The 58,826-nt window shown below is 37.8% G+C and overlaps 1 protein-coding gene, 1 long non-coding RNA gene and 1 pseudogene across 2 annotated transcripts; all 3 read left to right on the top strand.

Annotated features, from left to right (window-relative positions):
* Positions 1-21,319: 21,319 nt before the first annotated feature.
* On the top strand, positions 21,320-21,974 carry LOC125145214. Its single transcript, XR_007143544.1, has 3 exons — positions 21,320-21,331; positions 21,489-21,633; positions 21,728-21,974. It is a non-coding gene; the product is annotated as an uncharacterized LOC125145214 (long non-coding RNA).
* A 14,603-nt stretch (positions 21,975-36,577) lies between these two features.
* On the top strand, positions 36,578-39,986 carry LOC113663176 (E3 ubiquitin-protein ligase TRIM39-like). The gene is made up of 7 exons (XM_027178371.2): positions 36,578-36,717; positions 36,843-36,927; positions 37,269-37,825; positions 38,006-38,101; positions 38,227-38,460; positions 38,557-38,719; positions 38,813-39,986. The coding sequence occupies exons 2-7, from the start codon at positions 36,861-36,863 to the stop codon at positions 39,346-39,348; spliced, it is 1,653 nt and encodes a 550-aa protein (XP_027034172.2). The 5' UTR covers positions 36,578-36,717; positions 36,843-36,860; the 3' UTR covers positions 39,349-39,986.
* A 2,064-nt stretch (positions 39,987-42,050) lies between these two features.
* Positions 42,051-47,757, top strand: LOC125141024 (annotated as a pseudogene).
* Positions 47,758-58,826: the final 11,069 nt, after the last annotated feature.

A 58,826-nucleotide genomic window follows, 5' to 3' on the forward strand; every position in this document is an offset into this window, starting at 1 on the left:
AAGGTCAGTTTATTTACACTATATTTACACATGATCAACCTCCACATCTGCATCTTCTACAACTTTACATGTCTCCTATAGGGGGCGCTAGAAACTGACAGTGGTCTGTAAATGTATATCATATTGCAAAAATAACACATCACAGACTTGGCTATTCATGCTTCTAGGTGTTTTCTGAACTTCTGATTATATGTAAAAGTGTGTATAAGTTTTAGATATATATAGTTAGTGAACATTTCTATTCATGAATGATAACTGACTAAGAACTTTGCTGTTGTCACGTATCTTAATGTAACTGGTTATAGTGATATATTGAATATAAGTGATATTAAACGAGTTTACATTTTCTTTGTTTACATTTCATTTAAATGCATTAAAAAAGTGTTACATTTTATTTTTCTAAAATTCATAAATAGTGTTTAATTTCCAATTTGAACTCGACAAAAAAACAAATGCATTCATAATTAATTATCATCATCATTTGACATACCTGCGTTATGACACCATCGCATGCTTCACTAGGTGATGCGCTTCATTCTGAGTAAATACACCGTCAAGGAAGGCATTGTAATATAAAATGTTGTGAATAACAAAAATGAACATTAAACATTCTGTACCAATACATTCACACACCTGAAACTAGGACCAGCAAATATAACAAAGGGGGACTGAACTATTTCCCAAACTGCACACTAAGCATAAAAGATAAGAACATTGCAGATGTATGGAAAATAACAGCAGGACAAGATTAGAAGAAAGACAAGATCAGAAGAAGACGCCATATACACACAATCACGAACCTTTGGTCAAGCACCCTGTATAAATAGAGAGCGGCCTTACACCCAACTAACTCACTCTGTTCAGACTTGGGTCGGGACAGACTGACTTCACACTTGCAAGTGTATTGAATATAGAAGTTTGATATTCTTCAGGATTCTGCTGCATTCTTCTCTGCAACTTAGGAAACGTTCACTTGAACTATTAACTCTGATTAGAAGAATAGAATTCCCTCGACAGCATCACTGCAGCACTCTCTTTGTCATCATCCTTTAATTAACCCTTACGGTACTTTGTTACAGTTAGTTGCAAATTAAGACACTTTTATGTAAAAATGAACACTATTTAATGCAATACAAATGATAAGTGTGTTGAAAACCGTTTGTGTTTCTGTATTGATAGTGTGTGATGAGGTAGCAGGCCTGAGTACATGTTTATTATGTGTACTTCGCTATCTGTTATAGTCAAAATATTGATGTTAAGAGTATAAAAAGTTAATGAAATTGTTTCAGGTGTGGGTTATGCATTATATGTAGTTTAATTAATCTTGGATGTGCCTTCATTGTAGTCTGATAATTTGTATTGTCAATGTTGTGTATTTGTCAATTGACAATACTGTACATGTTTGTATCACTGTTTTTCTTTTTTTACTGTAGTAACCAGAAATATAAACATAAGTAACTTAACACTTTCCATTACAATAGAAAGATTAGGAAAAGATAATCAGACTATTTAACAACTCTTTCTTCACTTCACATGCTCTTTACAAGAAGAACGGAATATTCCAAAATGTACACATAAGCATCAAATATACACAACATTAGTATTTCCCCTTAAATAAAATAAAACAATCAAATGGACAATAAAGAAATACAGCTGATATCTCAACCACATGGTTATTTCTAAAAGCTGTTATATCTCACATATTTGTTTCATACAATGAAGGCACATCAAAGATTAATCAAACTACGTATAATGTATAACCAACACCTGAAACAATATAATGAACTTTTTATACTCTCAACATCATCACTCGCGTTTAAATTATGTCACTCTGGTCTGTCTTCAAAACTTGAGAGCCCTGTATTGATACTGTAATATAATGAGTTTTTCTTATGAATACGTTTTCATATTCACAAGGGAGTCACAAGGGAGACTGACCGCTCAGAAATCGCCTTTATCTGTTGCCCGCTCTGTTACTACCTGGTACCCTCTGTTATTTGTATATTTTGTTTTGTCATTCTTACAAGTATTATTTTTTACTGATTAAATACCAGAACATGTTACTTATTGTTTTTTTTTCAGCAAAATTTTCACGGGGTGCCAAATGTTGCTATGGCTACAGGGCCTTGCGCCATCTGTTTCTTCCTGGATGTGCGTGCACGCTATAAAACATAAAAAGGTTAGCTTCGGATGCTAAAGGTTCTGACAAAAGACAAGAGAAAAAAAGCTGGGCAGGACTTTAAAAGGTTTGTTTTGGTTACCTCTGAGGAAACAGTAGTATAGATTACAGCTCTAGTTTACAAGCTAAACAGTTAAACAAACAAAACAAATTAAAGTTATAGAGAGGGGAGGGGTGAGAGCTGAACCTGGGAAAAAGAGCCTGTGAGGCGGCAGTGATGCTTCACCTTCACCCGCTGATTCTCACTTTATCTCTCTGTCTCCATCAACTTCAACACCTAACTATACAAATGAACCGTCTGCGGTTATATTTATGGCTGTTAATATATTATTTACACATTAAGTTATAATTAACATGCTCGTTTGGGTGCCTAAAATCCGTATTATAATTAAAATTGATACTTTGGTTAATTAGAAGCTTTTTATAACAAGTGCACGTATGGTGTGATCAGTGTAGTGATCCACAAAGAGGGTTTCATTTATAAGATTAATGTTCATAATAAAATCTATTCTATAAAAGCATATGAGAGTAATGTAAACATTTCCATACAGATAATTCCAGGTTATAATACATATAGAGATAAAAACTGTCTCGTCTTATTTGCACTTTAGTGCTTATTCTTTTCTAGTGTTTCTTTGGTCATCTGCTGAAACACAAAATGACAAAATATAGACAAAACTAATGTCATACGATTCCTGCAGGGGTTTTATGGAAGATTACAGACTACACATTGTCATAGTTATGCGACCTCCTAATGATCAACCTGAGATTGCCTGGGGCCCGATGAAAAGATGAGGGCCCATAAATCTTAAAAATAATTTTGAAATTTCTCAATCCTCAAAGACACGATCAGCAAGTAATACGTGCTGCATGCGCAAGGACCCTATTGATTAACACAAGGATCACAAAAACGGTAGATGAAAAACTCCACAGGGATTTAACAACAGAATCAGAATCCGAAAGTTCTTTATTACCAAGTATGTTTTCACATACGAGGATAAACTCTATAAACTCTCCACACAACAATCGACAGTAAAATGCCAATAAATATGAAACATCAGTATAAATAAAAACAGAGTGGGCTAATTTGCATAATGTTAATGACGCGATTGCAGTGGTATCAAAATACATCTCACTGCGCATGCTTGGAAATAAAACGTTTAGGATTATGGGTAATGTAGTATCATATAACAACGTAATGATCACGTTACATCTTTCAGATAAAAAATAAGACTTATTTTACTGAGGTTGCAGTGGTAGGCAAAAGCTGAAAAGAGAAAAAAGAGAAAAGTAGAGGAAGAAAATCAAGCTAAAAGTAAAAGGTATGTTCTACTTTACATTGTTTAATGTGTATGCTAATTTAAAAACGTAAAAAAAATGTCTATCACCCTAAAAATGAACCCACATGAAAAAAAAAGACTATTATACAATATCATTTACTATAGTATACTGTGGTAAAATTCTTAGATACTAAAAAAATTTACTATAGTAAGGTTCAAAAACAGTATACAGAACACTATCACCCTATAGTAATTATTCTGATAATATCCTTGTCCTTAATGTAGCCCTCATTTCAAAATTGTATTTTAAGCATAAAATCATATTATTTTATAACATTTGATTATAGACTTCATTTAACATGTGTCCTTTCTTATTAATAAATAGGGGCAATGCTGAAATTTCTTAGTCCACCCACAGTTACAGAGACAGATCCATCTCCATCTGAAGTTTTTCATAGCACTGCTGTTGAGGAATACAATTTGATTTAGTTTCCAAAGTTCGTATTTGTATGTATGTATTATGTTTTGCACAAGTTAACTTAGCAGAGAATGGACATTATTGATGCTTGAATGATTAGAATTGCACATTAATTTCTGTTAATATATATTTAACTTTTAAGGGCAATTTACTGATTTAGAGGCAGAACCTCAGAACCCCATACATCAGATCAGACTGCTTCACCTGCTGTAGATGTATCATGCAAGCTTCACCACTTGATCCAGCTGACTGGCCCTCTGTCTTATCAGATGCCGTTAGAATGGATTTTGTAAACAGAAGTCCATTGCAACCCAATTCTGACTTCACATTTCCTAAGAGGGAAGATAGTAGATCATGCCACTACTATTTTTACTGAACCTTAGTTAATGGTGAGGAAATAAGGAAAAGCTGGCTAAGCTATTCACCTAAAACCAATGCACTCTTTTGCAATTGCTGTAAACTTTTTTTTTTCTGTTAAAGAGCACAACATAGTCAGAAGAGGAATAAAAGACTGGAAAAATACACCATCTTATTTAAACATCCATGAGATCTCTCCTGAACACAGCAAAGAGAAAACTATAGAAATGCAAGAAATGTCACTACTACACTCTGAAAAAAAGATTCTGGAGAGATGTTCTTACCCGTTTATTAGCCATCATCCAATCTCTTGCATGCAGAAACCTAGCATTAACCCTCTGGGGTCTGACCATTTCGGGACACTGGCAGAGGTTCTGACATGCTCTTACATTTGGTCTTTTTTCAGTTATTTCAAAACATATTAATGGCTAATATCACATAACATTGTATTCAGCACAAACTGGGCTACAATATTATGTAAGTAAAATGTATGTACATGTTTGTATTTTTAAGTAAATTATGTTTATGTGTGGGTAGTAAAAAAAAGAAAAAGAAAAGATGCTGAAATAAGGCCAAGAAACACATGTTAAACATTTGTTCACACACAATAAAGTTCTCTACCCTTGTAGAGTTGATAATTTGCTACAAAAAGATGTGAAAACCATTTTACCCACTCATTCACATGAAACAATACATTGATTTAACTTTTGTAAGACAGTTTTTGTTGTGTAAAGGCAATATGCAAGGGAGGGTCAATGGTCATGAATATTGATGATTCACACCTGAGGAGGCCCAACCCCCTAATGGCTTAGTCTGGATTGTGTTGACAAAAGATTACACAAAAAGACAATATTTGCTTTCGATTTTAATTACCTCACTTAAAAGTAGACATTTCAGGCTTTCATTAGACATATGTATCATGTTCGTGTGATAAGTATTGACGGAGTTAACAGTTCATGTTTCAGGAAGATGGTCAAGGAGACAGAGATGTCTGAATGCACACCCTGGTTATTTTCTTTATTTGCCATAAAAGTAGACACTTCACAGTTTCGAATGATGTATTACAGGTATGTGTATGATTATGAATGACGACGTATTTTAAGTGCATTTCACGTTGAAGAGGAAAAAAGCGCCAAAAATGCGCCTGTGAGTCTGTCGACCCCAGAGGGTTAAGGGACACACTGCATCAAACAAACAATGGCAACTTTTTAAAAGAGGTGAAACTTCTTGAAAAGTTTGATCCTGTAATGCAACAACATATTGCAAGAGTACAATGTGCTACTGGCCACCAGCCACATTACCTGGGGAAGACGATTCAGAACAAGCTTATTGCAGCAATGAGTGGCAAAGTAATAGAAAAAAATAGTGACAGAAATTAATACCAAATACTACTCAGTCATTCTAGATTGCACCCCTGATGTAAGCCACCAGGAGCAGATGTCTGTTGTCATAAGAACAGTCACTTTCAATGACATGCCTGAAATCTAGAAGCATTTCCTCAGATTCCTTGCAGCTGAAGCAACCACTGGTGAGCAATTGTCAAAGCTAATACTTGAAAAGCTGGAAGAACACAATCTTTCACTTGATAATTGCAGAGGTCAGGCTTATGACAATAGAGCAAATATGAGAGGCAAGCCCAAGGGCATCCAGGCAAGGCTGCTGGATAAGAATCCACGTGCATTTTTTGTACCATGTGTTGCACATACAATAAATTTAGTTCTAGCTGATGCAGCCAAAGCCTCTTTGGATGCAAGTAGTTATTTTGGATACCTCCAAAAAATCTATTGCCTTTTTTCAGCAGCTCCACAAAGGTGGGCAATCCTTAAAAAACGTGTGGAAATCAGTGTAAAGGGCTGGACAGAAACAAGGTGGGAGAGCAGGATTAAAAGTGTAGAGGTTCTATGTTATCAGGCTGCAGAAGTAAGAAGCTCTCTTGGAGGTGAGGGAAAAGACCACTGATGGAAACCTCAGAATTGAGAATTCCGTTTCTCCATTTGCTCTTTGGTGCGGTATGACATTCTTTCCTTTGTCCAGCATGTAAGCAAGCTTATACAGTTCTCTGATATGCAGTTAGATGCAGCTGTTGATCTGCTCAATAAGACACACAGGTCCTCTTTTCCAGAAGAAGATGAAAGATTACATGGTTAGAAGGTACAGCACAGATACTCTTTTCCAGAAGAAGATGAAAGATTACATGGTGAGGCGATACGCAGGTGACCTAGAGTTCAGAGCACATCACTTCCTGAGATGTACCCTGCGCAATACACAGAAATGTGTCGATGATGCTACATATCGTGTTCATCGGTTGCAGTGCGCACTCAGGATCAAAAATAAATACAAACCGTACATCCGTTTCAACCAGGAGAAACCCAGCAAAGCGATGGAAACCGCCATTCATGCATTCCGTTGAAAAATTCAAAAAGGCCCTACACATGTCTGCACAGTCTGTCTCAGAGCCCTGTTTCCTGATCAAGTCAAGGTCTGTAATAGGACGAGTTATGACAAAAACTAATGTTTCAGCATCTTGCTTAACCGGGAAATATGTTCACACTTGTGATGGTTCCTGCTCAGATTCTTGTGTAGTTCCAGAGGAGAGAAGACAGGAATGGATTTGCCACATGTGTGACAGCCATCTTAAAAGGGGAAACATGTCTTCGATTGCAGCCACTAATAAACTAGAATTGCCACTCAGCCCTGCTGAACTGGTTGAATTGAATGTGCTGGAACGTCAGCTTATTTCCAAAATCATTTCGTTTGCAAAAATCATTGTGTTGCCTAAAGGACAGCAAAAAGCAGTACATGGTGCTGTTGTGTGTGTGCCCTCTGAGGTGGAGACGACGGTCAACAGCCTGCCAAGACCAAGCAGTGAGTCCCAGCTACTGCAGGTGAAGCTTAAGAGACACGTCAAATTTAAAGGATATCCGCACTTCCATACCGTGAATATGCATGACGTACTTGCAGCCTTATCAAAGTTGAAAGCAGTGCATTCCGAATACAGGGATATCTCCACAAGAGTAACTGAGATATTTAAAAATCCCCAAGATGAGGAAGCGGACGACACAGAGAAGCAGCAAGAAGTCGATGTTGCTGAGAAGAATAAGCAACAGGTTAGTGTTGAGGAAAAGGATGAACTTTAGCGTCTCACCTGCACAAGGAAAAAAGCCTGTTGGATTTTTCAAAATCCCAATGCTGGAAGCCATGGCGTTCCCTGTTCAATTCCCCACTGGACAGAATACAATTGATGAGGCACGACAAATCACTATATCTCCAAGTATGTATTTCAACGCAAGATTGTTCTGCGTGGACACTCATTTTGCAAGAGATCAGAGTTATCTTTTCTTTGCCCAGTTTGAGACAGGGACTCAACTCGCTAGAAATAGCATGAGTGTCCAGTTGCGCAAGGGCAAACCTATTACAAGAGATGGCAGAAGAATTTCCAACAAGCTGCTGCAGGATAACCGCAAGATTGAACGATTGGTACACAACAGGGACGCCACACGTTTCATGCAACCACTGAGAGGCTCTCCAGTTTACTGGGAGAAAATGTAATAAATTTGAGAGATTTGCAGGCTATGATCAGACAGTTAGGAACCCCTACGTTTTTTTTTTGCACATTCAGTGCAGCCGAAATGCGATGGCCTGAAGTAATAATCGCGTTCAAGGCCCAGCAAGGTGAATGCGCATGTTTGAGAAACGAGTGGATGCGCTCATGACTCATCTGCTTTTGTTGCCTACACAACCCATTGGTAAAGTAGAGGATTACTTTTACAGAGTTGAGTTTCAAGCTAGAGGAAGCCCATATATCCATCTACTTGTTTGGATAAAGGATGCACCCGAGTTTGAAAATGACGACGATAAAGTTGTGTGCGACTTCGTTGACCGCTGCATATCATGCTAATTGCCTAATTCCGTGGCCGATCCCGAGCTTCACCAAATTGTCACCGAGGTTCAGCTTCACAGCAGGAACCACTCAAAGTCTTTTAAGAAAGGGAATCCATTGTGTAGATTCGGGTTCCCTAAACTGCCGATGTCTAGCACCACGATCACTCGTCCATGACCACAGCGTCCTAAGAAAGAGGATGACCCGGGCACATCTTCATCTGGAAGCTGCATGTTCGCATCTAAAAACTCGATCGCTCATCCACGACCACAGTGTCCTGAAGAAGAGGATAGACACAAAGATGGAAAGAAGGCGAAACAGGATGCTGCTCAAAAAGCAATGCGCGAAGCCAGGCTAAAACTAAAAGCAGTGTGGGATTTGTTGAATGTTCCCCAAGCCTCCTTTGACAGCTTGTCAGAGCTACTGACAAAGTGCAATATGAACATGGAAGATTACAAGGACAATGTTGAGGCATTGTCACCTGCCAACGTGATTTTGTTGAAGCGTGATCCAAAGGAGTCTTGGGCGAATAGATACAATCCTGATTTGTTGAGAGCATGGAACGCTAACATGGACATTCAGTTCATTCTTGACCCTTTTAGCTGAGCCATGTACATGTTGTCGTATATTTCTAAGCCGGAGCATGAAATGAACGAGGTACAGAAGAATGTAATCAAGGACATGCGCGAAACTAACGTTAACGAGGAAGACAAAATGAAGCACATAATGCAGGCCTACTCCAAACACCGGCAAGTAAGCGCTCAGGAGTCAGTGGCACGAACATGCAGCTTAAGAAATGTTCACAAAGTCTTGTGTTTATACCAACGGTTGACGATGCGCTGAAGATGAGTTTTCCCCTTAGTGCCCTCCAAAACAAAGATCCCGATTCAGAGGATGTCTGGATGCCAGGGATAATAGATAAATATAGAGCAAGGCCGCAAACACCCGAGTTTGAAAAGATATGTCTGGCCGATTTTGCTTCAGAATACCGTATTGTGTATGGTCAGCAAACGAAAGGTAAAAATGTTCACCGGCTGCTCAACGGTATGGGATTTTTTCAGAAACAAACTGTTGGTAAGGCTGCAGTTATTAGATATGCATGGTATTCGGAAGAAAAATAACCTGAAAAGTTTTACTATAGATTACTTAAGCTTTACATGCCACATCACTTCAATGCACAGCTAAAACCTCCTAGATTTCCAACATATGAGCAGTTTTACAAATGTGCATCTGTGGAACTTCCTGCACATCCTGGTCTTCTGATACCTGTTTGTTCAATAGTGCAAGCACACAAGGAGAAGTTCGAAAAACACAGTGAAGTGGATAAGGCATTAGATCAGCTGCAACAGCAAGGACCACAGGAAAACGCTTGGATAGCATTTGCACCTGAAATTGAAGCGGATCGTTTGGAGTGCATTGCCGAACGAGAAGACATCAATCCAGATGATGAGGATTTACAAGACGATGTCCCAGCGTATCAGATTCTTGAAGATGGAGATGGAGTTGTTCCACAAGTAGAGCACCACCTTTTGACAATGAAATGCGGCGCTCATCTTAAATACTGGCACCAAATCACACAGCATCCTCCCCACTCTTCTTTGAGATGGTGGATGACAGTAACTCGTATCTGGATTGTTGGAAGTTCAATTATTCGAAGGCTGTATGCTCACATCCGTGAGCAGGGGCTCGACAGGAACCTTGGTCTTCGCTGCAGCATAACCTGTGTGGGCAGAGGAGGCAGACTCCGGGTGCAGTTGCTTCCAGTGTTGAGGTCTCTCAGGGCCAAAGCTCCAGCTCCCGACATTTGTTATTCACCTCGGTGGAATCAGCTTATGTAGGCTTCCTAGCAGAGAGACAGATGCGCTGCATTCGTCATTCCAACATCGACCGGTCGCATCTGTCCAGGGACAGTGTTCACCTGAGCCCGGAGGGGAATAAGCTTCTGCTGAGTAACCTCAGAGAAGCTCTGCAGGTAGAACTCTGAAGATGAAGCCACCAAATGTTCTTTTAAGGGCAGCAATTTCTCTTTTCAAATTAAGCGCATTTCTCTTCAAGTCTCCTCACATTACATAATTTTTTTTTTAACATATGACATGTATATCACAAACAGTGATGAGAAATCGTATGACTTTAATATAATAAAGTTTATGTACTGTTAGACTCACGATTCTTCACATGAGTAAATTAATACACAAAACCTCCAACTTTTTTTGTGTTCCTGAATTTTGTTTAGCAAGGAAGAGGTTCAGTGTTCGAAACCAGCCTTGTACAGCAATTTTTCTAACACTTTATAATAAAGTTTCATTAGTTGACCACTACATTAGTTAACATGAACTATTAATGAACTGCACTTCTACAGCATTTATTAATCTTTGTTCATGTTAATTTCAACATTTACTAATACATTATTAACACTGTGCTAACAATACATTATTAGCACTGTGAACTAACGAACAAACAATAAACTTTATTTTCATGAACTAACATTAACAAAGATTACTAAATACAGTAATGTATTGCTCATGGTTAATAAATGTTAGTTAATACATTAAATTTGAACTAATGATCCTTATTGTAATGTGATTATATTTTTTCCCAGTAAAATCAGTGATTGATGCTTTAGTTCAAGATCATGATGGCGCTTAAGCTTCAGGAAAGGATAAATGGATTTTCAGATGTGCTCTTTTGTTGCAGGTGAGAAACTAGTCTGCAAATATAACCATAGTAACTGTGTAGCCATAGCCTAGCAACCATTTAGTGCACCTTAGCGACCATATTACAATATAAAGAAGCAACATCTCAGCTCCATAACATCGTATAGACATGTTGGTTGGCTCCCTAGCGACCAATTACAGCACCCTAGCAACCGAGTTCCGATTTTGCCACTTCAAGCACTATTTATCATTTTACTTATCTTTGTTTTAAACAGTTTGCATATTTGTATTGATGAGATATACAGTACGATAGTTCTGTTGGACTACAGTTGTTGCAATAATATCTTGCACTTAATAAAAACTTCTACACTCGAATATATAAATTTTACACCAGTGGGGCCCATTTTCATGGACTCGCCTTGGGCCAGCCCTGGGCCTGTGTGTGTGTCTGTGTGTGTACAGTACACTCTCTGGCTCTATGACTGATCACTTTTACAGTCATTGAGCCACACTGTACAGTTAGTTTTAGCAGATAAGAAAGTGCTGTGTTTAATTGTGTTTAATTGTGTTTGTGTGTGTGTGTGTGTGTGTGTGTGTGTGTGTGTGTGTGTGTGTGTGTGTGTGTGCGCGCGTGCGTGCGTTTTGGCAGGGGAAAAAATGCAGAGGTGATGGCTCATCTGACGAAGAACAGTATTAGACCGTGAGCAACAACAGTCTGGATGACCGTCTCAGAAACATAGTCTCTCTCTCTTTCAGTTTTCCATCATTGTGTGTTTAAACAGTACAGTTATTCTTTGCAGTGCTTTGAATTGCACTGAATTCAGTGAGCTGTAATGAGAACAATACCACTGAAAAAACGCCCACAGTTAAAATAGCATTAGCTTTAAGACGGTTAAAACCGTATCAATTGTTATCTCAGATCCATTGTCTCGCTTTTCTTCTGTACTTCAGTTTGTTCTGGGCATAAGTGCTTTGGAATTACTTGTACTTGTCTTATACTCTCTCTCAGCTTGATTTTCACCCTCACTCTGCTCTAAGAGAGAGAGAGTAATCTGAGGCGTGCAATAGAGATATCCAATATCGACATTTTGATATATTAAATTTATTGAAATGCAGGAAAATTCAGAATTGTCTCCCCATTGACCTATGATTATTTTGGTACCTCACTAGAGTCTATAAAATGTATAGATCACGTTAAAATGCGCTATACTTAAGTATTGGTTTTGAGTGGTGAGAGAAACGTCTATATTAAACAATATAACAATCTCGGCCTGTGTTCCAGGCGAGGGAGGAGGAGGAGGAAGAGAGAATAAGCATGGACTCACTGTATGAAGGTGTCAGCATGGACTCAGCGGTGGGGTCAGGCAGAAGTCACAAGGGAGACCGACGACTCAGAAATCGCCCATATCTGTTGCCGGCTCTGTTACTACCTGTTACCCTCTGTTATTTGTATATTTTGTTTTGTGATTGTTACAAGTATTATTTTTTTTATTGATTAAATAACAAAACATGTTCCTTATTGTTTTTTTTGTTTGTTTGTTTCAAGGCCGTTTTTTGTTTGTTTCAAATTTTGTTTAAGATTTAATTATGTCGTTTTATCTTTGTATTTTATTGTATATGTTTCATATTCAAATTAATTCATTTAGCTGATTGATTTCTAATTATTTTTTAGTTATATCAATTTGTTATCTGTAAATATCTGTTGGTGAACACCATCCCACATATGGTACACCACCGCTAGGGGCTGAAGCTGCATCAACTTCATTGCAACTTTTAAGCATTAAATCCTCTAAATACACGGTTATATTCAGAGCCGGATTAACGCAAAGGCAAACTAGGCACGTGCCTAGGGCCCGATTGGCGGGATGGGGCCTAGACAGAGGGACAAATATACAAATATATAAATTATAATAAAAATAAAATAAAATGTACAAATGTCCTATCTACAATTTATTTCATTATTTATTAATTAAATAAAAATAGTGACGATGTTTATTTAAACCATAGACTGTATTTATATAGAGGCGCCAGCCAGTTAAGTCCGAGGAGACGTCAGCGGCGGTCAGACGTCAGAGCGGGACAACAAATATAGCAGGCAGGTGTGTTTTGAGTAGTAGGCTGACTTTGAAGATGATTTCGGGTGCGGCAAAACGTAAAAAGAAAAAAAATGAAGAAGAACAAAAGAAGAGACAGCGGGGGGCTTTGCAAAAGTTTCTGTCGGGCAGCTGTCATCTGACATTACCGATTGCAAACTGTTCAGGAGAAAGATCATTTTCTTTGTTGAAACAAGTAAAAACATACCGGAGAGCAACAGTAACAGAAAAAAAATGAATGCCTTTGCCCTGTTGGCAATTGAAAATGGATTCACAACTGCCCTGGATTTTGAAGACATCATCAAGGACTTCACCTCATCAAAACTCAGGAGAAAGCATCTGTAAATGTAAGTTTTCCATTTAAACATATAAATCTGAATAAGTAAAGTGAATATTAAAATCATGTATCAATGTAAGATGCATATAAATTAAATGTATAATATAGGGCTGTACTTTCTACTATAATGAAATTCAATATGAGAACCAAACCAAGTATATTCAAATCTCAAACAGCTGTCTTATGTATACATTTTATTAATTCTCCACAAGATTGTGATGATGCCGTCAGGACGTGTTTCTGCTGTGATGGAGGCCTGTGATGATGGAAGGCTGAAGATTATGCCTGAGTGGAGCATGCATGCTAAATGGTTTCTTTAGTATTTTATTTATTTTTATTTTATTTCCAAATAAAAAATGTTTTGAGGGAATCTGGTGTTTATCACATAATTCTTGAAATGTAAGAACTATTCATCTATATCCAAGTCTTTAATAGTCTGAATACCTTTAGTTTAATACCTAAAAGTTTAAATCCTCCATCCTTATATTTATTATTATTTATTGTTAGACAGTTCTAAATGGTCTTGATGAATGTGAAGGGATCATGTTTGCCTTCTTGTTCTTAATTACAACATTTATAAATGTTGTAAGCTATTGTATTTTGCAGAAAATCTTAATTACAACATTTATAAATGTTGTAAGCTATTGCATTTTGCAGAAAATCTTAATTAAATGTGTTGATTAAATGTAAACTGAGCAAATAAACTTATTTGCTCTGTTTACATAGTTTACTGACACCTATTGGTTATTTGCTGGTACTACTGCCTTAACAATGACACTCCCAATGGATGAGGATAATTTAATAGCATTCAATAGAGCCGTGTAATGACGTATAAATAATGAATATCAAAAAAATAGTCTGATAGACTGTTTAATATACAACATAACCAATTTGTAACTAAAGACTGGGCTATGTAAAATGTGAATTAACCTCTATTAGTAACTTTGGTAAATTTCAGATTTCAATTCATAAATAACATCGATGGAGGGGGGGCCCAAAAAATGCAGCCTGCCTAGTGTAGTCCATTTATTTAATCCGGCTCTGGTTATATTATATATTGTTTGAAAGCTTAGACTCTCAGAATCTTATTAATCCCACACACAAAGCATAATATGATTTATAGCAGTCATAAAATCTAATCAAATTCATAGTCACCGGAACTAGGCGGCGCTAGTTCAGTTTGTTTACTTACTTTTAAACTCTTCCCTTTCTTCACTGGGGTAATATTTTCCCAAACAAATATTTTTTTATAAATCCCAGAGTCCAAGGAAATGGAACATACAAACCTTTTAATCCGAAACGCTTTGCTTGCCTCACAATAATTAGGTTTCTGACTGAAAACTGCAAACAATAGTTCACTTCTGTCTCACTTCGTTCGGCTCTCACTTCTCATTGGCAGATTATAAAACTAGTAGTCCAGAGTCTAACAAATCAAACAAGCCCTCTCATGAGCCAATCGGTGCCCGTAGTGCAGAGATAGGCAGCGAAGAATCCAATGACCTCTCTCCATTCTATTTGGAACACCAAATTCTTTTGGTGTTTTGGTATATGATATGCGTTATCAGGTAAGAAGGTGTGCCTGTTAGAGCCGTGCTCAAAAACTCCACGTGCGTAAAGCGTGCGCCCTCACACAAACACAAGCTGTTGGGGGTTGGCGTTGTTGGAGAGAGCCGGTTAACGCAGAGAGCGTGTTTTTGGAGCGTGCTTTTGGAAAGTTTGGTTTTTGCGAGTATTTGGCAAGCAATGTCAAATAAATGGTTCACAGTTGATGAGGCAGCCAATATGTTGGCCGAATATTTCCTCCTCATCGGAAAGCAACCTGTCTGTGGACTCTGAGGCTGAGATGGATTTCCTAAAAGGAAGAGATCCTGATCTAGAACTGTGAGTACATATATTATGTTATGTATTTATTATTTTGTGTGTGTATATATGTGTGTGTGTGTGTATGTGTAAGGGAAAATTGTAAATGTGATTTGAATAAATTTCATTTTGTTCTCCGACTGTGGTCAATACAGAAACTTTTTGGTATTGCATTGAGTTTATTCTGGGTGTTGGGGGTTGTTATTGGGCATTGAGATTGTTCTGGGTGTTGGGGGATGTTACTGTGTGTGTCATGAGGTGTGAGACATGAGGTGTCACCATGAGGTGTGAGAAGCTACTCATTGCATTTCTGTGTTTCAGAGAGCCAGAGTCATCTGACTCAGATTGGCAGCCAGAGTCAAAGAGGCCCAGGAGGACCCCAGTGACTGTGGAGGTGGAGGAAGATGAGGAGGAGCTGGAACCCCAAACCTCTGCCTCCACACAGCCTGCAAGACAGGGGAGGGGAAGAGCCAGGGACGACGATGGTTATGTACAGTGTTTTCATACTTTCAACTCTTTGAATTGAATTTCTTGTCAATGCATCTATATCAGTGTAATGTAATGACTATGTTCCAAAGGAAGAGCCGGAGGGAGTGCCGGAAGAGGTGCCGGAGGGAGAGCAGGAGGGAGAGCCAGGGATGACGACGGGTATGTACAGTGTTTTCATACTTTCAACTCTTTGAATTGAATTTCATGTCAATGCATCAATATCAGTGTAATGTAATGGCTATGTTCCAGAGGAAGAGCCAGAGGGAGAAGCACTCCAGTGCAGAGTTCTGGACCTGAAGATGCGTGGCAGGGCACTGATGTGGAGGACATCACTCCGGGACAGCCATCCTTCCTCCCAGCATGCCCACCTGTTGGCCAGCTCATGGGTGGTGTACAATACACCGTCCTACAATTGTTTACTTTGTTCATGAACGATGATGTACTCCAAGTCATCGTGAACGATTCAAACAAGTTTGGAGAAACCAACCACCCAGACACCTTTCGGAGGATCACCTTGGCGGAGATGATGTCGTACATGCCGATGACCATCTATATGGGACTAGTCAAGACACGGCACATCAATGATTATTGGAGAAGGTCTGAGCTATATGCCTTTTCATCAAGTGTGATGTCAGGACGCAGGTTCAAAGCCATCTCGCGTGCCCTCCACCTCAGTGACCCTGATGATGCTGCTGCCAATAACTCAAAAAGAGGCACAGATGGGTATGATAGGCTTTGCAAAATCAAGCCATTGTACAATGAGTTTAGGCAGATGTGCATGGCGCATTACCAACCCCACCAGTGTGTTGCGATAGATGAGCGGATGGTCGCGTCCAAAGCCCGCAGCGGAATCCGCCAGTTTATGAAGAACAAGCCTGTGAAGTGGGGTTATAAGCTGTTTGTGCTGGCGGATTCCACAAATGGTTACACCTGAGACTTCTTTGTCTATGAAGGCAAGGGATCATCCATTGTCAAGGGGCTCAGCTACGACTCTGTTATGCGGCTCATGAATATGCATTTGCTTGGTACCGGGTACAAGTTATATGTGGATAACTTTTACACAAGCCCAGATCTCTTTCGTGACCTGCTGGCCAAGAAGATCTGGGCCTGCGGTACCATTCGCAGACAACGTATTGGGTTCCCAAAAGACAGGCCAGGCGGGCTTGAGAGGTCGTCTCTTCGGGGCACCATTCGTTGGATCCGTGAGGGGCCCATTGTCTTTGTTCAGTGGAGGGACACCAGAGATGTGCTAATGTGTTCCACCATTCATGCGGCACATGGAGAGGACAGTGTCCGGAGACGGATCAAGGGGGCAGATGGGCAATGGTCTGTGCAGGATGTTTCCATTCCACCAGCCATCAATGATTACAACAGGTTTGAATTGAAGAACAGAATTCTGTTCAGTTTGAACAGAATTGAATTTTGATATCATGTCAATGCATCAATATCAGTGTAATGTAATGGCCATGTTCCTTTTCTACTCAGGAACATGGGTGGTGTGGACCTGTCTGATGCCTTGATTGGCTATTACAACGCCTTGCACAAGACCAAGAAGTGATACCGGTCTTTCCTGTACCACTTCATCGACATCGCCATTGTCAACGCCTTCATCCTGTACAAGGAGATCATCACTGCAAGGCAGGAGAAGGTGATGACACACATGGCCTTCCGTGAGACCCTGGTGATGGAACTCAAAGCAGTTGATTCTACCACCACAGCCCCTCTACAGCCACACCCTCCTGCTCCCCAAGGTGCCTCACACAAGCCTGTGCACTTTTCACTGAATAGCGCCGTAGGTCGGAGGAGGTGTGTCCACTGCCACCAGAAGACCACTGTAAACTGCTCCTCCTGTGACGTGTCCCTGTGCTTCACAAATAGCAGGGACTGTTATAATACATGGCACACAATGAACAATCTCTAAATGTAATTTATTTATTTTATTTTTTTTGCAGTTTTGACAGTTCGTTTTTGTAACTTGCACAGTTTTGACAGTTCGTGTTTGCAATTTGCACAGTTTGGACAGTTTTGTTGATATTCAACCATGTAAATAGTTTATTTTCTAATATTTCTATATAAACTTTTGTTGTGCCTAGCCTAATTGACTGACATCAAATCCAAATATACCAGAGTGTAAGCTTTCATCAGATACCAAGATTATGTTTCTAGGCAAAGGGGTTCAAAAGATAAAAGCCTTGGAACCTCTTGGTAACCATTTTGGAGTCTCCAAATGGCAAAAAGCAAAAACGCCTGGACATACCTGTACAAAAACATTCATATAAAATCCATTTTTGAGTCTTTTGACTTCAAACTTTTTCCGTCCAACAAAAGCTTTGTACAGAAACAAAAGTATATTTGAAGAAATATCGCAGAAAAAGCACGAGCAAGGTTACACTAGGACGTGGCAACAGTGCCAAAGAAAATTTAAGAGTCTCAAGCAGTTTACCGCAAAGTGAAGGAAAACAACAACTGAAGCGGAAGGGCTGCATACACCAAAGCGTGTTCCATTTCAATTATCCCCGGAAATTAGGTCAAATTTATTTGCATTTTGGGCGGGAGTAGAAAGATCAGATTGTTATCCGAGTCGCCAAGACGCATTTATGTGGCCTGTCGCTACTCAATCCGTACAGAAACACGATTGATTCCGCGAATGTCATCGCCAAAGTTTTACGACAATCTGCTCGACTGGGATCAGTTTTGTTCTGAATTCTTTTGCAGCTGCTCTATTCCCATTTACAACCATGTAACTGATAGCCTGTAGTTTGAATTGTGCCTCGTAAGCATCTGATTTTTATTGGCGGATGGCAAACCAACTTAAGGTGAATTTACCACCATCTACTGGACTGGAGTGTGGAGCACATAATGGTTAGGAAGAAACAAATGTTTTGCAACATACCGGTAGTATACCTACCGAAGGCGTGGCGGAGGTAAGTGTACGTACTGTACGGATTGCGTAATGTTCTCTGATTGGTTTATCGCTGCCAGCGTACGTAGTGTATGTATTACGTCCCTCTGTCAGCGGGAAATGGTTGAACAGTCAATCAAGCGGAGCGCTTACCAAAGTTGCACAACAACATTTTTATAGATTTTTGGAACTCCGTGAACACAAGGCGCACTGGATTATTAGGCGCAAGGCCGATTTTTGAGAAAAAAGTGCAGAAAATACAGTATATTGGTTCCCATCTGCCAGATAACATCTCACCCAACGATCCCATCACATACTAGTAAAGACCCACAGAATAGTTTCCATTACAATCAATACAATTTCCATTATAACAAATCAGTTTATAAAATCTGAAGAATTTATGTGATGTTTTTATTGTTTTTCCAGCAGAGTATTAATACATAATTGCCCATAATGCAGTTTATTTATTAATCAAATACTAGTTACTAATATGAACTTTTTAATCTTTTCTTTATTCACTCTATAAACAGACAACAGACTCTTCTACACCGGCCCCAGTAGGCAGTACATGCGTCTAGTTGTCCTGTCAGAGGAAGAGAAGGAGTCTGGTTCTTGAGGAGTGCCACAATAACCCTGGAACTGGCAATCACTGTGGTGTCAGAGGCACTCAAAACAGGGTTATTGCTGGGTACTACTGGTCTACAATAATCCACGATGTGAAAGAATGGGTAAGATACTACAGAGGTTGTACTTTACTCAAATACTTTATCCAGTTTTTTTAATACAAATATCTGTGCTTAAGAACTGTTGCCACCTCCAGTTGTCAGATACCTTCTTTATGTAAAAGTTATGTTTATTGTCCTCACCAACCTTTTTCAACTGGCTACTTTCTAGACATTTTTAAGTATATAGCAGGTGTCTCACCATGCTCCTGGTAAGCTACCCTCCTGCAGACTTCAGTTCCAACCCAGCTCCAACACACCTGTCTGTAATTATAAAACACTGAACATCTTTATTAGCTGCTTCAGCAGTGCTTCATAGGGGTTGGAGCTAAAATCTACTGGACAGTAGCTCACCAGGAGCAGGGTTGGTGTCTCCTGGTAGTGCTGCAACGACGTGTCGACATCATCGATTACGTCGACTATGAAAATACGTCGACATGCGTGAAATGCGTCGACGCGTCACACTGTTTACATTCATATATGCTTCTGCTCCTGGGAATGGAGAAAGTTCCAGTCTATCACAAAAAGCTAGACCACGATTATCAAAAGTATGGGAATACTTTAAACAGAGGCCAAATAAAATGGTAGAACAACTGCGATGCACGAGCACCTAAGAAGAAAACATCCTGGCGCTCTCCGACCTCAAAAGGATGAGCCATCTTTGTAAGTATTTATTATTACAATTAGTTTTGGGAGTAATTGTTGCGTTCTTACCTGCTGTGTTTTGGTCAAGAATTAATTAATATATGCTAGGTAATAATGGTAATGCTAATCGCTAACGGTATAAACTGTAAACATATACTGTATAACTTTGCCGACGATAAAGCAAACTTTAACTTTTAATTTCCATGAACTGGTTGTTGGAAGTTGTTTATGCACACATATTGTAGGCTTAAAATTAACTACTAGATTTACATTAATAGTTCGCTGTAATCTAGGTTAAGGATAAATAGGCTACTAGTGCATTTTTTTTTACTTTTGGCACAAGCCAGTTAACTAAAATATAATCATAAGTACATGATTAATAACAAATTCTCATTAGTTAAGAGTTTAAAATGCTATCTGTATTTCATAATAAAATGACATTCACTACACTTTCTGAATACAAGTAATATTGTAAAGTAACGATATTAAACATTGTAATTAATCACATTCAGTTAGTTTAAAAATATGCAGATTTACTACTCTCTTTGAAATACAGTACAGTTTATATATTGTTAGCATTTATAGATTTCATGTTTAATTTGGTTCCTAATGGTAATTATTGTTTGTTTTTTTTCTCAGGAAGAGGCAAAGCTGTGTACAAGATTTCTGTCATAAAAGGGATGTTATTGTTGGCCCCAAATATCCGTTCATGTATTTTTGTACAGTGTTGAGCAGTGCTTTTGTTGAAATTATATGGCATTTTGAATGCTTTTGAATTTATATGGCATTATTTGTGCCTGATGCTAAAGTGTTGTTTACATTTTATTTTTGGCACTTTATTTTTGTATACTGTAAAAACTTCAACCACATTGGAAAAAATGTAATAAAAGTTGAAATATTATATTAGAAGTTGTATTTATAATTTTTTGTAAAGTTATCCAAAGGATTAACTAGTTAATCAAAAAAGAACACTAGATTAAGCAAAAATAAATCAATAAAAATAATAATGCTTGTAGTCGACTAATCGAAAAAATAATCGCCAGATTAGTCGACAGAAAAAATAATCGTTAGTTGCAGTTCTATCTCCTGGTATATATGTATGTTTAAACAGTTGCGTTTAAAACTAACTGTGGATGCACTTTTCTTTTTCCAGTGTTTTCCTCAACAGTGCAGTGGGAATTCTTGTGTTGTCCACATGCTGATGGTAAGAATGTTTAATTCATCAAAGCTGTTAAGAGAGTAAAATCAAAGTCTTACAGTATTGTTTGTATTACACAGTATGCTCTCAGCATCTGCACATCATGTCCTTTAACATTTACAGAGGTAAGGTGGATTTTCACATAAGTATGCCACCAAACTATGCCATGTGTGCATTTATACTTTGTGTTTTAAGAGGAGGTTCCATTGATTCGCCAGTGGTGGTGCATTCAGCTAATGAAAAAGTTGTCTAAAAGGGTATGATAGGTTTTATAATAATAATAATAATAATAATAATAATAATAATAATAATAATAATTTCAGTGTCTTGGCTGTATTAGGTCACTGTGGGTAAAGTAAAACTACAAAGCTATTACATTAATAGATGGCATATACGTTTGCATATATTCCAAAGGCATGGACAGAGGTTTGCATACTGGACCGAAGAATCATCCCAACTCCTTCAGGGAACACTTGAGTCTGTCTTCAGGGTTTCAAAATTAACCACCACCAAACTGTTGCCCAGCAGAAGAGTTGTGGTTGAAATGGACATTAATAAGGTAAAGACTTTGTCATAATCCAACAGTTGAACGCGTGCCACTATTGTGCCATTATAACTTTGTATATTTGATTTCCAACTTGCGTGTTCACAAGGTGCAGCAGCCAACCATTCTGAGAGACCTGTATACAGCGTGGAACTGGTACGCAGTCACAGAGACTAATTCTGTGGGGAGGTGACAGCCTGCTTTTCTGCAAATGAGCAATGATGACCAACAAAATGCCCTCAAAAGGGTCATGTGTGATGAATTCCCTGAGGCAAAGGATGACTTTATGCTTATTTTTCAATGACAAGAGGACATGTAAACATTTTTGTCCTACTGCATTGATGAAAAAGGCTTGAAGGTCAATGCCATGTTCCGTGAGTGAGTGAGTAAAGGAGGGAGGGAACAAATTAATTTATGAATAAATCAGTTGAATAAATCAGTTTTGTCCTGTGTTTTTCTAATCCATTTTTCTTCAATTCAGACACTTGTAAAAATATTCTGCAATAAGAACAGTTAAGCAGAACATATCTTCAGAAAATATTAAATGTAAACACACACACATCTGTATTTCCCAGATTATGTGTAACATATGTGAACTTTAATTTTACTACATTTTCTCATACGTTTTATATATTATTTTAGTGATTGCTTAGGACAACAATACCATAAAAACAAGTTAGAGTAAGCAAACTTGCACACGAAACATACATTAAACGAGCAATATTATTAATTGTTGAAAGGCAGACAAATAATAGTTGCAAATAATAAGACTTGCAAATAAAGTGCTATGACAACGGTATGGATAGCGTTAATATCCGAAACTGCCGAAAATCGTTTTGATCGTCCGTACATTAGACAGGAAGTGACGTCATTTAGCACATGCGCAGAACCAATCGTGTTGCTTTACGGATAGAGTACCGACACTACCTTTAGAACAGACTAACTGTGTCTCACACGTTATCGACTCGGTAGAACTATTATTCCGAACACTAAAGACAGATTCACAAAACACCTGCCTGATCTGTACTTCTTACTGTACCCTTAAACACAAACCATCTAGATGTAATGACTAACAGCATATGCGCTGTATTCACTAGCACATTAGTCACAGTTGCCCCAATCCGATTTAAGAAGGTTAGAGACAAACACCTGCACCATAGTATAATAATCATATTCACACACTCAAGAGAGAAACCCATAACCTCGCATGAAAGTGGAGAAGAACAAAATTAGAGGTTTTTTAGAGGTTTTTGTGCATAAGGACAATATGTCCAGCTATAGACAGACTCTAAAAGCTGCTAGGGCTGAGAAAATAACCAAAACAATCCCAGGTTTTTATATAGCACAGTGGTTAGATTAACAAAAAAAACAGAGATCCGAACACACAATTCCATCACAGTTCAGTAGTGAGGACTTTATGAGATTCTTCTCTGATAAAACTGAAAGCATCAGGAACAAAATAGATGTTCAACATATGAGAGCACCTTCTAACCCAATCTCACCTAAAGCTCATGTAGCCCTCTCACTCGATCCTCTTTGTCGAGAATGTGATGTTTTATATCAACTCTGTATTATAACTCACACCGTGCATGGGAGGAGAACTGGTGATGGGTCTACTAAATTATTACATAATTTTTAAATTATTACCTGCATGTGGGGGACACAGCAAGCATGTGGAAGAAGGTGCTCTGGAAACCTGTTAGAGTCTGCAAAAGACTTGAGACCGGGGCAGAGGTTCACCTTCCAGCAAGACAATGACCCTAAACATACAGCCAGAGCTACAACAGTGGTTTAGATCAAAGCATATTCATGTGTTAGAATGGCCCAGTCAAATCCCAGACCTAAATCCTATTGAGAATCTGTGGCGAGATTTGAAAATCGCTGTTCACAGACGCTCGCCATCCAATCTGACTGAGCTTGAGCTATTTTGCAAATAAGACTGGGAGACAAACCCCAGAGACATATCTGTATTGTATAAGTGTGTATAAGTCTGTATACGTATTCATCCTCATTACCAGTGAAAACCCTGAATAAAATCTTTTAATTAGAGCATCAGATTTTTATCTTGCAAATGATGAATTACTCAACACTCAGTTTTTAGCTCAGTTTGTGGCACTAACTTTACTGTTCTGTAGCACCATCAAGTGGACAAACAGAGACTTGATCTTTTTCACAATTCAAATTACATCTAAATTATGAAGCAGAAAACCATTTAAAAATTCGAACACACCCCTGGTGTGTGTATGATGGTAGAACTACAGCCCTGGTGTCTCAGATGATGTTCCACAGTAAAGATCATCCTATAAACACACTACATTAAAGATCATTATAAAATGATTTATTTACACAGTGTGTACAGAACACTGCAGTCTACAACCATCTGATAAAATATTTATGGTTTATTCGAGTTAAAACATTGTTTAAACAGCTGAGCCATATCAGGGTTTTTCCTACACTGATTTTTTTTTGGTGGCCGCCAAAACGATTTTTTGTCCCGCCAAAGCCTTATTTGATCTGTAATTGGGTTTTGTGAGTGAAACAGGATACTGACGGAGTGACTGAGAACGGACACAGAGTGATCTGAGGCACCAGAAGCTGGAAGAGCTCAATAAAAGGAGAGAGGAGATGGTGGAGAAACAACGAGCAGGTCAATGGGTGTGTGTAATAAGGAGGAAGATTACATTCTAAAATGACTGCAAGGATGATACTATACTAATCATACGATAGATAGATAGATAGATAGATAGATAGATAGATAGATAGATAGATAGATAGATAGATAGATAGATAGATAGATAGATAGATAGATAGATTTAAAATAAAAATGATATTTAAAATGATATTTATTTTGCTGCAGCAAAAGGCATCTTCCATACAGTGCAGAATGCAGAGTCTACACAGTGAAGAGGCAAAAATGTGTGCTTGTGTAGCCTGGTATGTGTGTGTTGACATGTGTGTGTGCTTGTGTTTATGTGCCCTCTCAGTCACCTCAGTAAGGTCAGATCTTATCAAGCACATGCATCCCTATAACACATGGAACGTTTATGGCAGGAACGTTTGTGGTAGGGACATTTTCTCCTGTTCTCTCTCTCCCTAGTCTGACACACACAATTTACCATGAAAGAACACAAACACTCATTATATTTAAAATTTCCACCACATTTCCCTACTTTTTGTCCTTTACTGTAGCTTTAGATGAAACATCAGACATGATCTTTTCCCTTGGACTTCTCAATGACATTCATTAACTAAAAAAGAAGAATAAAACTAAGCAAAGCTAATCTACATTTGTCAGTGCCAGAGTATCGTCAGTTTGAATTGGATCAGGTGGAAAGTCCATGTCTCGATCTCCAACAGATGTGTGCTCTCATCTCTTCTCTGTGAAATAGGTTTCCACACGCTACACCACTTAGAATGTCCAAACAACGTGCACCGGAATGGTTTTCTTCTCTGTGTCTCAGGATATTCAGGATGTCACTTGGTGATTCATGTAAACAGAACTAAACTTTAAGTGAACCTTCACCCTCCTTGACGTATATCGGTGCTCAGAGTGCAGGCACTGCCCTTTCGCACTCGTCCCACCTCACCGAGGCTTAGGAACACTACCAGTCTAGGCTGCCATGTGTGTGAGTAACCCAGTCCCTCACTTAACTGGACAGAAATGCAGATGGTTTCAGGAGTTAATTTTGCATTGTTAACGGTGGGTTAACTGACTTGTTCTTTTATTCCTGACCTGGCACTGGTACCCGTTTGCAGTGATTGGCGTGGATCCACATTGTTGCATCTGCACAATCGCCGATGTTGGATCTCTGGCTTTACCAGGGGAGCCACTCCTGTGGTTAACAGTCTTCCAAAAAGAATCTTAAATGGACTCAGATTAGCTCTTGTTCGTGCTCACATGTGCATCAACACTATTTAATAACAAGCCTGTTTCCGCACAGCATTTTGCTGAATAAACGGAACGCCTCTCCCAACGTTATTTGTTGCACATACAACACAGTTCACAAACATTTTTTGGGAGTAATTAGTAAAGCCTATAACATGCCAATGTTTCCTTTTTTCTGTAACCATCCTTCCTTTTGACACTTGGTCTTTAACGTGGCAACTTAGCATAAAAAGGAAAAATCTTGATCATCGACACTGCATGTGGTACCAACAGTTTTAATTCGCTGTAGCCTACAATGTATCGTGAGGCACTGATGGCTTTTCTGCTGCAGCTAATGCTCTGAGACCCATGAGCAGACCTGCTGCCACTGGATCCAGTTTAGCTGAAAAATATGCTACTGGTCTGTGTTTGCCCCCGTGATCTAAGAGCTCACGAATCCCCCTTTTTCATCAACAGTTTGTGTAAATTGTCTCATTTGGTCAGGGATGCCAAGTGTGGGTGTCATCTGTAATGTCTGTATTAGTCGTTCAAATGCAGCCTTTGCAGTCTCAGTCCACGTCACTTTGTTGTGTGCTAGTAGGCCCTGTCAGTGAGCAATAGAGTGGTGCCTCTATAAGAGCATAATCTGGTATGAACATCCTACAGTATGAACACATGCCTTAAAAAGACATTAACTGTTTTTATTTTTCTAACCGATTTTGGAATTTTCTGAATTGCCTCTATTCTGCTGGACGCGAGTCGTTTACCTTCTGCAGGAATTAAATGTCCTAGGAACTTCACTTCTTGTTGAACAAATTTCAGATTTGACAGGCTTATTTTCTTTACTGGGAATAGTGGGGTTAGCAAAGGATACGTCTCACATTGAACAATCACTCCAGCTTTTAACAGGGAGCTGAACACCAGTGTTGAACCTGGTACAGCTTCTCATTTTAGGGGATATTGAGCCTTTATTTTTTTATTTTTTTATTTATTAACCGATTAATGGTCACTGAATCATATTTTCCATCCGCCCACAACTCTTTGGGCACCTTTTGTAATCGAACGTCTGAAGATTCTAATTTACACAGGGACCAGTCGGCAGTTCTGGCCCTGCACCAACACATTGCTTCAATTTTACACCATGGTTTGGGATCTGATAAGTCATCAGTACAGATCTCCACATCTCTTTTTGCCCTGACCATCCAATTTAGTGGTGTGTTATATGCATTCAATATTAAGCTGTAAAAGACAGTTGGCTGCTCCATTTGCTCCCAATAATGAGTCTGAGTAACCTGTAACATCCATTTTCCCAAGATTTCACCACTCATCATTGGAAGATTTGGCTAAAGAGAGATGCGGAGATACATGGTTTATTTAGAATGGGTGTGGATAACCAGCTCGAGTTGAAACCCGAGATAAGTCTACCTCTACCGCACATCTGTGCTCACTCCATACTAAACGTTTCAACATCAGTACATCTGGTTTATCTAAACAGAGAGCGATTGCTCATTCTAGGTGAAATAAAAATTCACACAATCGTATCACAGAGTGTCCTGCTCCTGAGACAACTAGAAACTGTATCAGTATTTGTTTTACTAGTAAATCACAGGCATTTCTTTAAACCTGGGCTCATTATATTTAGAATAGCTTTCATTCACAAGTGTAATAGAAAACTTTGATTCTTTGCTAGTCATTGAATTAGTAACAGGTGGAAATGGAACATTTAGCTTAAGCTTTTCTTCCTTGCATTGCATAAGAGAGTCAGACTTACTCATCCCTGGGTGCTCACCTGTCCCAGACCCATCCAAACCTCAGGCCTCTTGATAATGGTTTCCCCTCAATATTTCTTAGGGCAATACTGTGCCCAGTGATCTGAACTTCCGCATATAAGACATCCATTCTGAAATCCAGATCTGTTCCATCCTCTTCCTCTAACTTTCCCACAGCTACAGCCCCTTCCTCTTACGGAATCTCCTCGGACCTCAGACAACTGAACCATGGTGAGACAGTGCTTAATTTCTACTCTTTTGTCTTTCTTTTTTTCTCTCGGCCTTTAACAGCTTTCTGCATGGATGACATGCTGTTCAATCAGATATAATTTTTCAGTGTACCAGGTAATGCAAGTTTGATTCATGTTCCTTGTAATGTCCTCTCTTACTCCATTTATGAAACTGTTTCTCAGATGTCTCTCGTATGGTGTGAGGTCAGCTGCTTCAGCCATGTTAAAAGGGCATTCGAGGCCACTGTGTGCATCATGTACTTCTGTCAATCATGCAAGATATCTGGAGACTGTTTCAACCTCCTATTGTCTACATAAGGAGAATTGTGTCATATCAATTGTTACTGGAAAGTAAAAAGATCACGTCTTATGAGTATGCTGGAAAGAGAATCATCTGGTCTCGCACCACTGAGAGCTGCAGTCCTTTGCACAAGTCTGCATGTATAACATCCCGCTGGAGAGTAAACTGTCTGTTGATGGGTGTAAAAGCAGCAGCAGTGTAACAGCTGGTAATTGGTTATTGTTCGTCTTCTGAAGTGCCTGAGGTGGAGGTCTGAGAGAGCAGCCATCCAGGTCTGGGTCTACAAAAGATGTAAAACACTGAAGAGAAGAAGATTGTGAACAAGATTGTGTGTGTTGATTTGCATGCTCTGGTTTTTGACTCAGTTGCCCGCATATATGCAACCCAATCTACTTCTTGTCTCTTTTTCCCCCTCTTTTCTTTGAAGCCTCATGCTCCTGCAACTTCCCTCTCAACTTTTCTAAATGCCTTTCACTAGAATTATCTTTTTCTGGAAATCCACAGTCCATTACCCACATGCGATACTGTGATACATAATCAGGTCCATAATTAGTTATCATAAATTGAACATTAGGATGTTTACAGGCCCTTTAAAAAACGTCATTTCCTTCTTTGCTTCCTCCACCACTCGGGTCTGTAACCTTTTTTATTTTGTTTTTTTTTTTACTCTCTCAACAATCATCAGACAAAAGCCTTTTTTATTCTCTCTCCTCTTTTTAACAGTTTGCTTTTACCTGCGCAGGTTCCCTTCACTGTGCTCGTCAGCATGCAGGGACAGCTTTCCTCATAGCTTGCTCAAAGTAGTTTAATATTAAAGCATACGTGTTGCAGCACAGAGTAAGTGCCCAGAACTTAAATGTAACTTTAGTGGTTCCCGGAACCGTTGACCAGGATCCAAACTTAAATTCTGCTACTTAGCTCAGAATCCCGTTGCTGGGTCAGTCTCATGATTGTCCAGATTTCTCATCACCAGTACGCAATTGTGTGGTTTGACAAAATAACCGTCTTTGGGTTGGTTCGGACCAGACCGATCATGAGTCAACCTCGAGACTAGCACACAGAGGAGGGAGATCTCGTTGGGACCTCCAAAATTGTGTTGGCATTTTTTATCTGCATTTAAATAACACAGTCAGACTCAGAGTTGGTGGTAAATGCAAAGGAGTAAAAATTATATTTATTTTACTGCAGCAAAAGGCGTCTTCCATACAGTGCAGAATTTCGAGTCTACACAGTGAAGAGGCAAAGATTAGTGATTCAGCTCTCCCTTATATACCCTAGGTGTGTGCTTGTGTAGCTGGGTATGTGTGTGTTGATGTGTGTGTGCTTGTGTTTGTGACCTTGTGTTGTCAGTCACCTCAGTAAGGTCAGATCTTATCAAGCACATGCACCCACACTCCCCTAAAGTTCCCATCCCTATAACACATGGAACGTTTATGGCAGGAACGTTTGTGGTAGGAATGTTTATGTTAGGGACATTTCCTCCTGTTCTCTCTCTCCCTAGTCAGTCACACACAATTTACCATGAAAGCGCATATAAACACTCATGATATTTAAAATAAATAGATAGATAGATAGATAGATAGATAGATAGATAGATAGATAGATAGATAGATAGATAGATAGATACTTCTAGTGTAGAGCATCTAGTGGCATCATACAGAGTGATAAGATTCACACAAACATGCAAAAGGGGTAATTTATAAAGATGATGTCAAACCAATCTCTTCTGAGTTTTGCACATTTCTGAAGAATTCAGAATATTTATGAAATTTGAAGTTTTCTTATAATGTTGTGGTTTTAGTCTGGCAGCTATCAGAATAAAGATCCTATTGCTATAGTTACAATATGATATGAATCACCAACATCCAGTTAATGAGGGATCTTTACATGACTATCAATCTTGTTGCCATATGAGATCTTTTTGCCAACTCTTTTAGTCTAATACCAGCTTTCAGACATTCAAGCACACAACATTTTAGTGACATGCTTTTGAAGAGATTACAATAGGAATGAGTTTGATTTTTTGGATTTTGAATTTTAACTAATTTGCTTCAAAAAGAAAAACAATTATATTGAAATAATGTTTACATGTGTGTGTGTGTTTGTCTGTATTAAGCCCTGAAGAAGAAGATTTTGGAGAAGGAGAATGAGTTGAATCAGCTGAAACTTGAATCAGCTGAGCTTGGGGATATTAAGTAAAGTTTGTGTTTTAGGTTCCATGTACATTGTTGTCATTCATTTCCTTCTCTGTAGAATCAGATAGAGACCAAGTACTTTAAGAGACTTTATTCTGAAGTACAAATACAAGTTTTTTTTTAATATTTCCATGTTGCGTCCTGCCTGCACTCATCTAAGCAGATTCATTATTTGGAATGCATTAATGAGTGAATCAAAATCCAGCTGCAAATTGATTGTTGAGATCTGTGATGTTGAGACCTGTGAGAGCTACGATAAGCAATTGATGTTTTAAGGTAGCTATGAAATCCCTTTTGTGTGACATTTAAAAGTTACATATAAATGTGTTGGCCATTAATAGTTAACTTTGTGTCTGTTTAATTTCATGTGATTTTATGATGTATTTCATAATGTAGGTTGTGTGTTATTGTAAAATGTAATAAATAAATAAATGTAAATAAACTTCACAGTTACTATTGAACATAACTGATTTTATAGAAATTTCTATTGCAAAAAAACTTTTTTGTTTATTCAAAGGCTAGTGTGTGTGAGAGGGGAAAACACTGTTCATAAAACACACACACACACGCACGTGCACGCACGCACACACGCACACAAATTGGGCATTGAATTTCATTAGGCCTCCATAAAAAAAACCTACACATTTGTAAATATTTCACACTTGTGATATGCTTTTGCCTAGCAGAGGGCAAAATATGATCTACCAACATGATGCTACACACACACACACACGCACACACACACACATTGCATTTCATGAGATATGCCTTTGCCAAATTAGGACAAGATCTACCAACTTGGGGCTACACACACACACACACACACACACACACACACACACACAGTGTCAAACACTGTTCAAAACATTGGGCATTGTATTACAGTTGGCTTCCAGTCAAAACAAAAGTTACACATTTCTAAACATTTCACACACACACACACACACACAGTCAAAGCATTGGGAACTGTATTACAGTTGGCTTCCAGACAAAAAAAAAGCTATGAGATATGCCTTTTCCAAATTGGGGACAAGATAACAATAAACAAAAAACCCTGAATTTATAGCATCCTTGGGGCACTTCACATTTCGCTCTGAGACAACAAAATGAAGAGGACACTTCTTTACAGGGAACTTGACCTCATTTTTGACCCTGTGGAGAAGGACAGAGATGAGGCAGAACCAGCAGAAGAGGAGAAGGAAGTGTCAGAGGAAAAAAATGTGACTGAAACAGATGAAAATTTTGTTCCATCTGAATGGGAGGAATCAAGTGATGATGAGGAGCTTCCTGACACTGAGGATATTTTACAGTCCAAAGATGGAAATATTCTTTGGTCCTCCATTCCTCTAAGTGACAGACTCCATATGTTGGGGGCAGAGCGGTAGAGAAGCTCCCAAGGGCCAACAAGGTATGCTGTCTCTCGTACTGATAGCATAAAGTCGACATTTGAATTGTTTCTTTCAGAGGAGATTGATAATATAGTTTTAGATATGACTAACAAGGTGTTGCGTGTACAGTGACAGCTGGAAGACAATGAATAAAATAGACCTACAGGGATATCTGGGTCTTTTGATTCTTGCTGGGGTCTACAGTTCCAGAAAAGAGGCTATGACCAGCCTGTGGCATGCTCAGACAGGGAGGGCAATTTTTGGAGCTAAAATGCCGCTAAAAAAATTCCATGTCATATCCAGAGTTTTACTTTTTGATGATCGCAACACCAGACCAGCACACCGTGCCAGAGACAAGCTCCTGCCATCCAACAGGTCTGAGATAAGCGAGTGTGTCATCTGCAGATGATGTATAATCCTAGCACTAACGTGACTGTGGGTGAATGCCTGGTCCCATTTAAAGGTCAATGTGGGTTCAAAGAATATATGCCAAGTAAAACTGGGAAATTACGGCATAAAAATCTGGGTAGATTGCCGTGCCCAGTCTAGCTACTCCTGGAACATGCAGGTGTACACTGGGGAAACTGTGGATGGCCGGCCAGAAAAAAATCAGGGAGGTGACAGAGGGTGACAGAGGGTCTTTGGGGACACACTGTCACTTGTGACAACTTTTTCACGTCCTATGTCCTTGGAAGGAGCAACTAAGGAGGAAGATGGCCATGGTGGGAACAGTAAGGAGGAACAAACCAGAGCTTCTCTCTGCACTGCTGGCAACAAGAGACAGGGCAAAATTCTCCTCCCAGTTTGTATTTACTGACACTCATGCTTGTGTCTCTTTTTGGGACAGTAGGAGACAAGAGCATGAGTGTCAGTAAAAACAAACAGAGGAGAATTTTGCCATTGAACTGAATGCGTTGCATTCTTGTGTAAGAAAATATGAATTAAAAGATGTTTATACATGATCCTAAAAAGCCAAATGATTTTTTCTGACTAGTACATGATACTTGTTAATTCCACATCAGTACACTCCTTTAGGTTACACCTGTTAATTGTGGCGAAGCTACTGGTGACACCTACTGGGAAATTACAATATTACAACACGGCCACTTAATTTTACAAAAGCATTAAGATTCAAGAGGTTTATTTTCATGTGCACAGTGAAAACACAATGGTTTGGAATTCTTACTTTGCACATCTCCCTTACAAAAAGAATACATTATTACATGAATGTTATAATAAATCAATCATTTATTATACATTAAATACATTATTATTTTTGTAGAATGAATTACTCTTTTTGTATAAAGTATTTTAGAATAAAGTAGTGAAGCCCAGTTTAACCTCTCAGTGTCCAAAGAGTCTGAGAAATACTGAACTCTGTTCCTGAGTCTTCATATATAGATCACTGGGTAGAACTATTATTCCGAGCACTAAAGACAGATTCACAAAATACCTGCCTGATCTGTACTTCTTACTGTACCCTTAAACACAAACCATCTAGATGTTATGACTAACAGCATAGGCGCTGTATTCACTAGCACTTTAGACACAGTCGCACCAATCCGAATAAAGAAGGTGAGACACAAAACCCCTGCACCATGGTATAATAGTCATATTCAAACTCTCAAGAGAGAAACCCATAACCTCGTGTGAAAGTGCAGAAAAAGTAAATCCAGCTATAGAGACTCTAGGTTTTTATATAGCACAGTGGCTAGATTAACAAAAAAACAGAGATCCGAACACACTATTCCATAACAGTTCAGTAGTGAGGACTTTATGAGATTCTTCTCTGATAAAACTGGAAGCATCGGGAACAAAATAGTTGATGTTCAACATATGAGAGCACCTTGTGACCCAATCTCACCTAAAGCTCTACACTCATGTAGCCCTCTCACTCAATCTTCTTTGTCGAGAATGAGATATTCTATATCAAATCTGCATTATAACTCACACCGTGCATGGTAGGAGAACTGGTGATGGGTCTACTAAATTATTACCTTAGTGATGTGTCTACAAAAGCACTATAGCTGCCTAGTATGTCTCTGACTCAGAAAGAAAGGCCAGGTTTATGTGCTGTGTAGCGGTGCTGCTAATGTGAGCTCAGTCTCCCATGCACCATATAACTATATCTGTTAGTCAATGTACACTTGGCTTTAATGCCCTGCGTGATTTACCATAACATACAGACATACTGAACATGCATAACAAACACATTGATTATTAAACGGTGCTTAGCATCATTAATATAGACTCCATCTTATCGTGTTAAAATGAACCAATAGCACTAAAAATATATTACAAAAGAAAATAAAACCCAGGATTTGTTTTAACCTGTCTATGGTACCAGAACGTTGTGTGCGTGTTGGAGCTCTTCACAATGGAGTATAAAATGTTTTGTCTTACTTACAGTTCCTTAGGGACCGAAACCACATTAGCGCCCATGTCTTGGTGAAAGAAAACAACGAGCCTTCAGCCGCCGAACACGTGTCTAAGAGCATTAGCATTGTTGCTAACTCCAAAACCGCATTCAAACTCCTTCACGGCCACAATGTCGGAGACACAAAGTTCGTTGTTACATGGATTACACCGAACAGTTCCTTTCTATTATTTTCGCCAGCACAGCTGAAACCGAACCTCCGTTTCTCTGAACTTTTTCCTGGTTAATTAGTCCCGACATGAACAAACTGTCCGCCATGACACTCCTCTCTCTTCTCAATCCAAACTTTTCTTTACAATCCCCTCCCACAAAGATCTGATTGGCTAACACATAGACTGACACTTGTTTAACCCATTTACAATACAGGAAAAGAAAACAGATAATAAATAAATATATTTCAAAAACACTCAAGCCAAATACTTTAACATTATTTATCAAAAGTAAATTTAGTGTTTAATGTACATACAACAATTGATGTATTATCAACCAAAGTAAAAGTAATAACGTAAGTGCAATTAAAAAAATGCCTCTCTCTCTCTCTCTCTCTCTCTCTCTCTCTCTCCCTGTATATATATATATATAGGGGGCACGGTGGCTTAGTGGTTAACGGTTAACAAGTTCGCCTCACACCTCGGAGGTTTCCACCGGGGACTCCGGTTTCCTGCCCCGGTCCAAAGATATGCTTTAAAAACATAGTTTGATTGGCATCTCTGGAAGTGTGTGTGAATGAATGAATGAACATCTAGCAACTAATTAGGTTTATTGATATCTTATGAATATGGATGTCTTAGAAAGGCAAAAAGGTAGGCAGAGGCTCTCCAATCTTTGAAAGAGTGCATACAGTAGATAGAAAACCAATGGCTTTTAACTGCTTAATGTCTCTCTCTCTCTCTCTCTCTCTCTCTCTCTCTCTCTCTCTCTCTTTCTCTCTCTCTCTCTTTCTCTCTCTCTCTCTCTCTCTCTCTCTCTCTCTCTCTCTCTCTCTCTCGGGATGCATCTGTCTCTCTGCTGTCTCACATGCAGCAGGAGTCTGAAGAGAGCCATCGTCGGCATGAGGAACTGCAGCAGTTTATCCAAAGAGCTCAAACTCTGTGCCACCACGATCAGCTCCTGTAGAAGCAGCGCAGACAACTGCTGATGGAGAAAAAGTTTGGGCAGGAGCTGCAGTGTGTGCGCATCTCTAAAGCACAAGGGGCATCAGCACAGGAGTGATTATAACTGACAGTTCCCTGGTTAATAAATAATAAGCCATGATGTGATTAGTTTTATGTTCAACAGATAGAGTAGTTGATCATTCTGTGATTTTTAGCTCTTGATTTTAACCTGATAAATAACATATGTTTGTTCCTTTTTTCATATCACATTTCAGCATAATTACATCATCTTAAAATTTTAAGATGATGTAATTATGCTGAAATGTGAAATGTGACATGCTCTTTGCATTAGTGTATAGATAAGAAGTTATATCTAATAATTTAAGTAAAATTATATATTATTTTATAATAATATCTAATTTTATTTTATATATAATTATATTAGATATAAAAAACATATCTAATCTATAATTAAAATAGGGTGTTATTTCTCAAATAGTTTCATCCTAATTAAAAAAATATCCACCTCTTGTGGTGATTAGTTGGTTTTACGTGTTTTTACCTGCATACCTGCATCACAGTCCATTTACAGGAAAATAAATTTCACAGATTACTCATAATGGCTCTGAGAAATGAGAATCAGTGTAAGTTTGTGCTGATCCCTGTGTTAATTTCCAAGTATTTTAAGAAAGTAATAAGATCTTGTATCTAGTATTTCAAGATTGTCAAGATTGTCTTAATACTGTATGTAGAGCTTGAAAGCTGTTTATACATGATCCTAAAGGAACAAAGATTTTTTTCTGTCTAGTATATGATGTGTTTTACTTCCACATCAGTACAATCCTTCATGTTACAACTGTTAATAGCTATTTTAATTAATCTGAATCTGTGCATTTGGCTGTCAAATTGTCACATTAGAATTAGGAACTCTTAACATTTCTGTTTTCTTTACTTTTATGTCAAGGCTTGGACACTGCTTTGGGACAAAATCAGTGAGAGTCAGGACTTAAGGATTGGGAATATATACCAGCAATTTTTCAGATAAATGCTCAGAATACATAAACATTACAACTTTTGTTAAGTAATTCAATGCTAATCCAACTGATTGACTGGTTATTTATTATATCTAACATCAAATAAAACAAAAAATAAATAAATAAATAAATAAAAAACCCACATCTTCTCCTCTCGTGATCTTTTTAGCATAACCTCACCCTCGGATTGGTTGATTCAACAAGGAGCCGAAACACAATGACAGCAGCAGAATAGTGATTCCAGCTCTGTTCGATTAATCAGATTATTTTGTGAAAGGATGGAGAGTAAAAATAAATCTGTAAGAAACTGTAAAATGTGTGTTCATTTGATAATTTTGTTTAAGATACATGTACGTCTTGCAGTATAGAATTTTATTCACGGAAATAGTAAACTATAATATATAGGAACTATAAAGATGTTTAGATATTAATACCACAAAAAGCTTAATAAATCAGATGATGCAGGAAGAAAATAACCTTCTGAGTTCTAATGCATGTGTTGTGAACTGTTTAATGTGTTTATTATGATCATATTCTGTGATTTATGTTTCCACACGTTTAGTCTATTTTAATCATAGCATACTGTGATAAAATGAGGGATCTTCCTTAGGTTAATCTAGTACACTACAAAGTGAACGAGGAAGTAATATACCAGCTAATTGAAAGTGAAACTGAATAAGTTGGTAAACATTTGTCAGAAATATAACTACGACACAATTACCACTTCAAGAAGAGTGTAAACACAGACAATTCTGACTTTCAAAGAAAAGCAAGGAGAACAAAAAGGTAGGTATTATAGTGCTTAGTAAAATGATTAATTGGTAATGTTAGATGAAGATTGTTATAGATATTGATATTGAATGAACAGAGTCAGACATTTAAAGCCATGTAAACATTTTCTTGATGTAAAGGGTTAACAGGAGCATAAAATGGCAGAACCTTCATCACCAGAACCAAAAAAACGCAGACGGAAAAGCATGGACACACTAGATTATTGTAAGTAACATAATCATATTTAAAAATAACTTTGTAATGTGTTCAGTTAAACTAGTTCAATGGAGTATACAGTGGATTTTTTTCACAATGTTAAAGAAAGCAAAAGTAACCTGGTATGAAGGTGTTTGTGAAAGAAAATAGAAAAACTTCTAAAAATAATAGAATGAAAAGGTTTAAATACTGAGTGTGGACATTGGGCACACACTGTTCATCAAACTACGTATATAACAGAAACACAATGTTTTTCTTTAAACCCAGTTCAGTTAAACAATGTGTGTATAATGTGCAACTTTATATATTTCTTAAAATGATATATTTCCTTTATAATCTATGAAATCTAGGTTCTCATGACTCCAGCAGTCTCCTGTCTAAAGAGCAGCTGCTGTGTTCGATCTGTCTGGATGTGTTCACTGATCCAGTCACCACTCCATGTGGACACAACTTCTGTAAGAGCTGCCTTACACAGTGCTGGGACAAGAGTCAACACTGTCTCTGTCCAGTATGTAAAGAGAAATTCACCAAGAGACCTGAACTGAAGATTAATACAACACTGAGAGAGGTTGCAGATCACTTCAAGAAGAAAAGAGACTCTGACAAACCTGAGGTTCTTTGTGATGCCTGCAGTGGAGAGAAGATCGAGGCCCTGAAATCCTGTCTGGATTGTTGCGCAACTTTTTGTAGAACTCATCTAGAGCCTCATAATCATGTTTCCAAATTTAAGAAACACAAACTAATAAACCCTGTGGAGAACCTGGAGGACTACATATGCCAGAAACATGAGAGAGCTCTGGAGCTGTTCTGTAGAGATGATCAGACGTGTGTGTGTCAGTTCTGTACTGAAGGAGACCACAAGAATCACAACACTGTTCCAATAGAGGAAGAGAGTATAGAGAGGAAAGTAAGAAACACTGATTTATGTATGAATTTGTCCAGTAGGTAAAGATCTGCATCAGTGTAAATCCTATTACTGAGATGAAATTAATGTTAAGCCTTGTACAATTATTCAGTTGGATTGTATTTTCCTAATGAGTCTCTGAAAGGATTACATGTTATATATTATCTTCCTCTCTGTCCTCAGACTCAGCTATGGAAAACACACACAGTTGTGCAGCAGAAGATTCAGGACCGACTGAAGAAGATAAAAGAGATCAATCACTCAGTAGAGCAAAGCAAAGTGTGTACAATCATGACATGAGTTTATATCTGATACATTCAGTAGTTTTTTTTTTATTATGTAGAAATGAACATATTACACTAACAGTGTTATCTGATGGACATGAAAATGTGTTCCTCCTTTAGAGAAGAACAGAGAAAGAGAAAGCAGACAGTGTTGAAGTTTTCACTGCTCTGATTCGCTCCATTGAGAGAAGTCAGGCTGATCTGGTGGAAGTGATAGAGGAGAAGCAGAAAGCAGCAGAGATGCAGGCTGAAGGACTCATTCAAGAGCTGGAGCAGGAAATCAGTGTGCTAAAGAAGAGAGACACTGAGCTGGAGCAGCTCTCCCACACTGAGGAGCATCTCCACCTCCTACAGGTCAGTGTTCCTCTCTCTGCTCACTGACAATGCAGAACATCACAGAACAACACTCACAATGCTGAGGGATTTCTCCTCTCTCCTGCTCTACTGTAGATTTACTCCTCCATGTGCAGCCCTCCACACACCAAGAACTGGACTGAGATCAGTATTAACACTGATGTGAGTGAGGACAATGTGAGGACAGCTCTGTCTCAGCTTCAGCAGTCTCTGAATGAGAAACTCACTAAAACACTCGATGACAAGTTAAAGGAAACTGGTGAAAAATCTCTACAAATACTCATAAATATTAATGAATATGATCTGATTATTTACCTGTTTACTCATATTACGCACTGTGTGTTTCTCTCAGTGGATGTGACTCTGGATCCTGATACAGCTCATCCATCTCTCATCCTGTCTGCTGATGGGAAGCAAGTGACACATGGAGACACACAACAGAATCTCCCTGATACACCACAGAGGTTTAATCAGTGTTCATGTGTTTTGGGAAAGCAGGGTTTCTCCTCAGGGAGATTTTATTATGAGGTGCAGGTTAGAGGGAAAACTGCATGGGATCTTGGAGTTGCCACACAGTCCATTAACAGGAAGGGGAATATTATTTTAACTCCTCAGAATGGATTGTGGACTGTGTGGTTGAGGAATGAGAATCAGTACAATGCTTGTGATGATACTCTTGTCCCCCTCAAACTGAGAGAAAAGCTGGAGGTTGTGGGGGTGTTTGTGGATTATGAGCAGGGTCTGATCTCCTTTTATGATGTAAAGTCCAGATCTCATATCTACTCTTTTACTGGTCAGGTTTTCACTGAGAAACTCTATCCATACTTCAGTCCTGGTTTAAATGATGAAGGTAAAAATTCAGCACCACTGATCATCTTACAAAATTAACCAACTATTAAACAATGAGAATAAAATAAATATATTACATATTCCCTTTTAACTAAAGTAGGTAGTGTGTGTTTTTATTTTAGTTTCCTTATCTCAGATGCACTCTAGACTGTACTCTGAGAATTAGTGAACATAGAAAAGGGGTTTTCTGTAGTATCTTGCTGCCACATTACTGTTATGGAACTGATGCATCTGCTATACAGGTTCATTATTAAACAACTTTAATCGGTTTGTAGTGAAGTGATATCGAGCACAGTGAAACATAATTATAGCATTCTCTTGAATCAAGCTTTATTTCTACATTCATGATGTCTGAATGTTTCTACTTTTTTTAGGAATTATTTTTATTTTCTCCTCTGTTGCCATGTTGATTAAATTCATAGTGCACTTTAAAATGTCAGTGCCTGTGTTCCAGTGATTCAGTTCCCCTGTTTCTGTCAGTGCTCATGTGTATTTTCTCCTGTTGCAATGTTGATTCTTTTGTGTATATTCATTGTGTTAGTTTTATTTTTTGATCATCAGGGTAAGGTAAATTTCAGGTTGTATGTAAAATCGTTTCTAATTAAATACATGTACAGATTTCACTACTGGATAGTGATTTTTCCAGTATATACCAACTGGCTTAAAATTAAAATATTATACCAATATTAGTTACATGTCTGTGTTTTATTAACTCATCACACTTTACCACAGTGGCAAAGCTCTGGGGCAGATTTTAAAGTCTGGCCCTTGTAAGAATACAGTGAATGACTGCCTTCTTCTAAAACACTGTATTCAGAGTAATATCATGAAATGTTTGTCAGTTAAGGTGCAGAACTACAGTTTATTGAGAAATGCATGGCACAAAGCTAAAAATATGTCTGTAACCATTATCTCCAACCTTAGAAATTATGGATTACTGTACAATGTGTTGGTTGTGGTTGAATCCATAAACAGAGTTTACTGAGAGACAAAAAAAAAAAAAAAGAAAAGTAAGGCAGAGTTGAGAAAACATGCAGACAATCCAATAACCAGTAGAGACAATCATGGGGTATGCAACCTAACTAAAAACACAATCCAAAAACAATGAAACCAAAATCACAGCAGCAGAGGCAAGTGGAGGAAAACCTCATGAGAATGTTTTTATTACATTAACATTATTAAAATATCTGATACTGCAGGGTGAATGTGGCTGTTGCAGAATTTCTGTCGCTTGTGTTTGATCCTCATTTCCTCTCAGGAGAGAGCTTGGAGTTCGGTTTTATTCAGGGCTTCAAAAATTAATGATCAAATCATGCTGGATGTGTGAAAAGAAATGTTGTCAATGCAATTCAGTGCAATCACATTCAGCCAAACTTACAGTTTAAAATGTTATATTCAAATAAATTTCAATAATGTAATGAATCTAATGCACATCTACTCACAACATTCATTTTTATACAGGCTAACATTTATAATCTATTTAGTAAAAATTTAGTGAAAGAAAATTTAATGAAATTTAAATAAAAAACAGATTTTAATGTTAGATTGTGTGCTGCTAAATTCTTAATATGTTTTTTATATAATGGTATTGTAATGATGCGTCGTAAGGCTGAGGATCAATTTGCAAGCTACTCTCCATAGACTCTCGTAATACAGTAGGCAATGGTCAATATCAGCAAACACAACAACGTAGGTGAGGCAGTAATCGTAGTCAATAATACAGGCAGAAGGTCAGGGCAGGCGGGAAGCAATCGGAAAAGAAGAAAAACAGAACAGAGCTACAAACCGGAATAATCACAGGAAAGGAAACGCTCAGACTGAAAGCCGTGGCAAATCGAGACTTCGCACTGAAATTAAGTTCAAGTTCAGTTTATATACCTGTAGGCAGTGGTGATTGGAAGCAGGTGGCAGTGCAACCAGTCTCCGTAAGAGGATTGTGGGAAATGCAGTCCGAAAATACAACTACTTGGGAGATGGTTCCCTCTGGTGGCGAACGGAGGGCGAGGCAGGCGCCTCAACCATGACAGGTGTATTATTCTGTTTTAACATTAAATATAACATTTTGAATATTCCTTAAAAACGATGAACTGAACAGAATCACACATTTAAAGCCCAGAAAATTTTAATTTTGACAAACAACAGGCTTTTAAACAACTTTTCAGTATCTTTGCTTATGATTGGTTCATAATTCATCTTTAAAATAGCGGGTTTAACAACTCATACATACTATTAAATGTGTGTAATGAATAATGTATTGATGTAAAGTTTTAACAGAAACATAAAATGGCAGATCCTTCATCACCACAACCAAGAAAAGAGAGAAGAAAAAGCATGGATACACGAGATTATTATTGTAAGTGAATCATAAAAATCACTTTGGAACATGTCCAGTTAAACCAATCAATTGAGTGTACAGTGGATCTTTTCACAGTGTTAAGGAAATACTGCAATTATCTACCATGTTGTTTTTTTTTTTTTTTTTTTTTTTTTTTTTTTTAAAGAAAATACATTTATAAATCATTTATAAAAAATAAAAAAATAAAATATATATATATATATATATATATATATATATATATATATATATATATATATATATATATATATAGTAAGTATATCATACAAGTATATCACTTAAGACAAGCATGCTCCAATGTTTTTCTTGAAACCCAGTTCAGTTAGACAGTTCATGTGTATAATGTGTAACTTACTTAAACATGTATTTACTTCATAATCTATGAAATCTAGTTCCTAGTGACTCCAGCAGTCTCCTGTCTGAAGAACAGCTGCTGTGTTCGATCTGTCTGGATGTGTTCACTGATCCAGTCACCACTCCATGTGGACACGACTTCTGTAAGAGCTGCCTTACACAGTACTGGGACAAGAGCCAACACTGTCTCTGTCCATTGTGTAATCAGAAATTCACCAAGAGAACTAAACTGAAGATTAATACAACACTGAGAGAGGTTGCAGATCACTTCAAGAAGAAAAGTGTTTCTGACAAACCTGAGGTTCTTTGTGATGCCTGCAGTGGAGAGAAGCTGAAGGCCCTGAAATCCTGCCTGGATTGTGTTTTGACATTGTGTAAGTCTCATCTAGAGCCCCATAAGCATGTTCCAAGACTTAATAAACACAAACTAATAAACCCTGTGGAGAACCTGGAGGACTACATATGCCAGAAACATGAGAGAGCTCTGGAGCTGTTCTGTAGAGATGATCAGATGTGTGTGTGTCAGTTCTGTACTGAAGGAAACCACAAGAATCATAACACTGTTCCTATAGAGGAGGAGAGCAGAGAGAGGAAGGTGAGAAACACTGATTAACATCAGATATAGAAATGATGATAGATAATGCAAACTAATTTATTAGAAGGACCAGTAGAAGATCAGATTATGGTTGCGAATTAAGTTTCCTAAAATCTGTACTAAATATTAAAATATTATGTCATACATATCATACTTAAGACAAATTACTATTACTAAAAAATTGTGTGTTTTATAGTTACGTTTTATTTGTATTTGTCTGTTCTGTCCTTAGACTCAGCTGGTGAAAACACAGACAGTTGTGCAGCAGATGATTCAGGACCGACTGAAGAAGATAAAAGAGATTAAACACTCAGTGGATATAAGCAAAGTGTGTACATTATAAGTTATATCTGCAAATTATGCTGTTCACAGTATTTTGAGAAATGCAATTAAACATTAGTTAACTAATTAGAGTTTTCTGATAGAAGTGAAAATTTGTTTCTCCTTTAGAGAAGCACAGAGAAAGCGAAAGGATGAAGTACTCATTCAAGAGCTGGAGCAGGAAATCAGGGTGCTAAAGAGGAGAGACACTGAGCTGGAGCAGCTCTCACACACTGAGGAGCATCTTCACCTCCTACAGGTCAGTGTTCCTCTCTCTGCTCACTGACAATGCAGAACATCACAGAACAACACTCACCATGCTGAGGGATTTCTCCTCTCTCCTGCTCTACTGTAGATTTACTCCTCCATGTGCAGCCCTCCACACACCAAGAACTGGACTGAGATCAGTATTAACACTGATGTGAGTGAGGACACTGTGAGGACAGCTCTGTCTCAGCTTCAGCAGAACTTGAATGAGAAACTCAATGAAAAGTTAAAGGAAGCAGGTGAGAAATTATTTTGTACTTTAGATTTGATAAATAAGTCTCTATAATAGACTGTTTTATATCATTTTTGCAAAATCTAAATAAAAATACCAATAGCTGATCTGAAATCTAGTGACAGTTATGTTTTATTGTAATTAGTCTACAGAACATAGCTTTCTGATTTTCTCTCATATTAAAATGTACATATCAGCATCACTCCATCAAACTTATTTTCATCTGTAGATCTCTTGAGATAAAAAGAGGTTTTAATCTGCCTTTCATTATCCCCCTCACTAAAGCTCTTTATAACTGTCATGCAATAAAGCCCTTAAAACCTTTTCCGCTCTTAAATTTAAATTTAAAAGCTACTGTTCTTGCTACAATATTAAATTTCACAAAAATTTATGTCTCCTCAAATCTTGACCAGATAGGTACCACTAAGTCACTGTTACACTTCCAGTACATCCCAGTTCAGTGTGCTTGAGGTCAGAGCTCTATACAGAACACTTACATTTTCAACTTCAGTCTTTATGGATTTTGCTTTGTACACAGGGGCATTGTCATTTTGGCTCTTGATTGGGTCTGTTCCAGTAAAGGAGAAATCTTATATAAAATATGCCCACTCCTTCTCACACATCCCACCCTCCAATATCTTAAATGGAAACACACTGCATTTTTAATTTCAGAATATTTGAAATTGTAAGAAATGTTAACTGATAATGACCCACCAGAAAATATTTTTCCTTGATTTTTCTTACCTGCATTGTGTGTTTCTCTCACTGGATGTGACTCTGGATCCTGATACAGCTCATCCCAAACTCATCCTGTCTGCTGATGGAAAACAAGTGACACATGGAGACACACGACAGAATCTCCCTGATACACCACAGAGGTTTAACACGTGTTATGGTTCTGGGAAAGCAGAGTTTCTCCTCAGGGAGATTTTATTATGAGGTTTAGGTCAGAGGGAAAACTTCATGGGATCTTGGAGTGGCCACAGAGAACATTAACATCACTGTAAAAAAAATTTGGAGTGGGATTTACTTGAAAAAAGCTTGGAAAGTTTTTTCACTCAGAAAAGGCTAGTAAATTTACAAATATTTGCCAAGTAAAAGCCTAAACATAATTATTAGTAAGTTTAATTAGACATTTTTAAGTTTTTAATTGTTAAGTTTACTTGGGAATTCCCAGTTAATTTTATTGACTTTTTGTTTGTAAATATTACTTAAGTAATGCTTATAAATATATGATGATTTATTGCATTTTTTTTACACAAGAGGCCTAGTTATCTTTTTTAGTTATCCTGAGTAACCTTTTCTTTAAATGTTCTAACATATCTACATATCTAACATAATTTGTGATGCATCATAACTGATGTCTTCAATAAAAAATAAAAAAAACACTGACAGACATTTTCCTTGAGTACTTTTATTAAAGAAATGATCAAACCAATGGACAAACTATGTGAAACAGTTCAGTACAACTTTAGCTTAACAAGTCTTTTGCGGACATTCTCACTTAAAAAACAATTAGCAAATACAAAAAGTATACAAAAGCAAATACACTCAATGCCAAACAAAAAGGCCAGCTAGCAGACTTACATCAATAGCTTTCTCTGCAAAGAGCTAACTTTTGGAGAAAATTTCAAAGCATCCAGTCCAAGAAAAAAATTCTGAAACAGGTCAAATGTGTTTCTTAGCTTTGAAGGATAGCTCAAGTTCAAGGAGTAAATGAAGCCCATGAGCAGAAGGCAGGCATTTGTAAGATTCTTGCATCCCGACAGTACCACAGTTCCCTCAATGACGATGACGACATCAGCTATGTTGGCATCTTCCTCTCCTGCGGTGCTGCCCAGTACAACGATCTTCATTAGATGATTGGTGAAGCTATCTTCAATCATGTCTCTTCTGACATCCTGTCAAATACACAAATGAGTGAAAAAGTGGTTACAATATTGTACAGTAAGTTGTATGTTCTCTTTATTTTTGTGTGATAAGTGCCCCACACAGAGGTTAAATCTGTTATTAAATGAAGAATGAAAAAATTAAGAAATGAAGAACTGTGTCTGCAAGACACTTAAACTAGTTGCAAAGCTTCAGTACTGTAAAACGTTTTAGGCACTTGTGTAAATATTCTGTAAAGTGGGGATGCCTTTAAAATGTTTTCATAAATTAATTTTCATTTACCTTCTATTGACTAAATCAATATTTGGTGTGATCACCCTTTGCACTTAAAGGGTTAGTTCACCCAAAAATAAAATTTCTGTCATTAATTACACTACTTAATATACAATACAGTGTTTCGAGGAAAATACATTCTTCAACAAGAAGAATCTTAGAAAAGTGTAACTTAAGTGCATCAATTTAGTTAAATGTGCACAGACAATCTTGATGTAGGCAAGGAAGTGGTACAGTTCTGCTGTAGCTTCCATGTTTTTCCATCACATTCACTGTAAAACGTTAATGAACATCTGCAAATGACTACATATTTTAAGCAGTTTAAGTTGCTACTAGAAACAAACAAAAAATAATAAAAGAGAAACTTTAAGAAGCAAATTTTTGAACAGTTATTTTAATACACAAGAGACATATGCTAGCATTAGCGACAAGCACGTGTACATGCATACACGCTTATATGCACCGACAAAAAAAAATCACCTTAGAATATTCTAGTGTTAGCGACAAGCACGTGTACATGCATACACGCTTATATGAACCGACAAAAAAAAAAGAATCACCTGAGACATATGCTAGCATTAGCGACAAGCACATGTACTGTACATGCATACACGCTTATATGACCCGACAGAAAAATCACCTGAGATGCTAGCGTTAGCGACAAGCACATGTACATGCATACACGCTTATATGAACCGACAAAAAAAGAAAAAATCACCTGAGACATATGCTAGCATTAGCAACAAGCACGTGTACTTGCATACACGCTTATATGCACCGACAAAAAAAAAATCACCTGAGAATATTCTAGTGTTAGCGACAAGCACATGTACTGTACATGCATACACGTTTATATGACCCGACAGAAAAATCACCTGAGATGCTAGCGTTAGCGACAAGCACATGTATGTGCATACATGCTTATATGAGTCGACAGAAAAATCACCTGAGACATATGCTAGCGTTAGCGACAAGCACATGTACATGCGTACACGCTTATATGAACTGACAAGAAAAAAAACTTATGCCAGCAAAATACTCATAGTAACATGAGCTATTTCTGTCAGGTCAGAAATAGCTCATGTTACTGTGAACGGACAGAAAATGAGAAAAAAAAACTAGCATCAATCAACACATTTACACTAAGTCAACTTAATAACAATTAACTAATAAAGGTTTTAGGGTAATCATTTATTGTTAGAAAGATATTTATATATTAGACTATTTACACTCACCGTTTCAAAGTGCTTTCTAAAATCAACGGTTTGCACGCCGAGGACCAGACCAGACCCTACCTTTCGACACAGATGCATTTTGCTAATAACAGATGTTTGTGCAAATCGGTTCTTTAGCAAACTTAACTCTGTCAACTATTAACACTTGACACCTTAACTCTTTAGTCACCAGTCTTAATAGTTCTATAATTTTCTGCAAAGGTAGCTAAATTGACCAATAAACAAATATTTAATTAACTTACCGTGTAATAATCAGTCTTCAAGACGATTTTCCGTTGCACTCCTCTGCGCCACACCACAACCAGGAACGCATGCGCATAGATTGCCTGGCTTCTTTGAGTACGTTTTACTTGGTTTTGTTATTTTTTGCATTAATTCATTAAATGACAAAACACTAAGTACATATTACTTAGGCAGTTCCATTTGAATTTTCCTATGTGTTTAAGCACAATTAATCAAAACGAAACCTTAAGTAGCTTATTGAATTAAACGTGACATTTTGAAGTAAAAAGACAAAATAGTATTTGTTTGTAAAATTTACTTAAATGATGCTATCTTTATTTACAAGTTCAAAAAATAATTATTTACAGTGAGGAAGGGGAATATTAAATTGTGCCCTGGGGATGGATTCTGGCCTGTGTGGATGAGAAATGAGAATCAGTATGAGGCTCTAACTAGACCCTCTGTCTCCCTCACACTGAGAGAGAAGGTGGAGGTTGTGGGGGTGTTTGTGGATTATGAGGAGGGTCTGGTCTCCTTTTATGATGTGAAGTCCAGATCTCATATCTACTCTTTTACTGGTCAGACTTTCAATGAGAAACTCTATCCATACTTCAGTCCTTGTAATAATGATGGAGGGAAAAATTCAGCACCACTGATCATCTCTTCTGTATTTAATGGTGTTTTTCATCTCAATTTAATTTAATATAATATTAAATAAATACTTTGTAAAAGTAGTCCAATGGATTTTTTTTAGGTTTTTCTTGCAAAAGACTCATTACATGTAAACTAAAATGTTCCAAACATTTTCTTATTTTAATTGATAATTGTTGCCAACAGCTCAAAAACATATCTCTTTTTTTTCTTCTTTTAATCTGAACCTGTGCATTTGGGTGTCATGTTGTGACATTAGGATTAGGAGCTCTGTTACCTGTACTGTTTTGTTCTACGTTTATTGCAAGATTTAGACTTTACTACTTGTGTTCAATAACTTTATGCTAATCCACTATAAAAAAAAAATATTTTTTATATAAAAAATATTTACTAGATAGCTGAACAAAATTTCCAAAATCCTCAGGGATGTACAGTAGTAGTGGTTAAGGTGTTGGACTACTGACCTGAAAGTAATGAGTTCAAATCCTAGGCCCACCAATTCACAGATATATTAATGTTTTGCAGTAGAAAACATTATTTAGTGAAATAACGCAGTATAGAGATGTTTAGATATTAATCCCAAAGATAGCCTGTTGTATGAAGAAAATAACCAGAGATATTAATCTGAGTGATTAATGCTTACTTATTATTATCACATTCGCTGATTTATATAACTATTGTGGTAAAATGAGGGATCCTCCCTATGTTTATCGAGTCCAGTACGCAGTGAATAAGGAAGTAGTATCATACCATGCAACTGAAAGTGAATATGTTGGAAAACATACGTCGAGTTAAAATCTCTCTTTTTACAGTACAGAAGAATATAACTACAGTACAGAAAGACTCAAGAGGAGTGGTAACGCAGACAAGTCTGACTTTCAAAAGAAGTAAGGGGAAATATAAAGATATGTACTTTAGTGTTCAATGTAAGTGTTAAGTTGTATTTCAATCAAATCAAATCAAAGTTTATTTATAGTGCACCTTTTTAAAACAGCAGGTGTTCACCAAAGTGCTGTACAAACAATATAAAATAAACAATAGAACTAAAAAGCATAAACTACTACTACTACTACTACTAATAATAATAATAATAATAATAATAATAATAAATAAAAACAATAAAAAATCTAATAAATACAATAATAATTAGTAACATACACTTTAAAAAGAACTCCTAACAGGTAACTCTCATACTGTGTGGTATGCTGCACCATACAAATATGTTTTTAAATGTGATTTAAAAACAGCCAGTGAAGGTGCCTGCCTAACGTACAAAGGAAAATTATTCCAGAGTTTGGGAGTCGCTACTGCAAAGGTACAGTACAGTCACCTCTGCTCTTTAATCTTGCATTGGGGGATACTAAAAGCAGTTGCCCAGCAGACCTACTGTAAGTGCCTTTTCAGTATCCTTGCTTATGATTGGTTCATAATTCATCTTTAAGATACCAGGTTACATACTTAAAGTGTGTAATGAACAATTTTTGATGTAAAGTTTTAACAGGACATTAAAATGGCAGAACCTCCATCTGCACAACCAAGAAAATGCAAAAGGAAAAACATGGACACACACTGTAAGAAATGATTCTGTGGTCATGTAGATTTGAATTAATGTTTTTGGTTAAAATGTATTCAATATAATTGTGTTTTTGATTTTGAGGCAAATATTTAATTAAATTTCAAATAAAAATGTTTGGAATAAAATCTACCCATTGCAGTTACATAAAACTTACGCATTATATTTATTTAATCCCAATTGGAGAGAATATTGAGTGAATTCAAATTAATATAATCAGGCAAATTTTAATTGAAAAGAATCTCCTGTCAAAATGCGCCTTTTTTAAAAAAAAAAAAAAAAGAAGAAGAAGAAGAAGAAGAAGAAGAAGAAGAAGAAAAGAAATGCAGCAGACCTACAAGACATTTGAAGAGAGTAGGCTACAGACAGTGAATATAATTTTCTTCCACATTGCTCTTCTTGCAAAATTTAACTGGTTGACTTAGGTAAGAAAACTTTTGTTATCAGTGGACTAGTAAGAACGCATGTAGTGGTATATTACAATATAAAACGAGTTATAAGGCTATAGTGTGATGTTGTTACGCTATAATATGAACACAGCATCATACATTTTGAAGAATTCTTATGTATCAAAGTCAAACTTTTATTCTGAAGGATGTGTGTTAGCATTTTCACTATCATGGTTCCTACGTCTTTTGCGTGTTAATATCATATCCTCATTATGTTTTTATGAAATTGCGTAAATGAGTATATTGGGTTTTATTTTAAGGTTCCATAAAGAGCAATATTTGGGGTTATCGCTGGAAAAGCATCTTATATTTCAGACGGCACTTGGCGCACTTCCGTTAGCTTTACTTCTCGTGTGTGGAGATCGTCTTCCCGAGACAGGTAACGTAACTTCTCTCTGTTGTTTCACTGTTTTATTGCAACTTGCAAATGTGAAGTTAACTTAGTTAAATCCATGTGAAGTCTGTCTATTTAGCAGCTAGCACTTAAGTTAGTTAGCTAACGTAGCAGGAGGGGAGGAATTCAAATTCAAATGGCACAAAGACTCTCATTTTACAGCTAAACCGTACATTAAAATTATCTGAAAACATTTTAGTAACAGAATACTGTTTCATATCTGATTAGCGGTGTTTAGTTTGATATTTGGAGCTTCGTGAGCCGGTGTTGTGTCGAAGTCTGTTCCCCTATGTTTCCATTCTAATGGAAATACACTTAAAAAGGCATTGCAGCACAAATTATAGTTGTGTTTAAGTACATTTTGTGCATACACTTAAAGTATAATTTTAAAAAGTACATATTAACTGTATTTTCTAGTAATGTGATATGCTTGCAATATATTTCTGACAGTTTTATACTAAGACATGAAAATTTCATGTTGCAGGACACTTGAACAATTACTTGTGACAATTACAATTGGCCATTACTGTAACCCCAAAGCCTGGAGCTTCTATAAGCATGGAAGTCATCACAGAACTTGAAGATATTGCAAGGGCTTGCTCTGTCCTTGACTTACGCGCTGAATCTCGATTATCCCAGACAGCTGAAATACACCTTTGAGGTGTTCCAAAAACTTTTCTTGGAACTGGATGATTCAAAGCTTTCAAACAAAGTCCAGTCCCTCTAGAGCAAACTTCAGGTTTGAAATGAGACTGTATTGCAGTGTAGACTTTTGCGCTACACAATGTTCATCTTCTACAGAGCTTGAGAATTGCACATTTGAAAGTGCTATGTTTGTAAGTTGGCACTGTTTTGTCCTACGGATGTTGTGACATTTCAATTGTTGTACGTTCAAAGTACAAATGTATTTTACTCTGTTCAATTTGCACTTTTATTATTTATGTTCTGGCACATGCCATTATGGAGTATCAGCATTTTGTCCTTTTCAAAGTTCTGGTTTGAAATGCGTGATCAAACTTCTGGCTTGAAAATGAGACTGTAGTTGCAGTGTACATGTTTTACTACACAATGTTTAGCTTCTACAGAGCTTGAGAATTGCACATCTGAAAGTGCTATGTTTGTAAGTTAGCACTGATTTGGACTCTTATCCCACAAAATGTCAGTGAGATTTCTAGTTCAATGTACGAAATGTTTTTTACTCCGTACAAATTACACTTTTCTGCTTTTGTTTTGGTACATGCACCTCTGGAGGATTTTTCTTTTAATATTATTATTGACCCAATTTCATTAAGTGAGGTGAGAAAGCATAGAATCAGGTTTATGGACTCGTCACCATTCTGTATGTCATTTATTTTTGTTTTTACAAAATAGTTTAAAGTCAGCATTCTGTCTTTTTCAAATGTCTGGTTTGAAATGCAAGATCCAACTTCTGGTTTGAAATGAGACTGTGGTTGCAGTGTACAATGATGTGCTACAATGTGTCTAAAGCACAAAAATGAATAAAATTGTTAATAAAATTCTTATTTGAGTATTTAAGTTCTGTACTTTCTGGGCTATATTATTCATAATAAAGGAATATTTGGATTTAATTAATTGCATTGATTAAATTCAAATCAATGTGCATATTAATGTAGATGATGATTACTCAATTATGATTTTTATTAGTACTATTTACACATTAGGGAGTTTATCTTTTTCAAATCTACTCAATATTTTTGTACTGTTTTCTATTCAAATCTACTCAAATTAAATGGATATCTATTAAGGGTCTCATTTAATTAATATTTACTCAATACCAAACCTAGATATGGTGTATCTTTTCTTACAGTGCAACAGACTATTGTAAGAAACACAAATCATTCGTGAAAATCACTTTGAAACATGTCCAATTAAACTAGTCAGTTAAGTATACAGTGGATCTTTTGAAAGAAAACCGCAATCATCTAGCCTGATTGTGCTTTGTGAAAAGCAAAAACATTTCTAAGATAATTAGAATAAAAAAGATTAAATACAGATTGAGTGTGTGTGTGTGTGTGTGTGTGTGTGTGTGTGTGTGTGTGTTTGAGACAGAGAGGGAGAGAGAGAGAGAGAGAGAGAGAGAGAGAGAGAGAGAGAGAGAGGCTCCATTTTTTTCCTGAAACCCAGTTCAGTTAGCCAGTTCATTTGTATAATGTGTAACATAATACATTTCCTAAACTTATACACTGTATTCCCTTCATTACCTATCAGATCTAGTTCCTGGTGACTCGAGCAGTCTCTTGTTAGAATTTTGGTGTAACTGTATTTTATTTTGAAAGCATTTTTAGATACAATTAAATTAAAATTATTAAAGCAAAACAATCTAAAATCGGGCCGTGGAAAAATGATCAAACGTTGACCGGTCCGTGGCGATAAAAAGGTTGGGAATCACAGTTTTAGGCTATATACATGTAGCAAAATCCAAACGTAAAACAAACAAACAAACAAACAAACAAACAAACAAATAAATAAATAAATAATAATAATAATAATAATAATAGTGAGCGCTACTCCGTCCAGGGTGTATCCTGCCTTGATGCCTAATGACTGTTTATGCAGCAGTTTAACGAGCACGCTTTTTGATGAACCTAAATTATTTACTGCATTGTTGTCAAATTGCTTCCTCATGTACCACCTTTGTCAGTCCATACACAGTTCAAGTTTAAAGACCACACTAACAACAGAATAGATTTAATGAACTTTACTGAAGTATTACTAATAATTATTTTCATTATCATTTCTTGACTCTGTCAATGCCTCTTTGCTTGTTGCTGTATTTGTCTTGACACTTATGGATTTAGTACACTGGTCAGTTTCAATCTTCAATTAATATACTAATCATTCCAAATAATTTACCTCAAGTGGTCAAGTGGAAGTTCTCAGAGGAATAAAGATGCGCAACGAAGGAGAGAAGCATTTCCATTGGCTCCAGTCTGCCCGTATTGGCCAATCACAAAAGTCGATATTGCACAGCCAATGTCACTATGTTTTATTATTATTATTATATATTATTATTATAATTACGCTACATTTATATGGATATGATATTATATATAGCCTTTCTTTTTGACTCAATTTGCCTCCTCTAATTACCGTAATTTTTTTTTTTTAATACAAGAACATTTCTGTTGAGAGAGTTCTTTATAACTGCTCACTTTTCGTGCCTGCATCACAGAAAAGACAAACTTGTCATGGTCGGGGAAATAATCACTCACTTTTATTCACCTGTTTTTCCTTTTATTTTATCCAAAAAAGTATTAATTCCTTCAACAGTACACCAGTCATAATTATTTTTACATCCTAGCTGGATCATTTTAACAAGGCCTACAATTTTTCATGCAATAAGGATATATTTAGAATGACTTTCATGCATGACATTTTCAGCAGTGTGGTTAGAGAGGACAAAGTGTGTCCAGACTGCTAGAGGTTTTATTTTGATTAAGTGAGAGCAGTGATAGTACACTTAATACAATTTAAACAGGAAGGGCCTTTACTATTTCTTTACTTTTTAATTGGTCATTGATCAGGCTTGTTTGTGTGAAAAGGTTTTATTAAAGGTCTCTACACTCTTGTTGGAGTAAGAGATTCTGGTCTAATTTCTCATTTAAAGGTGTTTCCACTCCCTCTTTGTTTCATCTTTTTGTTCAGTCAACCAGAAGTAAGGACCGTGAAGCAGAAACTGCCTAATAAATTAAATGTAATATATTTTTTAAAGTGACGTGACTTACGGCTAAGTACGGTGACCCATACTCAGAATTTGTTCTCTGCATATAACCCATCCAAAGTACACACACACAGCAGTGAACACAAACACACACCGTGAACACCCGGAGCAGTGGGCAGCCATTTATGCTGTGGCGCCTGGGGAGCAGTTGGGGGGATCGGTGCTTTGCTCAAGGGCACCTCAGTCGTGGCCAGCCCGAGACATTGATCTAAGCCAGATACCTGGCAACTTTTCTTATATGCAAGTTCATCAATGTCTGGGGTCAGTCTCTGAGCTGAGGAAATTCTCAGGATGGATTGGAAAGGCTCACGTTTAAAAATTCTCGCCTTTTATCTGGGCACACGATGTCACAAACTTTGACCATTCACTTTTTGACAAACTCTCCCTCATTAAAGGGCCGGGCAGATTTTGTAATCCCTGCTGCCACAATAAAGCTTCACAGCCTTTACAGCAGCTTCACTTTTTGATTTTGCTTTCATGAACATAGTCTGAGGGAGAACAGACTTTTTTTCATCTCCTCCACCTTCTGGAGCTTCTGCTTTACGTCCAGGTCCTTATACTTCTCATAATGTTTCCTTTCATAGTGTCTTCTTATGTTATATTTTTTCGTTACAGACATGTTAGTTCTGTTAGCACACAAGACAAACAGGTCTGTCCTTTATATTCATGAACAGATAATCTGCCTCCCACCTGTGTTGAAAGCTCCTATTGTCCATCTTTGGTTTGGCCATTTTTGTGGAGCGTGAATTATCTTGCCCGATGTGACTGTAGCATGGTTGTTAACGACTGTCAACAGACAATGAGGGGCACCTGCTGTTCGTGACTATGAAAGACTACTCGTCAATACAGTGACAAGGCATTCTGGGATTGCAGTATTAGCGGAGCATGTGGCGAGCCAGCTGTAATGCACATTTGATATGATCTTGCAAATTTGGCCAGCGGGCCTGAGATTGACATAAGTGATGTAGATGATCAGAATTTAGTGACAAAAGCATGAATCCATGACCCCAACCTGCCTTATGTGAGCAGTTCAGGCTGCTCATGGTGGTCTATGAATGTTTTCTTGACACATATTTCATCCCTTAATACAAATTGAGGATTGTCTGAAATTTGGTCCATTTATGTACAGAATATACTAAAGTATAATGGTTAATTCCAGCATTACACTGCACCATATAACAAAGTACATTCCACACAAACCTGTGCCAAGAAAAAGACCATGAGTATAGTGTAGTTTGGTGGCCTCCACAGTTACCAGATCATAACCTCTGTTGAGAATATCCACTGAAATCGAAAAGTTAAAAAAAAAGTTAAACATTGAAACTGATATCACTGTCCATGAAAAGACAAGCCATGCACCTTTCTTCTTTATGCTTGGGCATGTCCCTAGGTTGGCAGATGATGTCATTTTTAAGCAACTGATGAAAGTACTCAAGTGCCTGATTATGATTCGGATGCTAAGTCCTCGTTATCCTGCTTCATGACTGAAATGAAAACTGCACAGAAACTGTGATGTTGTGTAGTATTAATAAAAGAAGCAATCAAGGCCAACGGAACAATTCTTTACTTTATGCTTTACACATAACACGTGCAACAATCTTCATCTTCATACTCAATCCCTAACTCTTCTTCTCTACCTTTCATCTCATTTCTACATTCCCCATACTGCGCCCTATTGTTTAACATGCGTATAACAATTACAAGTGCATAGGTAGAAGACACCACATTCCCCCATTACATAAACAATACATCCTGAGGTAACTTAACATAAAGAATTTTCACCCACCATTGCATATGAACATTTAAGCATTAGTACATTAGAATAACTGTTCTTTCAAGAAACTGTATTATTGTACCTGCATCAATTAAATTCAATACTCAGATTTAGTACCCATTCTCTTGAACATCAACAAGTAAACAGCAATAAGAGCCTTCTGAGTTCAAAGACAACATGTAATCACATATGCATTTCACTTCACCATAATCCTACTGTACTCTCTTATTTACTTTCGTAGTCTTTTAACCAGCTGGGTGGTTTACGTTGCCTAGCGGAACGTCTTTCTGTATTTTGTCCAGTGTCTGTATTTGTAACAGGGACTTCCACAGCCAACTGGTCTGACGGCTGTTTCGGTATCTCAGGAAACAAAGATAACTGAGATGAGTGCCACGTCCGTCCGTCCGACAACTTGTATGTACAAGGACCTACACGTTTGGTTATTTCCACAGGTTTTGTGAACTTTGTGTGTCCTTTGGGAACGTGTGTTGGTTTGCGTACACGCACTTTATCCCCCACTTGAAAAGTAGGCGACCGTGCCCCACGTTTGGCATCGTAGTACCGTTTCATTTGGGCCTGTCGAGTGGATACCCGCTCTCTGACAACCTTGTCACGGAGGTTACTGGAAGACGGCGTGAACACAGTGAGTTTTGTTCTCATTTGCCTACCGTACAACAGTTCGAATGGAGAAACACCAGTCGTTGCATGTGGCGTAGAATGGTAAGTTTGCAAAAAAACCAAGACTGATTGTTTCCATTGTTGTTTTTGTAGTATGATCAGTTGCACCCAGTCTTTAAGCACTTTGTTAAATCTTTCCACCGCTCCGTTAGCAGCCGGATGATATACTGCCGTTCTGATGTGGACGATATTTCGTTCCTCCAGAAAGTCACCAAGAACTGAAGAAATCAGCTGAGGACCATTATCCGTCACCAGACATTCTGGGTTTCCATGTCTGCTGAAAACAGAGTTCAGAAATCCGACAACTGCTGAAGCTGTAACTGAAGGTGTGAATGCAACTTCCGGCCATTTTGAGTAGTAGTCAGTAAGCGTAATAGCATATCTGCAGTCATACGCAGCGGTCTCAAATGGTCCAACTATGTCTAAGCCCACTTTTAACCAAGGAGCTGCAGGGAAAGGAACTGGTTGTAATGGAGAAGCGGAAGTCTTTGCAGTTCTGTCCGACTCTTGGCACAGTGCACAAGTAGCAATTTGTGTCTGAACCATAAGGTCCATGCCTGGAAACCAATACAACTCTCGCAAGCGTTGTTTCGTCCGAACTATTCCTGGATGGTTCTCGTGTGCTAAAGTGACCATTGTTCTGCGTAGAGCCACCGGAACCAAGAAACGTGAACCTCTAAGCACTAAATCATCCATGGCACACAATTCCTGACGCAATTTGAAGTACGGCAGCAATGTTGGACTCAGTGCTTTTGCTGAAGTAGGCCAACCTCTGTCAATCTGAGCTCGCAAGGCAGAGAGTTCAGGGCAAGCTTGTGAAGCAGCTTTAAACTCAGCAGCATTAACAGCAGTCTGTGCCATTGAAAGTAGCACAAGTTCAGGCTCAGAATCTGCATCCAAAGCGGTATCAACTGGCAATGGCAGTCTTGATAGACAGTCCGCTGTATTGTTCAAAGGACCTTCTTTTTCCACTGTAGAGTACTTCCTTTCAGTTGGAGTTAAAGTTCTTGAAGCGAAAGCAACTGTGTGTTCAGTGTCATCAGGGTGTATTTGCGTGAACACTGCTCCAAGACCGTAATCCGAAGCATCGGTCGATATAACAGACGGTAAGGAAGGGTTGTAAAGGGCTAATGCTGGACTTGCAACCAACATTTTCTTCACTGCAGCGAAACAATTTTCCATCTCACTGTTCCACTGAAATAAACCTCCCTGGCGAAGACATGCACGTAACGGCTTAACTACGGTAGCGTAGTTGGGCATAAACTTGTTGTACCAAGAGAGCATGCCTAAGAATGAGCGCAAGGTAGTTACGTCTGTGGGAGCTGGAGCCTGTACTATGGCTTGTAAGTGTTCTGTGTCAAGCTGAACACCTTGCGCAGTCACTAAATGTCCCAAGAAGCGCAAGGACTTCTGTTTAAATTTACACTTTTGTGTGTTTAGTCGTAATCCAGCTGTACGCAGTCTTTTCAGCACTGTGTTAAGCACAGCATCATGTTCAGATTCAGTACGTCCAAAGCAAATGACATCATCAAGGTAGTTCTGCACATTTGGTATGGCTTTAAGTATGCACTCCATCATTTTTTGAAACACTGAGGGTGCTGAAGCTAGGCTATATGGTACTCTACAAAATCTAAACAGTCCATCATGTGTAATGAAAGCTGTTAGATCATGACTCTCTGGATGCAAAGGTACTTGGTGGTACGCACTCTCAAGATCAATCGTGGAAAAGACTGTGGACCCTCCTAAAGCAGTCAGTAATTCTTCCATATAGGGCAAGGGGTAAGAGTCTATTATCACCGCCTTATTCGGCTCTCTCAAGTCCATGCAGATTCTTATGCCACCTGTCTTCTTCATTGTCACCACTATTGGTGAAACCCATGGTGATGCATCAATGCGTTCTATTACACCGGCAGAAAGGAGTCTCTCAATTTCCACAGACACAACTGTTCTCACTGAAAAAGGCAGGCGCCTTAACTTTTGTCGAACTGGCGTGACAGCATCTGAAATTTTCACTTTGTGCATGAATCCTGTGACACATCCAACTGCGGGCCGTTCTGCATGCGTAGATAGCTGAAATACTGACTCTGAAGAGGCGGCATTTTCAGTTGTGACAGGCTCAGAAAGAATCGTATCCCCTTTAATGCACAGTTGTAGTGCTGTTATGAGATCCATTCCCATTATTGTGGTTCCTTTGTCTACTATGTAGAAATCCACAGTGCATGTATTGCAGTCTTTTTTCATGGTTGCGTTCATGCATCCTAGCACATCAATTGGAGTACGCGAGTACGTAACCAATCTCGCTGCAGATGGTTGTAAGGGTACATTTCCAAAGTAATTCTCATAAATGGCTTTAGGCAGTACGGAAACTGAAGCACCAGTATCTACAGTCAATGTAACTGATTGCAAAATTGCACCTGTTTGTACTTCCACTGTACACTGTAGTTTAGTATTTACATTTGTGTCTTGAATTAACAGCATTGTATACTCAGGCATCATGACTTCCTGTACTGA

The sequence above is a fragment of the Tachysurus fulvidraco genome, chromosome 1 (genome assembly GCF_022655615.1).
Source record: "Tachysurus fulvidraco isolate hzauxx_2018 chromosome 1, HZAU_PFXX_2.0, whole genome shotgun sequence".
In the NCBI taxonomy this organism is placed as follows: domain Eukaryota; kingdom Metazoa; phylum Chordata; class Actinopteri; order Siluriformes; family Bagridae; genus Tachysurus; species Tachysurus fulvidraco.

What these genes read in the sequence shown, in the direction of transcription:
- LOC113663176 (XM_027178371.2), top strand. Translation starts at nt 36,861, where the DNA reads ATGGCAGAACCTTCATCACCAGAACCAAAAAAACGCAGACGGAAAAGC. An exon ending in CATGGACACACTAGATTATT is followed by an intron (nt 36,928 to 37,268) that starts GTAAGTAACATA and finishes TATGAAATCTAG; the next exon opens with GTTCTCATGACTCCAGCAGT. An exon ending in AGCATCTCCACCTCCTACAG is followed by an intron (nt 38,461 to 38,556) that starts GTCAGTGTTCCT and finishes GCTCTACTGTAG; the next exon opens with ATTTACTCCTCCATGTGCAG.